The sequence below is a fragment of the Drosophila albomicans genome, chromosome X (assembly GCF_009650485.2).
Source record: "Drosophila albomicans strain 15112-1751.03 chromosome X, ASM965048v2, whole genome shotgun sequence".
NCBI lineage: Eukaryota > Metazoa > Arthropoda > Insecta > Diptera > Drosophilidae > Drosophila > Drosophila albomicans.
This window is the reverse complement of record NC_047627.2, coordinates 426,541-492,168: the sequence shown is the minus strand read 5'-3', so window position 1 is coordinate 492,168 and position 65,628 is coordinate 426,541. Positions and strand designations below refer to the sequence as shown.

Sequence of the window (65,628 nt, the reverse complement as noted above, 5' to 3'; positions counted from 1 at the left end):
CCGACTGAGGCAAAGTCCATGATGGATAAGGGATGTCCCAATTGTGTTTTATTAGTAGACAATATACAAGTTTTCTTCCAGTCACGTCATGTGTAGACACATGACGAGAAAAGAATTTATCCCTTCAGTTTGCCGTATATGCGGAACTGATTTTCTACAAGAAACGTCGAGTATAAATTCTGCCAAAGGGAAATTTAAATTTCTCTCGGCTGCGCTGGCAGAATTTGTACTTGACGTTTCTTGTATAAAATATGTGGTCCAGGTCTTGCAGAAAATCTGTGCTTAGATTCTAGTGCGTAGTTCGGAATATGCAAAATAAAAATACGCTCAAAAATATATGCAGTAAATAAAATGTTAATTGCACTTCAAATTAAATTTATTTAAACTAAAACAATGAGCACTTAAAATTATATATTATCTAAACAGTTTTACTTATAACTAAATAATCTAATAGCTAAAAGAAAAAATTAATTTATTTCGCCGTTTTTTATATTCTTCGCCCTGGACAATGCATTGTAGTTTCTATTTTTATTTTTCGTGGTCCTCAAAACTGTAAATATAAATACAAATATATTTCTTAATTTAAATCAGATTAGAATAGCAGCTTAAAAATATTAACAACTTGCCTCTGATTGTTTTATAAAAGACGCGCAGGAAAAATCAACTTTCTCGTACAGCACTCACAAAACAAATGACGCATAATACATAAAATTGCACTTCTATACGTAAATTTGCAGAGTTTTTTGAGAAAAGTAGGCGTTAGGGAAATTACGCGTTGCGCTAAGAGGGTGCGTACACCAGACTCATTGCAAAGAAGCTTTCTACAAGAAGATTCATCTAGCGATCTACAGGAAATTCTTGCAGTCACGGTCTTGGCATGACACGAAACACAATTGGGGTGTCTGTGGAGGGGGAAAGGGAGGGGCTGTGTCAGCGACAATGTTGCCGTCAAAACTGGCTTTTTTTCAAATACCATTTACTTGAAAAAATTGCAAACAGCGGGCAGCGGGAATTCTCGCTTTTTTTTTACTTAAATGCTTTTTTTTAGATTTTTTTTCTATTTGCCCAAAATTGTGGGACAATATTTGCTGTAGCCGTTCTGTCGATGCTTGCCAACATTTTTAGTGACAAATCGATTGTATAGTGTTGTTAGGCAATCTCAAAGAACACTAAAGGCGAAAGTGAATTGATCTTAAGTTCAGTGTGTTTTGATTGTTTAAAAAAAAAGTCAAAAGACTTTAAACGAAAATATCGGACGACACGGAAGACAGTTACTGCAAATGTACTATTACCGCAAAACTCTCTGATTTGCGCCCCCATGCTTTGACCAAAAAGCATAAAAGTGCTAGGTTTGCTGTATGCAAACAAACCAAATAGATTTTGTAGCTTTGACGGTCAAGACGATGGAGCAAGAAACAGTGCTATGTCTTTTTGTGGCCGAGTGTACATTGTTGGCTCATTTGGATCATTTAGGAAACCTAGCAGTTGAATACTTTGAAGTCGACAGCGCTATTCGTTTTTCTACTCGTTGTTTTCTACTTAAAATTAAAATTTATTTTATTCTAAATCATGCATTTATAGTTATGGCTTGCGCAGACTTGACAAATGCTGATATAGATATTCCTTGCTAATAAATTCCTAAAAATGATAGGAGCTGGATGAACATATGACAATAAAAATGAGGAGAATGAGGATAGTTTTAATGAAATTCTCCAAATATTGTGAATATAAGAGCAGCTACTGTACAAATTATATACATATGTTTCAATATAACCGATTTCGTGCGTTCACCCTGTGACTATCAGAAAAATATAGAGAATCCAATAAATTGAAAAATCAGTTTTTTTTTATAGCTTTTTTTCTAATTTTTCAGCTTTTTTGCATCGTTTTTCCCGTCAAAACAGCTTTTTTTCTGAACAAACTTTAGCAACACTGGTCAGGGAGCGGATGACATTGCGTGCAAATGGCTTTTCACATGCTAAGTTGCTGCAGCAACAACAAACAGTTTCTCGGCAGAACTGGCAACAGCAACAGCAACAGCAATCAACGTGCAACAAGCCGAAGTTGAGGACAAAGTCGTCGTCGCACCTGAAGTGGCTGTCATGTGTTGTTGCTGTTGTTGCTTCAGTTGTTTAGCATCGCGTAATTCATTTCGAGGGCACACAACGAGTCCGCCTCTCCTCCCCTCCTCACCCCCCTCATGAAAATAAATAGTAAATATGTGTGTATAGTCACACTTAAATACATACATATGTATGTTATATACATACATACATACATATGTACATACATACATATCATTTAACCATTTAAAGCGAAAGCAACAAAAACTAATCGAATTAAACATATGGTACAAACATATAAACAAACGTGTGCTCAAACATAAAGGAAAAACACATCCAAGCATAACCCAGCAAACCTCCAGAAGGTACACAATGACTACTAGATAAAGATAAACGAATTCAAAAATGTTGACACTTCCCTGCAGAACTGGAGGTGTCGATTGGCCATGGGTAAGTGCTTACCTCGCCGATCACTACATGGGTACTTACTAAAGTGACCCTATAGTAAACGAACGTCGAACCACCGAGTCGACTCGAGTTTGCGATTGGCCCTGGGTAAGTGCTTACCTCGTCGATCACTACATGGGTACTTACTAGATTAACCCTATAGTAATCGAACGTCAAACCACCTAGTTAATAAATGTATGCGTTTTAAAGCATAAGTACAAAATAAGGGCAAGCATCGCTTTTGTTATTTTGTGGAAAGGGCATACACAAGATTAAAGACAAAACTTCTATTACGCTTTACATCGCTGTTTGTTTACGCGTCTTTGTTTTATTTTGTGCTACTCTTTTGCTCAAACGCAGCTGTGTTTGCTGGCTGACGAAATTCTGCAAGCATTTGAGTTGAGAAGTGCAAAGCGGATCAATCGATCTATTATTAGGTGAGTTACTTAAAAAATAATAAATGTATGTATTATATGTTTAATGCGTAAAATATTAAATAAACAGATAATAAAAGAATATCAAGCAGTTAGTATAATGCATAGTTCTACAGTGGAAAGCGACAATGTGCCTAAAGAAGAGGAAGTGGAAATTATGACAGAAAATCTACGTTATGGAAATAATGACAAGGGAATGCGGCCCAAAAAAAGAAGACAATTTCTTTGGTGTTATGATCGGTGAGTATTTTAAAAGATAATTATTTAAAAATCATTATCCACTTTAATCCATTAAGACTTTTTAATCCTTTATTTCCAGATTCAATAACTGAGGACCAGTTGAGAAAGGCCTTGCAGCTCAAAAAAAAAAAAAACGATATTTTAAAACTCAAGTTGCCTTAAAGTAATAAAAGTATCCGGCTTATTAAAATAAAGAAAAATTAAAATTAAATAAAAACTGTAATTGTAATTGTAATTTTTTTTTAATTTATAATGGCCGACCCCTCCATGGGGTCCGATGTAAGCACTTATTTTACCGACCCTTCAATGGGGCCGATGTAAGCACTTATTTTACCGGCCGTTCCTTTTAGTCCCATGTAAGCACTTATTTTACCGGCCGTTCCATGGGGTCTAATGTAAGTAGTTTCTTTAAAGACCTTAATATGTTGCACTATTTCACTAGTTCGTGGGTAATCGAGGCGGTGGCGATTGACCCTATTTGCGAACATTTCATACAAAAACGGAAATTAAAAAACGCATGGCTAGACGCCACTTTGTAAGTAGTGGCTGGCTCCTGGTAAGTGCTTATTTCACCAGCAACAAACTAGCGCTCAGAACTGCAGGGTTATTTCTAGCCGCGACCTATGACAAAATGTTGGTTAAAACTATTAAATTTGTTTCGTATTTTATAGAGTCACAATTATACACAAAATCAGACTTCGAATATATATAGGATTTTTCTATAGTGTACGGATGTGCATTTGAATGCAATATTATTTTTTTTTTCAGAAGATGAAGTGATGCTTAAGCTGACTCTGGGCAAATGTACCTAATCACAAACAAATTTAGCATTCGCAGGCAAAAATAACAGAAGTAATATTTATTTTTGAATACACTGTTCAGTGTTATGAATGCCATTTTGTATTTCCTGGGGTTGCCTTTCAATCAAATTCCATTCAAAAAAATATTATAAAAAGTAATGGATCTACCAATACTACATGTAGAAGTATAATTAGAACACTTTTGTTTGTTGTATATAATATATTTTATACATATATGAATATATATTTAAATTTTATAACCACAAATAATATATAATAGTGAATTAAATTAAATTAAACATTTTGAAAAGATAAAAAAACATTAAAAATTATTGAATACTCTTAATCATGCAATATCATGCATTCTCTCAATTTGTTAGATACAATTAAATTTTCTAAACCGTTTTTGATTTTAATTTTAATAAGATGCTGCATTGATCAGCATCATCTGTTCGTGCTGAAAACTATCGCTATCGCTTACTATGTCGAATACGAATTTTTTGTTGACTGGGTAGAAGTGCATGACGCCTTCTATATGTAGATGTGAGTGTGTGTGTGAGTGAGTGTGAGTGCCCCAAAAGTTGGCATTCGAAGAGGACTTTTGATAATCGATTAACGATTCATGTGGCGGTGTCGATGGCGGGTGGCGCATTATTTGTGCACAGCTGTTATTTGGGCAGACGCCAAATCTGATATTCTAGGAATTCGCTGCTACTTTCACCTAAGCTTCAAAAGCAAATATGTATGTATGTGTGTCTATTAAAGTTGATGCGAACTGTTGGCAAATGAAATCTTAATGCAGATTTAACATAACAACCGCAGTAGTAGCAATCGCACAACAGACAAGAACTCACAACTGCGTCGTCATCAAAGCAAAAAGGAAAAAGTCAAATAAATTTTTCGGCTTCGCAAACACGCGAACGAGTCGAAAGAGTCAAAATAAAAAGAAAATGAAGAAAAAATACTCGGGGCCAAAGTCAAAGGCGGCTTCAAGTCGTGCAAGCACATATGAATTTGCCCCCCTTCCCCCATAAATACATACATATGTATGTATATATATATATATGTATGTGTGTATTCAGATTATATGTGCCAACGGGTTTCATTCGTTGCCTTCAACCGCTGCGCGACTGAAAGCACATTTTAAATACAAATTTATATAAATGTTTGTAGGGAGTTGGCGGCGATTGGGAGGTGTTTGCTAGATGTGTCTTTGCTCGCGTGCTAAATTTTATTTGACTTTGCATGACTTTCGTGTGTCTTTGAACTGCAAGATGAGCCACCACCCATCCGTTACCTCCTTCGCCTTTCTCTTCCTTTTTCACCTTGAAAATCAATCGATCTTCCATAATTCAACAAAGGCAATTGAATTGTTATGTTAAGTAAACACTCAACATTAAATACATACATGTATGTAATCGATTAATCCAGACGAATTCCATTTAAAGTCGATATTTAAAGCGCAGTTGTGCAGGTTAAATCCCCACCTCCTCGTCTCCCATCATCCAAGAACAACTAACGCTTAAGGCTGGATACACAAATCACCCAAACAACAGCTGACAGTTTTAACTGCGCCGCAATTGGAAATTCTTGGAGGCCATAAAAACTGAGGAGCATTTCTTGCCATGCCAATGACCATTAGAATGCGGCCGACTTCGCCTGACCGAACAGCGACTAGACTCCTCCCCTACCCCCACGCCTCTTAATCAAACTCCACACACCCACATCGAGCACACATACATACGTTCACATACATACAAACAAACAATTGTGCAGAGAAAATGGCCACGCTGAAGTATGCAAAACAAACGACGAGTTGACGCAATGCGTTCTCTTGAATGCCATTTAATTAGCAATATGTATTATTAATTAGTTTAATATCTAGACACTGTCGCATATTTGATTTATGCTGCCCGCACAATCATAAACAGCGATATTTCATAGAAATCTCCACATGTACACACATACATACATATATTCCGAGGCGTTTGCATATTCATTCATATATTATGCTACATTCAATGAAGCCTTGCTTTAACTAGCGCTTTAACATTGATTGTTCCTTGCAATCGATTAATGCTCTTATTATACCCGCTACCCATAGGGTAGAAGGGTATTATAACTTTGTGCCGGCAGGAAATGTGTGTAACAGGTTGAAGGAGGCATCTCCGACCCTATAAAGTATATATATTCTTGATCAGCGTCAACAGCCGAGACGATATAGCCATGTCCGTCTGTCCGTCTGTGTGTCTGTGTGTCTGTCCGTCCGTCCGTATGAAACACTGGATCTCAGAGACTATAAGAGATAGAGCTATAATTTTTTTTCGACAGCATTTGTTATGTTTGCACGCAGATCAAGTTTGTTTCAAATTTTTGCCACGCCCACTTCCCGCCCCGCAAATCAAAAAAATCGAATAACAAGCGTAATTTTAAAGCTAGAGTTACGAATTTTGGTATATACAATAATTACTATAGTAGTTATGATTCCTGAAAATTTGGTTGCGATCAGATAAAAATTGTCGAAGTTATTAAAGAAATTCTTTTGTATGGGCAAAAACGCCTACTTACTGGAGGTCTTAGTTACTTTGTCTGACAATCTGGTATATTGTGCCGTCTATGGTATATTTTGAATGCGGTACTATATCGATATACCACATATACCATTTGGTATATTTTTTTAGTATTTTTGTAGTATATTTGGTATATTTTGAGAAATATACCGCAAAATATATTACTTTTATTCAAAATGGGTAGCGGGTATCTCACAGTCGAGTACACTCGACTGTAGCTTTCTTACTTGTTCTAATTGTCATCGATAGTTGCAATTTGATGATTAAATAATGTGAGTTGAAGCATTTTATGTATATGTATGTATGTAGACGAAAGTCTCAACTTTTTGAACAGCGTCAATTCATCACTGTCTTGCACAAATACAGTGCAAACTCGAATATGCATAATTTATGTAATTTAAGTTATCACAAATTAGCAAATGCATTTGTAAAAAACAAAAATATTATCTAGAAAAAATGCTGCTTGTTCGACGCTCTCGAGATGAACTGATTAAGGTGTTTATTATAATTGCAACACTTAATGCGAATGAAAGCATTGCAGGTGTAAAATGAAAGAGACAACAAAAATGAAGGTGACCGGCTTTAAAAAATGATCCGACTTATCAACACCAGACTGTAGACAGAATCATAACATTTTCATTAAGTTAAAAGCAACCAGGGAAAACTAACCAGCAGCGGGAACTGAAAAGAGTACGAAAGTAGCTACGAAGGAAAAGCTTCGTAAATAAAAATTGTCAAATTAAGGAATAGCCAAATGGACAAAAGTTGTAAAAAAAAGTTTATTAATTATTTAGCAATGCCTGCGGAAAATTTACCTAAGTTTATAAAACGTCCTTTCACTTGCTCGTTGTCGACCTTTCTTCGTTTCTCATGGCTTTGTGCGTGTGCCCTAGTATATATGTATGTATGTACATATGTATATATAGGTTACATTGTACATAAATACGTATGTTGGCTTTATGAAAGTGTTTATACAGTGTACCCTGAAGAGTGAGCACTCTATTTTTGAAAGTTACAAAATAAAATTATATTCAAACATTAACTAAGTACTATATTTAATATTCAATTCTTCCCACTAATTTTTTACATAAGGTTTCCTTTTGTCAAAATGTAAAAATTCTAATCTCTGATTTCGATACTTATGTAACTCTAACTTCAAGCAAACTTAAGTTTTATGATGTGAGCATTAATCAATTAAATAAATAAATATATGTTTATTGTAAATAAATTCAGTGTTGTGAACATCACTAATTTGTATTAGTTCACTGTAACGGGTGTATACTATATAAATCGCGAAGCTTGGCCCTTGTTTACGTTACGTTGCCAAGGATAAGGATAAGCAGAGGTAGGAGGAGGTGGATCAGAAAATGGAATCGCAAACCTTTCTGCGCTTCACATCTTTCATAATCTTTTATTCTCTGGTTGTGTTGGCCGTTTGTCATCACGCATTCAGTCAGACACCACACACACACACACACACACACACGCACACACACACACATACACATACATACACACACATACATATATTCACACTCAATTCTAGTACATAAAGGGCAAAGGTCTTGACTTTTAGCTGCGGCTTTTGGCAAAAACATTTCCTTGAATGCCACAATTTGGACATTTTGCTTTTTCCGCTTCTGTTCGGTTGAATTGGATGAAAGCGACCTTGTACATGGGTCAACTTTGAGTGATGGCCGCGACGAAATTCCCGCATTATGGAATCCATGATACAATAATACAAGGTAGTCTCGTTGTGCGCCTTTTCGTTTGATTTCAGTCCGTCAACGTTCAGTGCGCTCGCGCTTGTTGAAGGGAAAGGTTGTATGCGGACGATTTTTTCCCTAAATATTAACCCTTGTGCAAGACAAAAATGTCAGATTGTAATTATGTTATATATATATATATATGAACTTTGTGATAGAATTAAGAACCTGAACAAAAAAATTAGTAATCAAAAACAAAAACAACGATTACTGTCAACTTCTCAACTATAAAAAATTAAATTATAAAAAACATTTCAACTCTTTTCAATATAGTGGAACAATTAAACCCTATGCATCATTTAAGGGTTAATCACAAAGCTCTACTGTCGATTCTTTCGCCCTCACTAGGCGCAGTCGTTTCACTCGCACTTATGTATGGTATAGATAACGGACAGCTTTTGCCGACGGGACTACCTTGTATAATTGTATCATGATGGAATCCATAGAAGAATGCAAATTTATTAACTGCTTGCCAGCTGTGTAGCTGTCTGACCACCATGCACTTTGGCGTGCATATTGCAGCAATCAATCGATATCGACACGAATATCGATATCGATATCGATACGCGAATATGCAATATTGCATATGCGCTCCATCGAAGCGGAAACTCATTTGAAATTCATGTATTCGCGACACTCTTAGCGGGGAATTGTGGTATGCGCAACAGAAGCGAGGCAATTCCATTCTATGTATCTCTCCCTCTTGCTCTCTGTGTTATTGTGTGCGTGCCTTATTATGATGCATATAGTAATAAAATATTCATTCATTTGCCATCTAGACGACATGTCCGGGGCAGGCAAAGACAGGAGATTAACTGCGTGATCCAACATCTTTCCCCTTAGATTAGCAGCCTTAATTAATTTGCATTTCTGTGCATAAAATACACAAAATGTAATCATTTTTATTTTTAATTATTTCAATGCTTTGCATTTATTTTATTCTGATGTTATTCATAAGTGTTCTAATTCAATTATTATTAATGCAGTGCTTAGATGTTTTTTTTTGTGCCATGTGATTCAGAATATAGTTATTTCATTATTTCATTCAGTATACAAAAATATTATTTCTAAGTGATTTATTTGTAAAGATGAACTTGGATGCAAATTATTGTTTTCATTACACTTTTGAGCGTTGTAAAGAGAGTTTCCTATAATTAATTCGAACTCATTCTGAACATTCTCGTATGATAATTGATTGGATTAAATTATGTAGTTAAGTGAAAATGTTGAACAGAGCTTTTTCACTCGAGACTTCTGTGTCCAAGTAATGTACTAGACTTGGATACAGGTTCCATCGAAGTCTTTCGATCGCGACATCAATTGTTATCAGTTTTTAAATGTGATATAACACAACTTTTTCGTCGTATGTGTGACTAAAGCAAAGGACTTGAGTTAATTGTAACAATAACGTTTATTCGTACTTGTGCGTAGCTCAAAGCATGATACAATTATACTATAATTATCTATAATTGTGTCATGGCTCAAAGTAATACCTTCTCTAAAAGATAAACTTACGCTTGGTGTTCAAAGCTCCAAGAAAAGCCTAGCTGCCATGTACATAAGGAGCTAATTCTAGTAAGGGGATTGTATGGATATACATATATGTATGTAACAAGGGTGGAGGCTAGTCGATATACCCTATCGGTGTCGGTTGACATCAGTATCGCCAGTTTAGCTTATTTTAAGCTAGTTGCAGCATATTTGAAAATGGAAAAGCTTGTAAAATATGCATCCGGCTTAAAGCTTGAAATATAGTTTTTTTTATACCATTCGGTATATTTTTAACATTTTTGGAGTATATTTGGTATATTTTGAGAATAATACCGCGACATATATTGCTTTTATTCAAAATGGGTAGCGGGTATCTCACAGTCGAGCACACTCGACTGTAGCTTTCTTACTTGTTTCTTTTGGAAACTGTCGCTATGGAAATTTAAAGACCTACAGGCATGCTGCGGTATTCACTTTTCGTTTTCGTTTTGGGACCAAATCCGAAATTTTCGATTTTAGGTTCTCCGGTTTTCATAAGTTTTTGGTCATCGTTTTGCTATCGGAATCATCATTTTTTACTGCTGAAACAGCTGACTTGTGTTTTGGTAAGAAGTAAACAACGCGAAAAAATGCCTTTCATATGTCCAATTTCGTGCGTGGATTGAACTCACATAAGGATATTTTTATCCTGCATTGTTTATTTATGCTTTCCCTGAAAAAAATATATTTGCCTTTTGTCTTTTGTCAAACAAAGATTTAAAACTTTCTTTAAAAAAATCAATTGAACGGCAATCATATGTTTCTCATAAAAAAGGGAATGCCACCTTTTTAATGGATTTCATTCCGGTTATTCCAACAATTTTTTTTTTTCATAAAATTTTAGCACTTAAGTAATTAAATTAAATACATTAATTAATGCCATCCGTTTCATTATACAAGTATTTTTAACTTGCTTTTTCATTCCACCAAAAGTATGGCAGCTTAGGCGATAACTCATGGTGTCGGATTTACCGGTCGCTCACCAACACGAAAATTGTTGTTGCCGACGGCAAAATTTTATTTCCAAATTTGAGGAGGGGTCAGAAATTAGTCGTTTTAAACATAATTACAAGCCTAATCTTCTGGCGCTCTTATAAGAACGACATTAAACCACTGAGTCAGCTACTTTTTTCATTTTGCAAATAAGATCCGATTTAATATAGAAAAAGGCATTTACTTTTTTTCATCAGTCCTCAAAAAATAGAACAGTTGGAACAGCAGCAGCAGTTGTAACGAAGTCAGTGGTCAGTAGGAAGTAGAATTATTTAAGTTTAATCAAACTGTACTATTACATATACATATTATCAAATATCCCACATATCAAAGATAATCTCTATAACCAACATTAAATATGTACATACATGACCATCTTATTAACGAACTCGATAAAACCTTGCACGCTCTTTGCGAATAATTTTCTTAATACTTTTCTCGTATTGTAGAATACTTATATAATCGCAGCTTGTGTGCAGCTAGCACAGCTGATTTCTTAACTACCCTGCAGTTCTGAGCGATAGTTGGTTGCTGGTGAAATAAGCACTTACCAGCAGACCACCACTACTTACAAAGTGGCACCTATCAATGCGTTTTTTAATTTCCGTTTTTGTATGAAATGTCCGCAAATTGGGTCAATCGCCACCACCTCGATTATCCACGAACTAGTGAAATAGTGCAACATATTAGGGTCTTTAAAGAATGAACTTATATTAGACCCCATGGAACGGCCAGTAATGTAAGTACTTACATGGGACCCCATGGAAGGGTCGGTGAAGTAAGTACTAACATCGGACCACATGGAAGGGTCGGCATTTATAAATTAAAAAAATTTACAATTACAATTACAGTTTTTATTTAATTTTAATTTTTCTTTATTTTAATAAGTCGGATACTTTTATTACTTTAAGGCAACTTGAGTTTTTAAAATATCATTTTTTTGGCCTTTCTCAGTTCTCAGTTATTGAAACTGGAAATAAAAAGGATTCAAAAAGTTTAATAGATTGAAGTGGATAATGATTATTAAATAAATATCTTTTAAAACACTCACCGATCATAATACCAAATAAATTATCTTCTTCGCAATCCCCTGTCATTATTTCCATAACGTCGATTTTCTGTCATAATTTCCACTTCCTCTTTGTTAGGCACATTGTCGTTTTCCACTGTAGAACTATACATTATGCTAACTGCTTGTCGTCGTACTTTTATTATCTGTTTATTTTATATTTTACACATTAAACATATAATACATACATATATGTATTATTTTTCGTCAGCCAGCAAACACAGCTGCGTTTGAGCAAAAGAGTAGCACAAAATAAAACAAAGACGCGTAAACAAACAGCGATGTAAAGCGTAATAGAAGTTTTGTCTTTAATCTTGTGTATGCCCTTTCCACAAAATAACAAAAACGAAAGCGATGTGCTTGCCGTTATTTTGTACTTATGCTTTAATACGCATATATTTATTAACTAGGTGGTTCGACGTTCGTTTACTATAGGGTCACTTTAGTAAGTACCCATGTAGTAATCGGCGAGGTAAGCACTTATCCATGGCCAATCGGCACCTCCAGTTCTTCAGGGTAATTACAGAATATGAAAGTTTATGCTTTGCCTCAGATTATATATTATATGTATGTTCGTGTTAATTTCATTTGCTGGTCATTAGGCGTGAGTAGAGAAGAAGGTGGGTAGAGCTAATCAGCCAGATCGGGTTTGCAGAAGAAAAAATATTAAAATTCGCTCGATGGAATTTTTAGCAAGTGTATGGTAGAAGGGTATCATCTAAGTTGGATTTTTATAAGAGATACTTTTGCATTATTCGCACTATTTTACTTTTATTCAAAATGAGTAGCGGGTATCTCATAGTCGAGCACACTCGACTGCAACTTTCTTACTTGTTTTAATTTGTTACCTTATCGATTACATAAAAATGGGAGTCAGGAAGGAAGAACTTGAGGCTAAGAATTATTTGCCGTGGGCTTCTTTTGTCATTTACAAGTTGAGCACAAAAAGTGACAGACAATAAATATAAAATACATTGTAAAGACTGAGAAAAATTTCGGATTTAAAAGTGACTTGAAATGCTTTTCAATGTATGTAGTTGAAATTTGGTACAATATTCTTTACATTTAAATAAATAAATTATTATGGCTTAATAAACTTATAAAATAAACATGAAAACTCAACAAATCATCTTATGCTATATTTAAAATTGAAATTTTCGATGTTTTAAAAATATTTCAATTAAGATGTTGGGTCTAAGAGTTTCTCTTCATGTAGCTGAGCGTAACATTAGAAACATTTGAAGGTACAGTAAACACAAAATATTATACTAATTAGAGTGAAAACGCGACAGTTGTTGAGCTGCTTTTTGTTGGTAAATTCACTGGATATATTTTTGTTTTGTATTCGTATTTGCAGCTTTAGTTAGTTTATTTGTTTATCAAATTTGTGCTATTTTGTCTGCAAAGCGAATAATCCGTTGGCTAATTGGTAACAGAGGAAACTTTAATTGCAATGCAAATTTTCGTAATGCAATTTATTACTTCTTGTTGCCGTAGCTTGGGAATTCGCTTTGAGCTTTTGAGTAAATTTAGTTGTGCCTCGTTGTGAAGCTGGAGCTGGAGCTGGAGCCAGGACACCTTCGCCTCGCCTCGTCTCGTCTCGTCTCGTTGCGACTGGCCTCGCCTCCATTGGGTATAGAAGCCGAATTATTTTTCATGCTCAAAGGCGCTCAAAGCATCTTGCAGCGGCAGGGCGGGACACAGCACATTTGGGGCGTGGCAGCTGCAAAACATATCCGACAGCTGTTCATAAGCTGCCTGTTACCGATGAATAGACGAGACAGAGACGGAGGCGGAGAGGCAGCAGGTAGACGAAATGTTTTCACTGTACTTTATGTATTTCCGCAATTTGTTTACCATCATAAAATCGCAAACGCATATTGAGGCAACCAAGTATTAAATCCCTCTTGACAGACAAGCCAATTGAGGCAACCGAGAGCGAAAGCGAGGCAGCGATGGTGTGGGACGTGTAGATAAACCAACGTGGCGTATGCGTAATAAAAATAATAAATCGCTTGTCTTTGTTTCCTCGCTCGCATAACAAAATCAGGAGCATTGCATTAAGTTTAAGATTACAAACGATTGAAGGAGTCTCTGCCTGAACAGCTGGCTGAACGGCTGGCAAAGTTCATGTCGACGCTTCTGCTAATTTCCAATTAAATATTTAATAAGCGCAGTTAAAGCTTTACTTTTTGTTTTTGCCTTTGCTTCAACTGTTTTCGCAGGTGCTGCCACGTGCCTGCAATAAACTATTCATTAGCTCTATCAAGCGGTAATTAGACATTTCAGTAGTCACTAGAGTTAATTTAGCTAAGGTCTTAGAATGAGAAACTTTAATTAGAAACAATATCTAATGAATTATGTTAGATTTAATCGCTCTATTGTAAACGAAATTGTTTGCAACTTAAGTCCCAATCATCTGAACACTCAAAGTATCCACACTCAATGAGAGTATCACAACTAAAAATAAAACAAGTAAGAATGCTACAGTCGAGTGCTCGACTGTCAAATGCCCGCTACCCATTTTGAATAAACGCAAAATATTACGGTAATAATCTCAAAACATTAAAAATATATAAGAATGCATTCTCGATCGGGATTTGAACTCGAGCACCACCGACCGGGTGGTTAAAAACAAAAAAAAAAGTTTGTACCTCGAGCGGGCTCGAACCCGGGCACCACAATATGCGCGGCTTGCACTCTACCACCTGAGCTATCGCATTGCTTATGAACGTTCTATGCATACAGATACTAATATAGACGAGCATGTATATACATATGTATACGCATACATACAATACATACATAGCAGGCGGTTTTGCCCATACAAAAGTATTTCTTTAATAACTTAAGCAATTGTTATCTGATCGCAACCAAATTTTCACACAAATCACAAACAATATTGTTATTATTGTATATACTAAAATTCGCACGTCTAGCTTTAATATTACTCTTGTTATTATTGATTTGCAAGAGCGGGAGTGGGCGTGGCAAAAATTTGAAAAAAAACTTGATCTGCGTGCAAACATAACAAATGCTGTCGAAAATAGCTCTATCTCGTGCAGGTGTGCGTGCGTGTAACTCTGCATGTATGTGTATGCGTGTGTGTGTGTAAGTGTCAGTGTGTGTACTTTTATACTGAGATTACTGACAGTCAGGCCTCAGGCGGCACTTATGTAATTACCGCATTTTGGGAGCATTTATCAGGCACTCGAGATAAATTCGATTTGTTGACTGCTGAATGCACTGCTATTTCTATGTTTGTTATTGAAAAAGTCTTCACCTAATTATTGGACATTGAATGACGTTTCCCAAGCGAATAAATATCAAGTTATATGTTTTGTGTGATTTATAAAATATGTACATATATGGGAAGGAATAACAACAATAATAATTATTATAATAATAATAATAATAATAATAATAATAATAATAATAATAATAATAATAATAATAATAATAATAATAATAATAATAATAGTAATAATAATAATAATAATAATAATAATAATAATAATAATAATAATAATAATAATAATAATAATAATAATAATAATAATAATAATAATAATAATAATAATAATAATAATAATAATAATAATAATAATAATAATAATAATAATTATAACAATAATAATAATAACAATAATAATAATAATTTGTAGCACAGAGTAACCTACTCGCTTTCGACAACCGAATGAAAGTATATAATCCAGGATGCGAGTGTCTACGTGCCCAGGTGCTTCTATGTGTGTGTGTGTGTGTTACTATACACCTCGGGCAACGGGAGTCGTCGTCGTCAGCTCCTTTATTTCAATTACGTGTCAGCAGCGCGCTGCCTGAATTGACTTTTGGCGGCGCAAAGAACTCATTTGAGTCACTGCCGGCAGTCAACACTCGACACTCGAGTGTGCCTGCTTCCCCCTCTCCTTAGTGTGTATTCTCTTTCCCTCGCACGGCGCATTTAATTAGCAAACCAAAGTTATGCAGTCTACATCAGCAAGAATGTCCAACAGCAAATCAAATGGTAACAGCAACAGCAACAGCAACAGCAATAATAACAAAACTGGCGCCTGCCACAATCCGCATTGCGTGTAATACCTCCACGCATGCTGGAGTTCGCACATGCACACATCAAACAATTGCAGTGAACAGAAACAAAAACAATAAAGGTTCATGCATATATAGTATAGTATGTAAATCGTATGTTCTGTGAGTTGTTGAAGTTGCCTTACTACTTGGATGTTGGCAGTACTATAAAGTTGCACTTTATATATGTACGTATTCACTGTATATATGTATACTCGTATAAACCGTCTATAAATACAATATAACGTTTTATACCCGTAGGGTATTATATTATAACTTTGTGCCGGCAGGCAATGTATGTAACAGGTAGAAGGAGGCATTTCCGACCCTATAAAGTATATATATTCTTGATCAGCGTCAACAGCCGAGACGATCTAGCCATGTCCGTCTGTCCGTCTGGGCGTCTGTCCGTATGAAACACTGGATCTCAGAGACTATAAGAGATAGAGCTATAATTTTTTTTCGACAGCATTTGTTATGTTTGCACGCAGACCAAGTTTGTTTCAAATTTTAGCCACGCCCACTTCCGCCCCCGCAAATCAAAAATTCGAATAACAAGCGTAAATTTAGAGCTAGAGCGAATTTTGGTATGTACAATAATTACTATAGTAATTATGATTTCTGAAAATTTGGTTGCGATCAGTTAAAAATTGTGGAATTGTTATTAAAGAAATACTTTTGCGTGAGCAAAAACGCCTACTTACTAGGTGTCTTAGTTGCTTTGGCCGACAATCTGGTATTTTATACCGTCTATGGTATATTTTGAATCTGGTACTGTATCGATATAACAAACATATCATTTGGTATATTTTTTTAGAATTTTTGTATTTTTGGTATATTTTGAAAAATACTGCAATATTTTGCTTTTATTCAAAATGGTTAGCGGGTATCTCACAGTCGAGCACACTCGACTGTAACTTTCTTACTTGTTTTCTAAGGAATAGATTTTTACAAGCTATCTTGCAATAATATTTAAATAAAATGTTAGATTATTTACGAAAAGGTCAAGATCATGTCCTTTTAGACAATGACGATGCTGACTGTTATCAAGTATATTTACCAGTATTTGATTTTGTAAAGCCAAAGCAGCTAAGACTCGATTGCAGTAGGGGTAATTTGATTTACAAAAGTATTTCTTTAATAACTTTTACAAATTTTATCGCTTGTTATTGTGTTTATTTGATTTGCTGGAACATAACATATAATCTTGTATGTTGACGTCGATCAAGAATATATATATACCTTATGGGGTCGAAGATGACTTCTTCTGCCTGTTACATACATTTACTACCCTATGGGTAGCGAGTAGAAAAATTAGCTTCTATGTATATGTTATAAGATTGAAGCTGTAAGTGAAGCTGTTGTTGACAGATTCAAGGCCTTACTACTTCTGCAAATAATATCAACGCATTTTAAAATTCCAAAAAATTAAGTTAGATCTAGGTTTTTTCCATTGCAGTTGTTATAAACTTGTCTGCATTATTAATTTGTTAGGCATCAAAGATAGATTGCAAATTCGAAATGTTAGTACCGAGATTATTATTATTCAATATCCTTAAGATACATGTCATCCAGGGGATCTGCCATCTACAATTCCCATATATGTATAAATCCTGGAAATGCATAATTTGGATCTTTTTCAGAATATCTTTTTTAAAAAAGTTAGTTTATACTCTAACATTTCCACTAGCAGATCTTATAGTCTTTAATATGTGCTGGTGACCATGGCCATGTTTTTTAATTATTCTGTTAAAGCTACTCAAAGTAAGATGCCTTTTTCATGATCACTGGAATACACACACTTAGGCTTCTCAATTTGTTATTAGAAAAGTATTTCTTTTCTAACATAAATTTGTAATTGGTGTTTATATTGCATTTAGCATTTGTTAGTAATGACTCCATATTTAATCTTATAATTATATAATTGGTTTAAATTCTATTTACAGCATAATACATAGTCTTTTTCCGGATTGCGTAAGTTCATAAGATATTAAATATCTAATGTACGCAGCCCAGTGTTGAGCAAATGACTTTAAATGACACAGGTGGCACTTTTGCCCAATGAGCTTTAAACTCTCTTTAAACTCTGCGCATACATACGAACACTTGCGTATGTTTGTGTGTGTGTGAATTTCATTAGAATCTTATCTGGCTGAAGAAGCCGAAGCCGCAACGTTTACACGGCCCAACGCCGTCTTTTTTATACGCGGTTCGTTTTGTTACCCCGCACTAATTTTTTTCTTTTTTGCTTTTTTTTTTTTACTGCACAGAATATCTGTACTGTGGTCGTTGTTGTTGCTGTTAATGTTGTTGGTGTTGTTATGCATATTTTAATGTGGCACATATAAAAAATATCGCGTGAGTTAATAAAAAACACAACAAACATTTTGTTGAGTTGAGAGCAGGTTCATGTTGCTGCTGTCGCTGTCGCAGTCGTTGGCTTTGCCATCGTCGTCGTCCTTGCTGTTGCCGTTGCCGTTGCTTGATGATGTTGTTTGCTGATGGCTATTGGGCATATTCTAATTTGACTATACACAATATTCCAGCCGTTTTTACATCATCGCAAAAGCCCAGACACGTTTCACATGTACACACATCAGTGTATGTACCACACAAATGATTTAATCCTTTCGTGTCCTTGGGGATTCTAAAGGATTATTGGTCGTAATTCTTAAAGTGCGCCTCTACTCGATGAAACGTGATCATTTAAGGTATCTTACTTACAATTTAACAGCAAACCAATCCAATAGTAATTGTAAACGAAAGCAAAGTAATTTTTGTGTTTTTCCAACAAAAGCAAAACACAAAATAAAACAAGTAAGAAAGCTACATTCGAGTGTGCTCGACTGTGAAAACGGGTATCCCATTTTAAATAAAAACAATATATTTTGCGGTATTATTCTCAACATATTCCAAGAATACTACAAAAATACTAAAAATATACCAAACGGTATATTTGTTATATCGATACGACGAGTACTACGTTAAAAATATACCATAGACGGCACAATATACCAGATTGTCGGCCAAAGCAACTCAGACCCCGAGTAAGTAGGCGTTTTTGGCCATACAAAAGTATTTCTTTAATAACTTCGACAATTTTTACCTGATCGCAATCAAATCAGAACTCATAAATACTATAGTTATTATTGTAAATTCCAAAATTCGCAGCTGTAGCTTGAAAATTATTTATTATTTTTTTTGATTTTCGAGGGCGGAAGTGGGCGTGTCAAAATTTTGATACAAACTTGATCTGCGTGCAAACATAACAAATGCTGTCGAAAATAGCTCTATCTCTTATAGTCTCTGAGATCTAGGTGTTCATACGGACAGACAGACAGACGGACATGGCTAGATCGTCTCGTCTGTTGACGCTGATCAAGAATATATATACTTTATAGGGTGGGAGATGCCTCTTTCTACCTGTTACATACATTTCCTGCCGGCACAAAGTTATAATACCCTTCTACCCTATGGGTAGCGGGTATAATTACTTAAAAAATCGCTTACACTGCATATCAAATATATATATATATATATATTTATATATACATATATATTTAGTTTTGAGGAATATATGTATATTAAAATGAATATACAATTTATTTATATTAATATTAATTTTAAAGCTGTTTTAAAATTACACAAATTGTTAAAGGTGAACAATTTTGATTTTTTGTTTATTTTTCTTTCTACTTTCCAATTTACATAACTCATAAAACACATTCACTAAGAGAGCATTACTTTTAAAATAAAATTGATCTTTAATGAAAGCAGCGCACTTAAAGCTACCCCGCAGTTCTGAGCGATAGTTGGTTGCTGGTGAAATAAGCACTTACCAGCAGACCACCACTACTTACAAAGTGGCACCTATCAATGCGTTTTTTAATTTCCGTTTTTGTATGAAATGTTCGCAAATAGGGTCAATCGACACCACCTCGATTATCCACGAACTAGTGAAATAGTGCAACATATTAGGGTATTTAAAGAATGAACTTATCTTAGACCCCATGGAACGGCCGGTAAAATCAGTACTTACATGGGACCCCATGGAAGGGTCGGTGAAGTAAGTACTAACATCGGACCACATGGAAGGGTCGGCCATTATAAATTAAAAAAATTTACAATTGCAATTACAGTTTTTATTTAATTTTAATTTTTCTTTTTTTTAATAAGTCGGATACTTTATAACTTTAAGGCAACTTGAGTTTTTAAAATATCGTTTTTTTGGCCTTTCTCGACTGGTCCTCAGTTATTGAACCTGGACATAAAAAGGATTCAAAAAGTTTTAATAGATTGAAGTGGATAATGATTATTAAATAAATATCTTTTAAAACACTCACCGATCATAACACCAAATAAATTATCTTCTTTTTTAGGGCCGCAATCCCCTGTCATTATTTCCATAACGTCGATTTTCTGTCATAATTTCCACTTCCTCTTTGTTAGGCACATTGTCGTTTTCCACTGTAGAACTATACATTATGCTAACTGCTTGTCGTCGTACTTTTATTATCTGTTTATTTTATATTTTACACATATAATACATACATATATTATTTTTCGTCAGCCAGCAAACACAGCTGCGTTTGAACAAAAGAGTAGCACAAAATAAAACAAAGACGTGTAAACAAACAGCTATGTAAAGCGTAATAGAAGTTTTGTCTTTAATCTTGTGTATGCCCTTTCCACAAAATAACAAAAACGAAAGCGATGCTTGCCGTTATTTTGTACTTATGCTTTAATACGCATATATGTATTTATTAACTAGGTGGTTCGACGTTCGTTTACAATAGGGTCACTTTAGTAAGTACCCATGTAGTAATCGGCGAGGTAAGCACTTACCCATGGCCAATCGGCACCCCCAGTTCTGTAGGGTATTTTCATATCCGTCTACTCATATGGTAGAAGCGTATTATAATTTTGTGCCTGTAGGAAATCTATGTAACAGGTAAAAAGAGTCATCTCCGACCCCATGAAATATACGCAGATTAAGTTTCTTCCATTTATTTGCCATGCCCACTTCCGCAACCGCAAATCGGAAAAAATCGAATAACAAGCGTTATTTTGAAGCTAGATTTTCGGTACATATAATAATAACTACAGTACTTATGATTCCTTAAAATTTTGATGAGATCGGATGAAAATTGAAGAAGTTATTTATGAAATATTTGTGTGTGGCACAAAATGCTTACTTTTATGGGGTCTTAGCTGCTTTTGCTGACAATCTAGCATGTTTAGTACTCTATAGTATGTTTTGAATATACAAAATATAGCCTTTGGTATATTCTACTATTTTTCTGGTATAGTAATTAGCTATATTTTAAGAAAATTACTGCACACTCGACTGTAGTTTTTTTCTTGTTATGTCTCATAAATTGTAAAATCGACACATTTATATAAACAGATAAACACTCACACATATGTACATACATACATATGTATATACGTTTCTATGCGGAAATGGAATCAATGGAATTAATAAAAAATCTGCAATCGATACCAAATTATCGGTAACTATTTTCAACTAAAGTTTGCTTTGTCTTTGGAATTACCTTTGTGAAATGATTAGATTTGCATTCGATGCGGTGACATCAATCAGACTGCCAACTAAAGAGCTTGCAAGTGACGATTAGTTGTCAGTCATTGTAACAAGCATACATGGCTTGCACATACATACATACATGCATGCAGACATTCTCACACACTCACATAAATGCACATACTTATGTATGTACGAATGCAATTTTGGTTAGAGTTGTTTTCTCCTTCAGGAGAGTTGTTCGTTACTTTAAGTTATTGGTTAGTCTTGGCTTAGGTTAGCAGAGATAACAAAAATACATGTACATATGTATATAGAATGATGTCTAGAACGTATTTTTAAGATTTTCTCAACAAATCAGTCCAAGACTCAACTTCCAGCTCCTTTCTATGCACTTGATTCCATGCTATTTTTCGGTTATAATTGCATTTTAAGTGGCAGTTGCTTTTGGGATTTCGAGGCGTGTATTTGATGCGTGTCGTTGCCGCAAAGCAATCTTGCCAACCGCAGTGCTGCATTGTGCTTTCCTTAAGCTTTGGCGCCTAGTTTGCATGCAAACTTATTCCAAGTGAGAGAGAAAATGCTCCTCATGCTCTGCTCTGCTATGCAATGCTGCTTCTGCTGTTGTTTGCTGTGCAATTTTCCAGTGCCGAACAGCAGATTCCAGCAACAAAAATGCTATTGCGGTCCCAATTGTGTTTGACCAGTGGGCAACGTTGCATGTGCTGCCTTGCACCCTCTCGTTTCTCTTCTTTAATGTACGAATGGGACATTTCTCTGACATTCCGTTGCCGTCCATTGTAAGGTTTCATTTTTCGACTGGGTATTGTTATCAATGTACGCACCAATATGGTTTTCAATTGGAAACGTTTGTGGATTACGAAGTAATTTATTTGCTTTGCTTTTAAATAACACTTTATTTTTTATTTTCTCCTTAAAACCTTAAAACTCTCAGTCTGAAGATTTGACAAGCTTGAATGATTAGAATTGGCATTTAATAAGATATAAAACCATACGAGTAGGAAATCTTGTACATTTTCCATGCTTGTCAATCCATTTACATAGTTCCTAATGTAAAATTAAACTTAATAAAAATCGTTCAGAAATGCAACACAAAAGCTGCGGCTTCGCATCTTCGATTCAACGTGCGTCAAACTTTCCACTCCAGTGCAACATGTTTGATCCAGTTAAGTATCCTTTACATTGTTCAGCATCGAACTTGCATAAAACGTGTTTGATCAGCTTGTCGATAGTGCAGCACATAAGCAGTGTTGCCAGAATCTCTGGAGCAAAAATTGCTGGATTTCAGAAAAAAAAATTGCTAAAATTATACAAAAAATAGCCAACAAAATTGCTAAATATTTTAAATGACATTCTTTATCAAGTTTGTACATTTTTAATTAATTTAAGAATAAAATCTTGAAATTAAAAATAAAAAAACAGGATTTCGTATTTTTATGATTTTGTTAACACTTAGGGGGCAAATATAACACTTGAAATGCAGGTAACTTTTCAAGTCAGTGAACTCAAGTAGCTCATATAATCGAACCACTTGGTTAAATACAAGCCCCGATTTCGTTGCAAACTGTTAATCGCAATTTTTGCAGTGTATGACAAAAGGAATACATAATAATAAGGATTTAAGTAAAATAGCTAAAATTGCCAAAAGTGAAATAAAAAGTTGCTAAATTTGTAGCTAATAGCATTTTTAAGTTAAAAAGTTGCAAATTAACTAAAGCAACTAAATTGCTAAACTGGCAGCACTGCTTCACAGTTTCACAATTTGTATTTAGCTAATGAGTGAACGAACTAAGTTCGCACATGAATTATAAACAAAATCGAAGTAACATATAATGCAAATTTTATGATTAAACCTCAAAATACATCGTATCGGTAAAAGAGCTATCGGAACTTTTTAAAAAGTGCCAAAAGTAGCCGAAGCTTTGAAAAAAATGGTAGATTTCTAGCTAATAGCATTTCACAAAATCTTATAGCTTTTGCAGTTTCAAAATAGCTAGATCTAGCAATAAATTAGCTAAAATGGCAACACTGCACATAAGTTCAACGCTCGGCAGCAACATGTTCGATTCCACCACACGCTGATCGAGCAGTTGAGCGCTTTCTGTCTGGCAGTTGTACTTAGAGTTGCCAATGTGATTTGTTCACAACTTTAAGGAAACAATTTTATCAGGCATGCTCCGGTTTTCACTTTCGGTTTTCGTTTTCGTTTTGAACCCGCTACCCATTTTGAATGAAAGCAATATATTTTGCGGTATATTTCTCAAAATATACCAAATATACTACAAAAATACTTAAAAAATATACCAAAAGGTATATGTGGTATATCGATATAGTACCGCATTCAAAATATACCATAGACGGCACAATATACCAGATTGTCAGACAAAGTAACTAAGACCCCCAGTAAGTAGGCGTTTTTGCCCATACAAAAGTATTTCTTTAATAACTTCAACAATTTTTACCTGATTGCAACCAAATTTGTAGGAAACATAACTACTATAGTAATTATTGTATATAATTGGTAACTTTAGCTTTAAAATTAAGCTTGTTATTCGATTTTTTTTGATTTGCGGGGGCGGAAGGGGGCATGGCAAAAAATTGAAACAAACTTGATCTGCGTGCAAACATAACAAATGTTGTCGAAACAAAATTATAGCTCTATCTCTTATAGTCTCTGAGATCTAGGTGTTCATACGGACGGACGGACAGACGGACAGACACATAGACGGACAGGCGGACATGGCTAGATTGTCTCGGCTGTTTACGCTGATCAAGAATATATATACTTTATAAGGTCGGCGATGCCTTCTTCTACCTGTTACATACATTTCCTGCCGGCACAAAGTTATAATACCCTTCTACCCTTTGGGTAGCGGGTATAAAAATTGGTGCTCCCGTTTTCACTTTCACAAGATTTTTTCGAATTCCAAAACGAGAAAATTTGTCTTGTAGAAATGAAAAGTAAATGCCTTTTTCTATATTAAATCGGATCTTATTTGCAAAAGGAAAAAAGTAGTTGACTCATTGGTTTATTGTCGTTCTTTTAAGACCGCCAGAAGATCAATTAGGCTTGTAATTATTTTTAAAACGACTAATTTCTGACCCCACCTCAAATTTGGATATCAAATTTTGCCGTCGGCAACAACAATTTTCGTTTTGGTGAGCGACCGATAAGTCCGACACCATGAGTTATCGCCTAAGCTGCCATACTTTTGATAGAATTAAAAGTTAAAAGTTAAAAATACTTGTATAATCAAACGGATGGCGATAAATTTGTTGAAGTTGGGTAAAATATGTTTTTTAAAAATTAATTTATTTAATTTAATTACTTATGTGTTAAAATTTTATAAAAAAAATTGTTGGAATAGCCGGAATGAAATACATTAAAAAGGTGGCATTCCCTTTTTTATGAGAAACAACTGATTGCCGTTCAATTGATTTTTTTAAAGAAAGTTTTAAATCTTTATTTGACAAAAGACAAAAGGCAAATATATTTTATTCAGGGGAAGCATAAATAAACAATGCAGGATGAAAATATCCTTATGTGAGTTCAATCCACGCACGAAATTTGACATACAAAAGATTAATTAATTTTGTGCCTGCAAGTTATGTATAAATTATTTAAATCAATTAAATTGTTTTACTTTAACCAAGAGTTTGATTAAATTGATAACACCTAAAATCCAAGAACTTGAAAATGAAAGGCGGAGTATTTCTTATTACTGTTTATTACAGGGCCGATGTGCCTCTGTTCGAATAAAGAAATGAACTAATACATAAAATCAAACAAGACAATCCCGCAACTTATGGTTACGAGATCGTTTCATAGCGGCCACGCAAATATGTCGTGGTTGCCGGCTATGCAACGACATCCGGTCAAATGCTTATTCAGATATTTGGCCAGTGTCGTTTCGGTCAGCGCACTCAGACCGTTTGTTTGTCTTAACTTATATGTATGTAACAGACAAAATGTGGCATATCCGACCCAAAGACAATATAGCAACTTAGCATGTCTGTCTCTACCAGAGAACGGCACGGGTATACACACTCAATCGGTGCACCGGTTACTCATGTGCCTTTTCGGTATACTTGCACTCATAAGTGTGAGTAGCCAAAAATACACATACTCATGAGGCTTATACTTATGAGCAATAAGTGTATCGGCTTATACTCATGAGTGTGAGTATCAAGAAAGGCCCGACACTTATTGTGCAAGTGCCGAGGCATACTCGGCAATTTGCGATCGGTGATTCTATGCACTCGGGTAAAGCCGGTGCCGGTGGTTATGGGCATGATACAATTATACAAGGTAGTGCCGTCGTACGCCTTTTCGTTCGGTTACAGAGTGTTATCGCTCAGTGCGCTCGTGCTTGTTGAAGGGAAAGGTTGTATGCGGACGATTTTATCCCTAAATATAAACCCTTGTGCAAGACAAAAATGTCAGATTGCAATTATATTATGTTATATGAACTTTATGATAAAATTAAGAACCTGAACAAAAAAAAAACAGTAATCAAAAACAAAAACAACTATTACTGTCAACTCCTAAACTATAAAATATTAAATTATAAAAAACATTTCAACTCTTTTTAATATAGTGGAACAATTAAACCCTTTGCACCATTTAAGGGTTAATCACAAAGCTCTACTGTCGATTCTTTCGCACTCACTGGGCGCAGTCGTTTCACTCGCACTTATGTACGGTATAGATTACGGACAGCTTTTTGACGACGGGACTACCTTGTATAATTGTATCATGGTTATGGGTAAGTGTATCCGATACACTTGGTAAAAAAATATGAGTGGACCGGCTCGATTGTATGTATGTACATACATATGTATGTTTGTATGTATGTACATATATTGAGATGCAAGAAATGCAGTGGCTTTGTGTAGTGTATTTATTTGATGTCATATATAATTAATAAAAATTTAATTTAATTTAAAGATTAAATAATAATTTAATTAAGAATTTTTATATATTGATAAGGAAATATATTTTGGAAAATCCGGGTTTTATATAGTGAAATTTTACCTGTTTTATGAGTTCTTGGGTTTTTTAACCCGGAACCGGAAAATCAGAAATTTTATTACCAGTTTATAACACTATTGTAAATGCCTATATAAACAAAAGGGTATTTTGCAAATTTGTGCAATTTCCATAAATTTGAGGAAAAACCACCTGATATTTTATTTGACCATTTGTCAAAGTAAAAAAACACCCAAAAATCATTCAAAGAAGTCAAAAGTCATATAACTTTTCATATGAAATCTACCCGCGAGCCGCGACACACAAGCATCAATAGGGGTGGGGGAAAAACACCCGAGTATTTGCTCAGACACCCGAGTGTCTGATCAAACACTTAAGTGTATGAGCAAAACACTTGGGTGTCTGAGCAAGACACTTGGGTGTTTTTCAGAATTTGAACAGATACTCATAAGACTCAAGCCATTTTGTCTAAAATGATCGGTTGCACGAAGAACAACCACCGGCAAGACACAAGTGTGTACAAGCCGAGTGTCTAAAATGATCGGGTGCCGAATAGGCAAGTGCAAGAAAGGCCTGAGTATGACAATGACTCATACTCGCAGCACTCGCATAATTTTGAGTAAGTGTGTATCTCTCACTCGGTTTGCGAGTGCACGAGTAGCACTCGCACTCTTAAAAGTACGGGTGTGAGTCGAGTGTCGAAATTTGCCACCCGTGACGATGTCTGACCGGCACTCAAAAATTTATGGGTGTGAGTTGAGTGTCGAAATTTGCCACCCTTGACGATGTCTGTCACACACCAACAAGCACGTTCTTCTCTCTCCGAACACGTGTGGCAACTGGAAGAATATGTAACAAAATGTCGGAAACTTCAGAAGACGAGCAAGCGCAATTGCAAACAAGCGATGTAGAACTCAGTGCTGACGAAGAGCCAAAAAAGCACAGATTCCGGGGAAGAGGATGAGGAAGACGACGGCGACGATAAAGAAACTGAAAATGAGTCTGATGACGATGCGTCCGCGGCCGATGAGGATAAAATTGAAAATGGCGACAAAGCGCTAACGTGGAAAGATCTTGTAAGTTACTTAAGTTAATACCAAGCAAACTGCAAATGCTAACCACAAAGTTTTTAATGCGCTTAGGGTCTCAATGAAACACTGTGCAAGGCTTGTGATGAGCTAATGTGGAAGGCGCCTTCAAAAATTCAAAAGGAAGCGATACCAATTGCCATACAGGGCAAGGATGTAATTGGTTTGGTAGAAACAGGATCGGGTAAAACCGGCGCCTTTGCGCTGCCTATTTTGCATGCATTACTAGAGAATCCGCAACGTTATTTCGCACTGGTCTTAACGCCAACACGTGAACTCGCATTCCAAATTGGTGAACAATTTGAGGCGTTGGGTGAGTTTCAATTATATTATATTTAGTACTAGGAATAATCCAACACAATGATGTTAAAACCTTTTTGATTTTATGTTTGTAAAACGTAAATATGAAATGTATTATTTCTTTATTCGTCACTACCTCTGAGTTCCCTACCTTCTTTCGAATGTAAGGCGTAAATATTTGTGACATGTTGTTAAAGTGCACGTTTTTGTTCTTTGACTTTAAGGCAGCAGCATTGGCATTAAGTCTCCAACAAATATCAAACTGTCGATCAGCTACAGCAATATTATCTATTTATACCTGTAAAATACAAACCGTCTATCTGGTGCACATCCTCAACGAGCTGGCTGGCAACAGTTTCATGATCTTCTGCAGCACTTGCAACAACACTGTGAAGACTGCCTTGATGTTGCGAGCTCTGGGCTTAGCTGCGATTCCGTTGCATGGACAGATGTCGCAGAACAAACGCTTGGCAGCGCTCAACAAATTTAAGGCGAAAAATCGTTCGATTTTGATATCCACCGATGTTGCCTCACGTGGTCTTGACATTCCCCATGTGGATGTGGTGGTTAACTTTGATATATCCACGCACAGTAAGGATTACATACATCGTGTGGAACGCACAGCGCGTGCCGGACGTTCCGGGCAAGCCATCACTATGGTCAGTCAGTATGACATTGAATTGTATCAGCGTATCGAACATTTGCTGGGCAAACAGTTGCCTCTGTACAAATGCGAGGAGGATGAGGTGATGGCTCTGCAGGAGCGTGTGGCGGAAGCACAACGTACAGCGAAACTGGAGCTCAATGATCTGGAGGATAGCAAGGGCTACAAGGGTGGCAAAGGCGGTGGCACTAAGCGTTCGGCTGCTGGAGGGGACCACGATGATTCGGAACAGTTTACGGGTGCGCGCAAGCGCATGAAACCCATGGGCAAGGGTGGGAATAACAACTATAAGAACAAGGGGGGCGCTGGAGTTACCTTCTCTACCCTATTCGTAGAGATGTAGAGTCTACGACAAACCAAAAGAGGCACGATCTGACTGGACACAATCGGAACGACCGTTATATAAAAAACGACAAAGAAGAGAAGACAAATTTGCGAAGTGACGTTTGGTTCGACTAGTCAGTCGAGTGTTAACACAGGAACAGAACATATGTCGAAATAAAAAAAGAATGAAAGGAATAAAAAACAACTGAGCGTTTTGATTTACACCACCAAAAGAAAGCATCTACACCAATAGTGTTATCAATCTATTGGTAACTCTGGCGGTGCCAAAAAGAATTGGAATCGTGGCAAAAAGCGCAATTAATTAGTAATCATATAAGTAATTTAAATAAATGTACAACAAAAATGTTCTGGAAAGAAATATATCGTTTTATTTGTGTGTGATTAAATTGATGAAAACAGGTAGCTTTAAAACGAAAGATCGTAACTGCTGGGTTAGGGTTTGTCCACCCAGCTCTTGGTGCGTGGCCGAAGCTCTTGGTGACGCTTAAAGTGTTGCTGCTGCTGATCACGAGAATGTTGCGGTCGCTGTTGCCGATCTCGAAAATATTGATGTTGCTGTTGATTATCACGAAAACGTTGATGCTCAATGGAATACGGCGAATAATGTTGCTGTTGTTGTTGTTGGGGATATTGATGCTGTTGCGAATGAATTTGTTGCTGCTATTGATGATGAGATGACTGAAACCGCAGGATTGCAAGCAGCAGCAATTGCAGTTGCGCATTTGGCTGATCTGCGCAATCGTTGTATAAGATTTGAGCAACCGTTGTCACAGTTGAGTACGAGCCCTCTATAGGAGTAAAAAGAACCAGCTGACATACATTATTCTTGAGCATTTCATTTTTCTGGGTCACAGCAAGCTCGGCAATTCGACTGCCGAACTCCAGAGGAATAGGAAATGCACGGGTATTAAAGAGTTCCTCCAATTGCGGCATATAATTGTGCCAATATTCAATTGCCAATATTTTGAGCAACTCGTTGATTAACAGCGGATATTGCAGCAATTCATTTGGTTTCCACAGATATTTCATTAGGTGAGCGACAGTCACCTGTGATGACATATGAAAGCGTAACAGCGTTTCGTAGATATCGACTATAAATGGTGCACACAACTCCATATACAAACAACAATCGTTAATCATCCTGAGCATATAGTTGCGCATCTGACGACTGCCAAAGATTGTGGCAAACAAAGCGAAATACTTTTGAAATAGAAGCCTATGGCGCAATATGAAGTTATAGCAGTCAATAAGTTGTTTATTGGTCATGGAGTTCAGACGACGCCTGACATCACCAATCTCGCTGAGTTGATGATTGCAGTTGGGATTGGCGCAGGAACCATCCAAATATTTCCAGCATTTGATGTCAAACGCGGCGCTGTTGCGTCCCATGCCCCTGTAGATGGTAAAAGTGCTGGACACGCTGCTTGACGCTGCTGGCTGCTCAGACCTTTGATAAGGTGGTACAAAGATGGGAACTGCATCCGGAACTGATGCTCGTATCGGCCTGCATATCTGTGTTTCTGGCTTCAGAGGCTTTTGCCGCTGCAAATTAGCTATCGTGGGCTGGTGTGGATTGCCATTGAAGAACGGTTCTTTCTGAGCATTGCATCTGGGCAGCTGGCGATTGTCATTTACTAAAGACTCTTTTTGTTGCTGTCTGCCATTAACGACTCGATGTTGCTGCTTGTGCTCGATGTTGTTAGCAGGCTGTTGCCTCGCTTCCTCGGACTCTCGTTGTTGCTGCTCTCCATTCACCAACGCCTGATTATGTGGTTCCTGCAGCGTCTCAAGCTGCAACTTTGGATTATTCGTTTTCTTGGGAATACGAAAGCTGCGCAAGTCATTAAGTGATATGTTGGTTTCTACAGCATTAGTTGCAGGATGAGCTGTAGCTTCTGGACTGACAGCAGCCGTAGTAAGTGCTGTCAATGGACTCATAGAGTCAACAATTGAAGCAGCAATATCTGATTCATTCCTATCCATTTCATTCACAATTGAATTTCGCTCATCATTGTCGTCCATGCCGCCATCCCAGGAAGAGCTCAATAAAAGGACATCGTCCGAGTCGATTTCGAAATTAAGCTCATCTTGCAATAACGCGTCCTGCTCTAAGGGAGTTTTGTCATTATTCTTATTCTGTTGTATTGTCGTTTTAAGATTGTCTTGCTCGACCAAAGCAATATTATCTGCTAAGTTTGTCAAGTTGGGATCATGTTCTATTGATGCATTTTCTGATCCTGTCTCCGAGGACAAATATAGATCATTTTGTAGCATCGTTCGACTTATTTCCATTGAGTGGATATTATTCTGCAATATTTCTATGGATTCCTGTGTTAAGTTAAGCTCATCGTCTAACATTGTATTCTGTTCTAATAAATTAAAGTTCGTTGCTAAGCTGTTTGTAGCTGCCTCCAATTGATTGAAATCAACATTTTCTTGGTCAGCATTTTTGTCAACATTAACAGGTTCTTTTTTTTCGCTGTCTTTCTCTGTCACTATCATTAGACTACTGAGATCTTCCGCTTCAACAACTTCTAGAGTTACAGCTTCTTCTGTGCTTGAAGTATTGTTGGCTGAGGGTGGCATGTGAGCAGTCGGTGCCATTATCTGTGGTAACAAAAAAAACTGATTTGCTATGCACTCAACTGATTTCGCTCGCCTAATTCGAGGCGGCTTAGACTTTAATTTGTCTAAATTAGATTTGCCAGGCACTTGTTGTTTCTCATTTTTATCAATCTTATGGTCCCCTTTTTCAATTGTGAGCTTAGTTTGTGTGCGCATTCGTTTTGCAGTTGCTTCGTTTTGTTCTGTCAAGTTTACAGAGTTTATTCGCTTCTTTTTAGTTGCGTTATTGTTTGTTGATTTTTTTGTTTGAGCCTTTTCCTGTTTGGGGCTCGTGCCTAACATTAAAAGATCGCCCTGAAACGGGGAAAATCATTAGTTAAGAACAAACAAATGACAACAAAATTGAAGAGCTTTGAAGCTTCTTTGAACTTCTATAGCACATAAGTTTTAGTAAAGGCTTTAGAATCATAAGCACAGTCGATTTGAATATCTCTGCGATTTTCAATTCATTATGTTTTAGCGATAATCTAAGAAACTCGTAGGTCTTCTATATATTCTTTACTTAATAATTCAATAATTTACGTACATTATCCTTGTGCTTTGCCATCTCTGTTTTCAAATGCATCTGCCGCTGCTTCGATTTAAATTTAATATCCGCCAACTGCTGATTAAAATTATTATTGTCAACCACACATCGTCGCGTGGATCTTCTTAACGGAATTATTGGTTCCACTTTGATTTTATCTTTCAGACGATTTTTTAATGCCGACAGCGGTTCATCATCTATATCGGAGCTTGTATTCAAACTTTTTGAAATTTCCATATTCTCCTCAAGCTCATCCACTAACTTTTCCACCTGCAGAAATATTTCAATTTTTATCGTTTATTTACACAATTACAATTTAGAGACTCACACTTTGAACACTTATATAGGGTTCATTGTTATCGCACATGGAATTCAGGAATTCTTCGTAAATTTCCTGCCACGAAAATGAGAAAAGGAAGATGACAATTAGAGATGGTCGAAAGTTAATTTTATGTCATCAACTAGAGATGAACAATATTTTTTATTCATATCAGATAACTGAATACTCAATTTCAGTGCTGTAAAGTACAAGGGTAGAGACTCTCTACGTCCGACCAAACGAACAATTGAATATCTGAGACTATGAGATAGAGCTACAATTGTTGACAGCTCATGTTATTATTGCAGACAATAAAAGCGTATTTTGTTCAAACTAATCGTAAGCCACATTCAATCACATTCATTTCTTTGTATTGTGTATGTAAAAAGTCGTTAAAACTAGATTCTATACTTTCGCTTTGGCAGCTATCGGTTTTTCGATAAAATAAAATAAAGTGTTGATCGACGGTGAATAAATTTGATATGTACATTTAACTAACAGGATGTTGCCAGATCACCACATTTTGTTCAATGTTCAAACGTAAAATTAGCGTTTGAATTAAAAGCATCCATATAATTTTTGGTATATTTTGACGTTGACGCACAAGCATTAGCATCTAGTATAGTTTCAAGTGACCCAGCAGGCAAACAAAAAAAATGTTTAGCCATGCCTTAAATGGAAAATGTAATCTTCAAATATTTGTTGCACAACTAGTAATATAAAATAATACGATAATTATAAGAAATAAATATAATAATATCTATCTATGTATGTACATATTAGATATATAAGGACAGTTGAAAGATTAAAGCTTTAATTTGTAATTTATTTTGTAACTACTTCATAGATTAATCAGACGTCAGAGACTTGCATATGTAGCCATCGCTACTCTACTCTAAATTTAGGTCTGTAATATATATATATAATATATAAATAAATGAAATACAAAAAATAATCACTATAAATACTAAATCGAACAAATATAATTTTTATTTTAGCATAAAAAAGTAAAAAGGGGTAAAAAAAAACATATTTAATATTATTTTTATTTTATTTTTATAATATTAATATAATTATTATAATATAAAATTGAAATAAATATATAATAAAAACACAAATGTTAAAATGAAATTTAATTAATTTCTCCGTTGTCTGGGACTATTTCATTTTTATTCTTTTAAAGCTTGGTATCTATTATATATATTTAATAATTATAAATTATAAAAATAAATGCTGTCGATAGGCCACTATCGATGTTTTTTGGCACTTCAATGAGAGAAAAATTAAACAAAGTATTAAAGTGAGGCATCGCAAACTTAAAAAATAAAATATATTAAGTTGCCGGAGTTAAAATACTAAAAGCCGCTAGCCGCTATTTTACAATTTCTTCTTCATTTGACAATTTAAAAAACGCTAGATATATTATGAAAATAGATACACTAATGATATGTTTTAATAACCCATTTGAATTAATCGACAAAAAGTTAACACAGGCTCATCGATAAGCTGTCACCGCCAAAAGTTTAGCATCTTCGACGATGTGGCAACGTTGTGCGTACTTAGTTTAAGTTTCTAACGTCGCATTGCCAATGAATTTGTGTGTCGCAAGTCGGCTTGGGATTCATTTGTAGTTTGAAATTCGTATTGTATTTTTTCGCTTTCATTCAACATAACAAAAAATACTGTATAATTTTGTGTAAGTTTGGCATCGCGTGCATTTACCGAGCTGCTGTCAAATTAATTGTAGTCCCAAAATTTAAAGCCATTTAGCGATCATCGGAAAAGGAGCAACACAAAGCGAACAAGCATAAAGATGCCACGAAACGTACGACAAAAGAAGCGCGCCGAGCGTCGCATGCAACAAGCTAAGAATGCCACCATTGCCCCAGTTGGCGTGCCAGTTGCTGTCTCTGTGGGCAAGGAGAGGTCGTTGCCAGCTTCGGAGTGCAATGGCAAGAAGAAGCCTGGCCACAGCCAGATGGATAAGCAAGCCATGGGTGATGGTGGAATGAAGTGTAGCGACAACGACAACGACAACAAGAACGAGAACGAGAAAGACGAAAACAACATTAAAAGCAGCAGCAACGAGAAGAACAACAATATCAGCGATGATGACGGCGACAACTATATCGAGGGAAGCGACAAGAACGCGTGCTCGAGCAACAGCAACAGCAGCCTCAACGTCAATGCGAACATGAGGAAGCCGCGCGCATCTCGCGCTGATCCGATATTGGCAGCACTGAGCCGCAACTCGCTGCGCATGAGCGATGTGCAGCTGCTGCATGGTCCGCACTGGATCAACGAGGCGATTGTGAACTTCTATTTCGCCTACATGGAGGAGATCAAGTACAAGGCCAACGATGACTTTCTCTTCCTCACGCCCGAGATGTCGCAGTGCATGCTGTACATGGACGACAAGGAGCTGCACTCGCTGCTCGTTGCCCAGTACAAGGCGACGCGCAAGTCCTTCATATTCATGGCCTTGAATGGGGTGCGCACTCGGGATCGTAATACGGCGCACTTTACGCTCTTGGTTGCCTCGCGACCCGACAAGGCCTTCTATCACTTTGACTCGTATGGAGGCAACAATTCAAGTGAGTCGCTGGAGCTGTCCAACAACATCAAGGATGTGCTGGAGATGCAGCACGCGCGCTTCCGCTGCCAGCGCTGCTTGCAGCAGACCAACGACTACGATTGCGGCATTCATGTCATTTGCATGGTCGATCAGCTGACCGACTATGTGAATCGCTATGACAGCCTCGATGGGGTCCAGCCGCTGCCCCAGGATGTCGTCAAGGCCAAGCGCAATCAGCTAATCAAGCTCGTCGCATCGCTGGGTAAGCTCATCGCTTAGAATGAGCCCATCTACGTCGTTCTCTCCGTCTCTCAAAAACACAGCGACAACAACAACGACAACTACTGCAAAATGCGGTAGAAACTAAAACAAAAAATGCGTTTGTATTTTGTGAACACACACAACACTAACACACTGTAAGAAGCAACTTCTCAGCATATTGACAGAGACATTAAATGACATTGAATAATATTTTCATGCGGTATTTCTTTTTGATCGAGGGAGATTTGTAAGGAAGAAGTTTGCTCCTTTCTTTTCCTGCTCATACCGATTGTTAAAGCTAGAGCATCCGAATTGCGTGACAATTCGCAACGATCAAGCAACAATTTATCGAAAAACCTTGCAAATACATTTATTTGATACTTGGGAATGGAGTGGTGCAGCTGCATAGCAAAGATTCATGTGCCGGCCATGAAGATCCTAACCTCACTTCGTTTAACATTTCAACCTTGCTCTTTGCCTCTTTGGGACACTAAGTAAATAAGAACACAGTAAATACTTTTTGATGCACGTGCTGCCGCAAATGTTTTGTTTGCTGTTTGCTATTTGGTGGCGGCTGCTCCCTTCGTGCTCCTTGCTTCAATCGCTTGTGCTTCTGGCTCCTGCTCCTGCTTCTGCTCCGTAAAGTGTAAACTCAATTTACGTGATCGAATTTTTTCCATGGCACTTTACGTGTAATCAGATTCACAGCATGCTCTTCTAGCACACACACACAAACGCACACAGAGAGGGGAAAAACACACTCACACTTTGCGTTAGTCTCAAGTTTTTAGTTTGGTTTCAGCTTCAACGGACACTTCGTGTGTACCATGGAAATCAACGAGTTATGTATGTCGCATCCAAGTTCTTTCCTAACTTTATTAAAGACATTTTAAAAACTTCATTTGCTTAAAGTGTGCATTGATAAGCAAATAAGAAAGTACTACTAAAAAAAGTAATTATCCAAGAGTTTAAATTTAGTGTAAAGAAATACTTAAATTGCCAAATTGCATTAAAAGCATAGCTCTGCAATTTGAAGTGAAGGCGAAATTGCATTGTGTTGAAAAGGGAAATAATTGGAAGACAATTGGAAGATTGAGCAACGCTTTCGAGGAAAAGAGAATCGATGGCACCAAAGTGAGACAACAAAAAAGCATTCAGCTTTTTAACGAAAAAAAAAGAGTATTTACGAGTGCGGCTTGGCACAAGAATGATGCCAAGTTTCAATTTGGAACGCGACGTCTTTCGGGAGATTTTGTTGTTATTTATTGCGTGCATTATTTGCACCGTCGACTATTACCGAATTGTATGTGGGCAATGGGGAAGGGAGGGTGGATGGATGAAGAGCGGTAAAAAGAAAAGCATGAGATGAACATGAACAGGTAACTGTGTGGTTGCTATTGTTTTATTGTTTGACTTGTGTGTGACGTGTGCTCGTTTCTGATTTTTATGATATTTGTTTTGCTCTTCATAGACAACGCAGCTGCCCTGTGTGTCAGTGGCTACTCAACAACTATGTACATTCATATGTATAAAAGGATTGTGTATTTGTGTTTGTATGCGTGTGCGTGAAAAGCACTCTACGGGCACTCGCGGACACACGCACACACGCACAAGCACAGCTGAGAACACACACAGGAACGTAAGAGTGTTTTGCAGCTCGTTATTTGTTACTCAATACTCGATACTTGCGACGGCAATACTAAATACTCAGTGCCATGTACTGCGTAGTGAGGACTGAGTAGACCTGCAGCTCAGCAACGATAGTTAGGTTAGGGACGATTTTCATGCACGTGTGTTTTTCGCAACAGGTTCAAAAGGAACCTAGAAGCCGCAGATGATGGCTTTAAAGCTGGCACTTGTTACTCTGGCCGCAAAAAGAATTGGTGTGTCCAAAATACTCGCGCTTGGTTACTCTTGGCTTGCTGGTTAATGAACCATGAACCAATAAAGGGACACACATGGCACACGCTTGCTTCTGCACAAACTTTGCGCAACAACAGCAGCAGAAAATGGAAATAAGCAGCTAGGTGACGGCGAAGTGTGAGTGTGCGTTTATTCCGTATGGTAATGGCGAATCTTCCCTTCTTTCCCCTTCTTCTTTTTCCTTCTTAATGCACCTCAATGTTGACCGGTATCATGCCAGCTAGTACCAGGGCTACCTCATTCACCATTGTCGTTATTCCTGATCTGGCGCAACGGCAAAGATTTTAGAGGCGACAACCCTGGCTAGGAGGACTTGCTTTCCTCACACCAATGTAACTGCGATGATCGATGCTAAGCTGAAGGCACGATTCTAAATGAAAAATTGTTGAGATTCAACCGACGTCATTTGGCAAGTGTATAGTACGGAACCAGTCGCCTTCTATAGTACAATGTAGACAGTAGTTGTATACATCCGAAGAGTTTAATGTAGAAAATCATCATTATCATGATAACTACGCATTAGAATCTAAACGCAGTATTTTCCGGATGACCTGGACACCAGACTGTCTGGTAAACACGTCAAGTACAAATTCCCCCAGCACAGGCGAGGGAAATTTAAATGTCCCTGTGACTGACATGATACTTGAATCTGGTAGAATCTCAGTACCGCATATTAGGCAAAACGGTGGACAACCGCTGTGTTGTCTGCTACTAAAACACATAGTTAGCAGTACTGAAGGGACAGTAGTGTAGCCGAGGGAAAAGTTAAGAGTAGCAATGGCTGGTTCGCTATTCCTATGAGCGGGAAATACGAGGCCAATGCCACTCCAGCACTTATAGCTCAATTCAATCTAATCTTTGTTTTGTAAGCAACGTTTAGATCTGATAGCAAAGTGTTGAAAAAAATAGATTTATATTTTGAAACATTTGAAAAATTTAGTTGATTAAATTTAAATCAAGTAAACCTGATTAGTGTTCATTTTGGTGTTTTTTTCTAAATGGAGGATCTTTCTTGCCTTCGATGTTATTTGAAAACATTAATAGATTGACAGAAAGTTATCCAGCTGTTTATATTTAAACTTTAAACTTGTTATAGCAATTTGATAATTCATAATATAATTTAGCAATGAGCAACGAGTACTACAGCGTTTTGGGACTGCGAATTTCAAACTGCGGAACAGAGCAACAGATGCGCACAGAAGTGATATATTGCCACAGAGGGCGAAAACCGTTGCAATAACAACAGCAACAACAACAACAACATCGAGAACAATTGCTAGAAAGGATGTTCACACGTGGCACGAGTAATTCTACTCTTATATGACGATAATTTTTTACCGTTTTGCCATAAAAAAAGCTGGAATTTTATTCACACAGGCATGGCAATATTTTGCTCAAACAACACTGACACTAATTTCAATTGCTTGAAATAATTATGAAAATAATTATGAAAATAATTAGAATGTGAACTCAAAGGGGAAATGAAAATGTTCGACTTGGAAATACTGATCTTAAAAATCAATGAAAATATGCTTACCTCATAATAAATATATTTATAATAATATGATTTGCTCAACATTATATCTTAAAAGTGAAGCTAAAAAGCAATATTTTATTATTCAAAATAAATTTAAAAGCTAACCATTTTCATACATTTCATGCAGTTACTAAATTTGTTTAGAATACTTTAAAAAGTTTTAAAACTTCAACTTTAAAATGTAAATTGATATGTAAACAGTCATGCAATTATAGTATATTGCTCTCTTAGTCTGTCTTAAAACGTTGTGACTATAAAAATAGTTGATTACATAACTTTAGAGTTTATTATTATGCTGAAAGTTGTGGCCAAGGTATTAAAATAAAGGTTTGCAGTGTGTCCAGTCAGCAGATAAGAACATAAAATATACACATATGTATTTTTTAGTTATTTAAAGGAGCTCATCAGAATTAAAGTTCGAGAGTTTATCTAGTGCCTCGTCTCGGAGTTGAAAGAATACTCTTCGATTTTTGAGAGTTGAAGTTAGTTTTGGCAAAGAGGCAGTGGCAACTGCAAGAACACAACAGCAACAGCAACAACAACAACGTGCTGCTGTCTGTTGACCTTAACAGAAATTTATGTTGTTTACTTGGGAATAAGCATACAAGTCGCCGAACAAATGAATGGCTGGCAAAAAAACTACAACATCACGTTGCCACCAACCCAGCGGGCCAACACATTCAGTAGCTGCAACACCCGCAAAGCAGATGGAGTGATGGAGGAAAGGAGGAAGGAAAGCAAAATACCACTAATGCCATTGCATTTGCGAGTGCAAATCGAAAGATATATAGGCATTATTCTCACATTCTACACTCGCTATATCCCCAATGCCATTCCCAGCCGGAGACTCAGTCTCAGTCTTGAGTCACCAACATCAGCGACAACTCGATGGGGACGATTAAGCTACCTTGGTATTTAGGCGCCGCCTTCAGCAATATCCAGAGGAACGCAGAGACAGAGAGAGAGAGAGAAAAAAAGAGAGAGAGAGATAGCGCGCTTATTGAGTGATTTACGTGGCGTTGCACACCTTCAATTAGCGGGCGATTTGCTTCGGCTTTTATTCACCTTAAAGCAGGCAACACAATTCGAATGCAAACACAGATACACACAAAGCGATGAGCATTGAAAATAAGTATGAATCTTACACAGAGAGCAAACATTAAATTGATTCGATTTTTTCATAAGAAGTTAACCATTTTGCATTTCAATTTGTGATTTTCTTTATTAAGCTTTAGTTTAATTTCAAACTTTTCTATGCAAAGTTCTCTGCTTGGAATTTAAAGTGCTAATAATTGTTATAGTGCATGTTTACTTTTCGCACATTCTTTCTCTCTGTGTATGTGTGTGTGTGTTGCTATAATCAGATATGCCACATTGAATGAAATATGAATTGAACGTATACGACGCGTGTTCCGCAAATCAATTTCCAGCGCTGAGCAGCCACATGAAACACGAAGCAAGTAAATTCGAATTCGAGCACGCCGCTCAAAATATGAAAAGCAAAAAGCATTGATGTGTCTCAACTTGATTCTGCTTTTCATTTTTTACTTTCTTTCAATTTCTCGATGCCCAAACAAAGCAAGCGAACGGAAAATGTAATATCGGGTGGGTGTAGAAAGTGCGGGGACGACAACAAGGGTATTGTGGCTTAGAGGAGACGGAGGGAGGAGTGGAGACGACTGACCAGCAACAAATTGCACAGCGGGCACAATAACGTCAAGCATAATAAAGCAATTTAATGCTCGAACAGCAACAGTAGCAACAATAACCAGCAACATTCTGGCAGAATGGCAAAGGGAACAACGCATCGGGGAGAGGATAAAATTGGAGAGAGAGTCGAAAGGAGCAGAGGAAAGGGAGGGAATGGGAACATTGGAGCTTAGGGACAATTGATATTGGTTGCTCATGCATGAATTTCGACACGAATCGTCAACGGAAGGGAAAAGGCAAAGGCAAAGAAAACAGAAGACAGGCAAAGTCGCGACGCGATGCGACGTCACTCGACGCATAATACCCTGTAGAACAAGTAAATCAAAAGCCGGGTGGGTTATCACAATCTTATTAAAGAAAGCAAAACAACAAACACCAACTTTATTGCCTATAGGATAACTTCTAAGGAACGTTCTCTCGCCCTTTGCCGAACAACAGCTCCTATTTTTGTTACCTAGCTTAAGTTCAAAATAAAAAAGATGAAGAAATACACTGAAACAAACGGTAGGAAATGTATGTAACAGGTAGAAGGAGGCATCTCCGACCCTATAAAATATATATATTCTTGATCAGCGTCAACAGCCGAGACGATCTAGCAATGTCCGTCTGTCTGTCTGTCCGTATGAACACCTAGATCTCAGAGACTATAAGAGATAGAGCTATATTTTTTTTCGACAGCATTTGTTATGTTTGCACGCAGATCAAGTATGTTTCAAATTTTTTCCACGCCAACTTCCAACGCTTGTTATTCGATTTTTTGATTTGCGGGGGCGGAAGTGGGCGTGGCAAAAATTTGAAACAAACTTGATCTGCGTGCAAACATAACAAATGCTGTCGAAAATTATAGCTCTATCTCTTATAGTCTCTGAGATATAGGTGTTCATACGGACAGACGGACAGACACACAGACAGACAGACGGACATTGCTAGATCGTCTCGGCGGTTGACGCTGATCGAGAATATATATACTTTATAGGGTCGAAGATGCCTCCTTCTACCTGTTACATACATTTCCTGTCGGCACAAAGTTATAATACCCTTCTACCCTATGGGTAGCGGGTATAATTATGGAAAATACTTTTGTATGGGTGAAAACGTCTACTTACTAGGGGTCTAAGTTGCCTTGGACGACAATTTGGTACATTGTGCGGTCTATGGTATATTTTGAATGTGGTACTTTTTCGATATACCAAATATACAATTTGGTATATTTTAGTATTCTTTGCATTGTTGGTATATTTAAAAAAAATACCGCAATATTTTGCTTTTATTCAAATGGGTAGCGGGTATCTCACAGTCGAGCACACTCGGCTGCTACATTCTTACTTGTTTTTGTGTTGTTAACACTTAAGTACAAAATATGAAAATGTGGCAGCTTTACGATAGTCACTTACAAACAAACCAAAAAATGTGGTGGTGTATTCCGTCACCATATGGTGCGCGGTGAAGAAAAGCATCACAGAAATTTTGGAATTCCTGGAATGTAAGAATATTTCTGAAATTGAACGCCAATACAACAACATCAATTTGATCATGTGGGACAACATCAACGACACAAACAAATTTTGGTTTGAGGTGCTACACTTTAATAATTCTGGTGGAAACCGCAGATTTTTTGAGTTGGCAACTGTGGCCATCCAAATATTGTGTTTGCCCTGGTCAAGCGCGTAAATAGAAAGGGTTTTTGGCCAGGTTAACCTAATTAAATCGAAATTAAGAAATTCGATAGGCCTCAGCATGACTAACAGCATTCTCAGCATAAGGAGAAGTGTTAATTTCAAACAAAAGATATACTGTTTTCAATATACAGATACAGATTGCGAAGGATCGGAAAATGTTGCGTCGACTATGAAGTGTTAGTAAAATATCTGCACATGATAGGCACTAATAAGCGTATGACATATTAGTGAGGAAGAACAAGAAGATATCGATAAAATGATGGAAATCTTTTAAACAAAAATAACCGTAATAAATTTTTTTTTTTTTTTTTTTTAATTTTTTCGCTTTTTGGATACATTTGTCTTTAGCTTTATATTGGATTTATTTAATTATTTTTTAGTCTTTAGTCTTTTTTCTCCATTCTTCCCGTAAAAAACAGCTTTTTTACTGGTCAACAGTTGGCAGCAGTGACTGCTCTCTGGGCTGTGCAATTATTTATTTATGCGCCCAAAAGCAGGCAATACTTTTTGTTCGCGCGCCGCCACCGAAAACAGCAAGCATTGAAGCACATAATGAAAGAGGGCCACCGAGGGAAGCAACTGAAAGCGAGAATGAGAGGAGGAAAGGGGAGGGGAGAGGACGGGGATAAACAGCGAAAGGGAAATGTCTTCAGGTTGTTATGACTGACCTTCTTGGCTGCAGCCAACAATAGTTGCATCGACAACAGCAACGGCAACGGCAACGGCGTAATCGCCGCCCTGTCTTCATTTGCTTCACATTATTTCCACATTCCATTTGCAATTTCAAAATCCATTTTCAATTTGTAGCCCACAAGACTGCCCTTCTCCTCCCCCACTTTGTCCCTACTCCTGGCTAACCGTTGTTAGCCAAGCTGTTTCAACGTCAATTCAATCGACCAGCCTGATGACAATTACAAGCACCCAGAAAAGCACGCGAAGCGCAGTCTCGAATTGATGACACCCTGTAATGGACGAACAGTGAAGCGTTGATAGATTCAACTTAAATACCCAACTCATTTGGAATAGTTGAATTCCGTTAGTCTGCGACTGTTGTTCCCAACGCAATTAAGGTTTATAATTCGGTGTTTCTATTATCCTTTTGTTGCTCGCACATTGCGGCAAAACCTTAAAGTGTTCGTTAAGCAATTCTCGTTCGCTGTGCCTCAGTTGCTACCCCTTTACCTCGCCTCTTCGTGTGTGTGCAGCCAAATGGAAACCATGAAGAGACATTTACACACGCTACAAATACAGCTATTCCCCCACTCCCGCACTTCCCTCCTTATCTACCCGTTGGAGCTGGAACTGGAGCAGGAGCAGGAGCAGGAGCCGGAAACACGGAAGCTATCAACGCCACTCAGTCCCGCTCTGGCAGCTTCAGTCAGTCATCAACCGGGAGCGTTGTTGGCGTTGACGTGCAGCAGACATTTAACTATAATAAACGATATTTCCTTCACATGCTGACAGCCTGAGCACTCTCTACTATTTTCCACTTCCCGCCGGCTCCGCTCCTCCTCTATGCTATTGGTAATCCAATCCAGAGCCAGCTTTTGTGCCAAAACACTTTACATAATTCTCTATAGTCTTTACTTGGCCCTGCGCCTGCCGACGACGATGACGACAACGACAAGGATGATGATGACGACAAAAGCAGTAAACTCACGGATTCATAGTGGACGCGATAGAAATGCACCAGAAGAAGACTGACTGATCGAAGAGATTCGTAATAGAATCAATTACCAAATACATAAGATTACCTATGTGGCTATATTGACTTAATTATAATAATTAAACATATGCTTATTTCACTTGTAATTCATTTAAATAACTAATTAAAGGAAGTTAAAAAAAGTAAATTTAATGTAATGTGTGTTTTTTTTAAATACAATTTAGATTTCCAAAAATTTTGCACAATAAACTGAAAATATTTAAAATTAATACAAATTTCGCTTAGTTTCTTTTTCAAAGAACGTTTTGGATTTTTACAATAAATAAATAAATAATGCAAAATACATTTTTAAAAAATGCAAAAGGAAAATCTTTTTTTTAGTTTCGTTTTTTTATAATGAGTAAATATTATGAAATATTTAAGCGCAATTATAAAATGTGATCTGAGTAATGGTTTTTCTCTCCGTGTGCGATATATAGAGTGCTTCTCGTACTTCATACAAGCATATGTACATGGACAGAGTAGCACTGAATCGCTGGGTTGATGATTGTTCAAATGAGGAGAGCAACGGGAGACTCAGGAGAGCGAAAGGCGAAGCCGAAGTCGAAAACGAAGGCAAAAGTGAAGGAAGATGCGGATGCGAATGCGAACGAGAGACTGCAACTAGAGACAAGCAGAGCTCAGGCCAAAGGCTCTCTCGAGCGAGACCAACTGACTGCGACTCACTTACTGCCTGACTGAGTGAATGACTAACTGACAGACTGCTCTATTATCTAACTTACTGACTGACGCTTTGAATCTCTTGCTTGCCAGACTCAAGCTGCCTCAATATGCCTCCCAATTCCTGCCGACTTCTTTTCTGGCTGGCTGCCTGCCCATTTACCATTCACCATTCGCATTCGCATTCGCATTGCTTATTGGCGCTGGCCTTTTCCTTTTATTATTTTATATGAGCTTTCGTAATCTTGCTACAGTCGAGAACAAGTGATCGGTCAGCTGTAATAAAATATAAAGCGTTCTAACTTGGCAGCCAAACACGATGAGATTCGCCGCAAGCATCGCTAAATTAGAGAGGAGTAAGACTGAGGAGGTCCCCAAATTGTTGCCCAAAATTTGTTAGCTCAAATTTTTATGGTCGCTAAGATTTCCCTAGGTTTTCGACTAAGTGGGGAAACATGGTAAGCTATACACTGGATAAAACGACCAGTTTTTATACCCGCTACCCATAAGGTAGAAGGGTATTATAACGTTGTGCCGTCAGGAAATGTATGTAACAGGTAGAAGGAGGCATCTCCTATAATTTTTTTTCGACACCATTTATTATGTTTGCACGCAAATCAAGTTTGTTTCATATTTTTGCCACGCCCACTTCCACCCCCACAAATTAAAAAAATCAAATAACAAGTAACAAATTTGCGTATGTTGTGAAACATATATTTAAATATACAAATACATTTTTTTTTTGGAAGGCTTCCGCGGCACGCAGCACATGTGGTGTAAATTTGAACCTCATGAGCGGAAAAAAGCTTCTTAATCTAAAACGATATATCTAGAGAATGTCATACAGATTTTTGAAAATATTGATTTTTGTGATTTTGGTGAATGTTTAAACGAAAAAAAAAACAAAATTTCACTAAAAATGTAGTTTTTTTCGTCAACTAAAAACCGCCTTATAGATTTAAAACAAGTAAGAAAGTTACATTCGAGTGTGCTCGACTGTGAGATACCCGCTACCCATTTTTAATAAGGGCAAAATATTGCGGTATTATTTTCAAAATATACCGAAAATACTAAAAATACTGAAAATATACCAAATGGTATGTTTGGTATATCGATACAGCTCACCATTCAAAATATAACGTAGACGGCACAATGTATCAGATTGTCGGCCAAAGCAACTAAGAGCCCTAGTAATTAGGCGTTTTTGCCCATACAAAAGAATTTCTTTAATAATTTCCACAATTTTTATCTGATCGCAACCAAATTTTCAAGAATCATAACTACTATAGTAATTATAGTATATACTAAAATTACGCTTGTTATTCGATTTTTTTGATTTGCGGGGGCGGAAGTGGGCATGGCAAAAATTTGAAACAAACTTGATCTGCGTGCAAACATAACAAATGCTGTCAAAAAAAAATTATATCTCTATCTCTTATAGTCTCTGAGATCTAGGTGTTCATACGGACAGACGGGCATGGCTATATCGTCTCGGCTGTTGACGCTGATCAAGAATATATATACTTTATAGGGTGGGAGATGCCTCGTTCTACCTGTTACATACATTTCTTGCCGGCACAAAGTTATAATACCCTTCTACCCTATGGGTAGCGGGTATAAAAACTTGATCAAATATTAAATGTTCTTAAAATTAAGATGTGTTTTTTTTGTCAACTTTAAAATGTTCTGTTCCTAACGCATTTATTAGACTAAAATTCTTTGTACTAAGACCAATATCTTGATTTTAGAACTTTTTCAGTACATGGTAATAAAAAGATACGTAAATTGTGAGTGCAATAGCACAGCAAGAAATAAAGATAGAAACCAACCGAGAAGTGTAGAAAGGGAGGGGTAAAGTAAAGCAAAGTTCAAGAGCAACAAATCGGGAAAATAAGCTACGTAATCTATAATCTATAATCTGTTATCAATTGTTGTAATTTGAAGTGAATAAATGTAAAATAAATAACACGCAGATTGTGATTTGTTTGAATGATGGCAGCAAAATCTGGCATCGACAGACATAACACTACGTATATATATTTGAATATATATTTATATATATGTATACACATTTGTAATCTACATATGTGTGTGTGTGTTAATTTGACTATTGTACTTTCATAACGAGTGTGATTTACGACTAAAGTTGGAGAGGTTGAAGGCAAAAAATACATTCTCAAATTGCGCCGGATATAAAAGCGAAAACGAAACCAAAAAACGAAACTGAAACGAAATGAAGATGGAGGTGGAAATGGAGCTGAGCTGGAGCAGAAACTGAACTGCCAAACTAAGTGCCAAAATAACAAAATCAAACAAGTAAGAAAGCAACAGTCGAGTGTACTCGACTGTGAGATACCCGCTACCCATTTTGAATAAAAGCAATATATTTTGCGGTATTATTCTCAAAATATACCAAATATACTGCAAAAATACTAAAAAATATACCAAATGGTATATGTGGTATATCGATATAGTACCGCATTCAAAATATACCATAGAAGGCACAATATACCAGATTGTCGGCCAAAGCAACTAAGACCCCTAGTAATTAGGCGTTTTTGCCCATACAAAAGTATTTCTTTAATAACTTCCACAATTTTTTTCTGATCGCAACCAAATCAGGGATCATAACTACTATAGTTATTTCTGTATATACCAAAATTCGTAACTCTAGCTTTAAAATTACGCTTGTTATTCAATTTTTTTGATTTGTAGGGGCGGAAGTGGGCGTGGCAAAAATTTGAAACAAACTTGATTTGCGTGCAAACATAACAAATGCTGTCGAAAAAAAATTATAGCTCTATCTCTTATAGTCTCTGAGATATAGGTGTTCATACGGACAGACACACAGACAGACAGACGGACATTGCTAGATCGTCTCGGCTGTTGACCCTGATCAAGAATATATATACTTTATAGGGTCGGAGATGCCTCCTTCTACCTGTTACATACATTTCCTGCCGACACAAAGTTATAATACCCTTCTACCCTATGGGTAGCGGGTATAATGAATGTTTTTGGCCAAATGTTGAGAAGCAGAGGGAGAGAAATTAGACAGAAAAAGAAGGAGGTGGAGCCGAGTGGAGGACGAACCCAGCAGACGGCGCAGTAGATAAAATGTCAAGCGAAAGCAAATCAAATACATTACATTAAAAGAAAACAAGTGAGAAAGCTACAGTCGAGTGTGCTCGACTGTGAGATACCCGCTACCCATTTTGAATAAATGCAAAATATTGCGGTAATAATCTCAAAATATTTAAAAGGAAAAATATGCATATATTCACGGACGGGATTTGAACTCGAGTACCACCGACCGGGATTCGAACTCGCACACCATAATTACTATAGTAATTATTGTATATACCATTATACATATATACTCTACCACAAGAGCTATCGCAGTGCCTCTATGCATACAGATACAAATATAGAGGCGAACATGTATATGCGTATACGCATACATACAACGCATACATACATAGAAGGCGTTTTTGCCCATACAAAACTATCTCTTTAATAACATCCACAATTTTTATCTGATCGCAACCAAATTTTCAGGAATCGTAACTACTATTGTTATTATTTGATTTGCGGGGGCGGAAGGGGGTGTGAGATCCAGTGTTTCATACGGACAGACTAACAGACAGACAGACGGACATGGCTAGATCGTCTCGGCTATTGATGCTGATCAAGAATATATATACTTTATAGGGTCGGAGATGGCTCCTTCTACCTGTTACATACATTTCCTGACGGCACAAAGTTATAATACCCTTATACCCTATGGGTAGCGGGTATAAATATGTAATAAAATAAAATGCCGGCGTCGCGCGCACACACACACACATACACACACATACACAGACATTACTATAATATACTATACTACTTAAGGCGGAATGAGAACTGAGAACAAAGCGCACAAATGGACAAATGGCCCAGTCAAAAGGCAACCAAAAAGCCCCTGAAACATACAAAGAGAGAAATAAATTAGACTTGACACAAAATTTGGTAAAAAATTGTTGATAGGGTTTGTCTTCAAAAGTAGTTTCAGCATTTGTATTCAATGTTTACACTTTTCTGCTTGTTTTAATATTTTGTACATCATTTGATTAGAACATTTTCTCTCAGTGTATGCACAGACACACACGCACTTCGTTTACACAAAAAGATACGCGTCGGATGGAAAGTTGCCCAGAGAATAGTTAAATTTTCATTATATGAAATGCACAGCAATCTCAGCAAGTAACCCACAGACGTACATAGTCGTAAACTGATATTATAATACCCGGCAGACACGGGCTGCAAAGGTGGTATGAAGCAGTAGAAATCAGAAGAGATGAAGTTAGAGTTCGTATGATCCAATTGCACTTTTTAAATTACTTACAAATCTAAATCTACACAGATCTAGATTAATAAGATTTCAAATTTTGATGTTGGAAAGTCTTCGATCTAAAAAAGTCTTAGAAAAAGAGTTCTAGGTTAAAAAATTAAAAAAAATATGATTTTCAATTATCGAATTGAGATTTAAAAAAATTAAAAAGTTTGTTCATGCCAAAGTGTAAATGTTAAAAGTTTTCAATAATAAAAAACGTGTAGATGTATAACTATAAATAGCGAATAAATGCGGGAAGTCAAGCGTGCTCGACTGTGAGATACTTTAAATATACCTAATTAATATAATGAACAAATACCTAAATACAGCAAATGCCATATTTGCCCGCTTAATCTTGAGACTTTACTTTTTTAATTCAATTATTAAAGTACTTAAGCAATTCAATATATACCAGTCAAATAATAAAACAACCCTTTTATAGTATATGTAACTTGAAAATTTAATATATATTTTCCATTTAATTTTTTCTTTTTTTTGTGTGTGTAATCAAAAAGGAATGAATGACACAAAACGAAAGAAGGAGAATCCAATATGTTTCCATGTTGCATTATTTCACAATATGTCAACAACATCGCTAGTAATATTCGTATTTTCGCAACATAAATTTTCACAATTTTGGATTTTCGAATTTAGAATAAACACCTAAAAATAAAAAATTACATATTAAGTCAAGAATTTACCTTCTTGGTTCAACTTTGAATTTATATAATCACGATTCAAGAATCTATTCTTGAATTCAGCAGGTCTTATTCCTACATATTCTTTTTTCAAAGATGTCAGAATTATTTGACCGATTAAGTACCGGGTATTTGATGGCCATGTATGATCTATCTACTTCTGACAATACGATCTGCACTACATTAATACATCGAGGAGATATATATATTATCGCACTGAACTGGGCTTATTTAACACACACAAAAAGATTCCATCGCAATGCTCGCCCAATTTACTTGACCATTCAAATGAATGAATTCGAGTACTCGACTCGGCTAATATTCACGGTGTGTTCACACAGTTTAAAGCGAACCACGCCAACTTAGTGTTGAGGTTAGCTGACAGATGACGATAATCTCAGGCATTAGCTTTGCCATGGCAGCGTCTTGCCTTTAAGGACTACGTTGGCAAGTTATTCTGCTGCCGTTGCTTTTACTTCCCTCTCTCTCTATCTCTCTTCGTTTTTTAATGGTCCAACTAATCCAGGCTAAGGAAAGCCAATATAAAAATGCAAAACCATTAAGTAATTTTTCCGCACAACAAAATAAGGAATCATATAAAATGAAAATAAAAATATACAACAAAATAATTGTTCCAAAGAAGCTGGATGCATAAAACAACAAGCGAAACCCAAAACATATTCCATAAAACTTTGCTCAATTCGACAAACGAAAAAAAAATGAAACAAGGAGAGCGGACAAAAAAATCCATACGAAACTTTTGTTTCACATGAGCTGTAATTTGAGGCGGGCCAGAGGCCACGCCCACAATTGTTAGTATTTTGGCAAAACGATGACGCATGGGTGGAGCGCTGTTTGCCACAGCACATCACAGCGCAGCAGAGGAGAGCACAGAGTATTCATTGTTATCCCCTCATTTTGAATGGTGCTCAATTGAACAGCTATTGTGCCAACTGCCCCTTGCCCTTTCCCTCCCTCTCTCGATCTCTCTTTCTCTCTGTCACTCTTTAGCCCTATTCTAGTCTCTGAAATCTCATTCTCAGGTTGATTTTAATGCAGCTACCTTGGCGCAGTAGGCTATGAAAAGTGAAGGCGCCTCTCATTTGCCCTTGACTTGGTTGACTCAGTTGACTCGGTGGCAGCATCAGACATTCAACGGCTAAGTCACATAATCCAGAGATGGCCCCCAAAATGAGTGTGTGCCTATACAAACAGCTGCTACATTTACCTGCATGCCACTTAGCAACGCACTCACACACACACACAGAGAGAGAGAGAGAGAGAGAGAGAGAGAGAGAGAGAGAGCGTGGCACACACATCTCATGTCCCGCAACGGGGCTCAACTGCTGGCATTACCGGCAAGTAGCTTAAATCCTTTACGTTATCCCTCATGTAACTGCTTCTAAGCTCGCCTAAGAAGCAAGTCTATCAGTCGCCATTGTGTGGCATGCAACAGATTTGTGACCGAGGTGTGGGGGCGGCAGTTAGCAAGTGGAAGCATGCCCCAATGTTGTTCTGCCAAATCAGACAAATTTAAGAGTAAATTTCCCAGCAATGAAGAGAGCCCGCTGGAAGCTGACTGGAAAGCTGCCAAGCGCACAACACCGCCAACAAAATGCCCTAATCTCTAATACTAGTTCGTCAAAATTGTTGCTATGAACTTTAAAATCTCTATCATATCTATTCTTCAAATAACTGACTTTTAAAACCGAAACAGACAAGATATATTCTACAAAAAAAATATGCGTGTGTGTGTTACTATATGGACATTTTTAATCTGGCGTAACGATACGTTATTTTGCAGGCCAAGATTTATTTACATAGACCCAAATATGCTTGCTCAAAGTCCATTGAGTTACAGGGGCAAAAAGCGTCTAAAAAGATTGCACCCGCAGGATCCGCCTGCTAGGCTTATATCCAATTCTATCTGTAATGTACATTTGTTTGAATTACTCTTTATGTACTAGTATTGTAATTCTAGTCGTGATCTCCCACTATACTCTATAATGTTATAATAGTCAATATGTGAAATTGTAAATGTACTATATGTAATTAGATTAAGCTACCACACCGTTCGCAGTATGCTAATTTAAGCAATCTAATTTAAATGTCTGTTGCCTAAAATATTTATGTAGATCATTGTAGTTTTTCAGGAGCACTATAATAAAAAAAATAATTTTGTGGAAATCGTTGGAGCCGATTCAAATTTATAGGCAAATAAAGTCGCTACGAGGCGAAAAAACTAAAGTAAGTTTTGAGGTTATCTCTTAAAATCGCAAAACACTGCAAGTTAAGTTTCACTTTTGTATAAAAACTATTTTGACCAATAATTCGAAGGATCGTTACGTGTCTCGTTTTATGTTTCGAATATTCCCAGTAAAAAGTGGTTGAACAAACATAAACCATAAACCACCTTATGAATGAAATAAAATAATTTTTATTTTAAATGGGCCTATAAAAATAAGTAAATTCATTTTAACGGTTTTACCCGAATGACTCTAAAATCTTGTGAAAAGCTTTTTGTGGGCAGTTTCCACCACCAAATTATTATACCCGCTACCCATAGGATATTGGGTATTACAATAAAGTAATATACGTGTATATAGTCTTGATCAGTGTCAACAGCCGTCTGTCTGTCCGTAAGAAACATTTGATCTCGAAAACTATAAAAGACAGTGCTATATTTTTTTCGACAGCATTTGTTATATTTATACGCAGATCAGGATTGTTGCAAATTTTGTTCACGCCCAATTCCGCCCCTGTAAATGAACCAAAATCCAATGAGAAACGCGTTTTTGAAGCTAGAGCGACCAGTTTTGCTACATAAATCAAAATTTGGTTGCGATCAGATAAAAATTTTAGAAGTTATTTAAGAAATACGTTTGTATGGAGAAAATGAGGTCTACTTGCTATTTGCACTCAATGGTGTATTTTGAGTGTTGTACTATATCAATATACCAAATATAGCCATTGATATATTTTGAATATTTTTGCGGTATGTTGATTTTGTATATTTTACATTTAATACTGCGCTGTTTTGATTTTAGTCACAATAGGTAGGTAGCGAGCATACTTAACTGTTATTTAATTACGTGAATTTATGTTAAATATTGTGTACATTACGAAAAACAAATATGTACATATAAAGCACTATATACATATATATAAACAATTCATGCTCAACACAATGAAAGCCATTTCTTAAATTTAAGTGATTGAAAAACAATCATCTATTTCGTTTTTAATTAAACATGTGCAAGTTTCTTAAAATAATTTTTTAGAATACTATCCAAACGCAAATTTTGTAAATGAGGTTTAAGAATTCAAAAACGGATAAATAATAAAAATAATTTTAATAATAACGTTAATTCAGAAATTATTAACCAAGACCAAGACAAAACGCAACTAAAAACTAATACGCCACAAATTGAACTTGCCTCACTTCCAGTGCTGGAAATCGAGAGAGAGATAGAGAGTGAAGAGCGAATGCAAGAAAAGAGAAAATTACCCAGCACTTCAAAATGTTAACCGCAACTTAAGTTGTAAATCAAATCCGATTTCAACGATTGCTAACGGCTTTGGATTTTGTCGGATTGTGGTCTCATTTTTGACATCTATAATGAAATTAATTGTAAATAATGATGCATACTATGTATAATAATGCCTGTCAAACAAATTTGTCAAATGACATCCCGGTGTCCAGTTTCAGAGGCCGAGACTGAAATACAGTCAGGAAACATACTTAAAGGATAGGTTAACTCGACGATACATTTAAGTATTGCATTTGTTACTTTTTACTTTTTTGTATACACAATGTTACAGAACACAATGAATTTCTTAAACCGAAGCGACATAAAAAGTGCATGAGACGCTCTTAAGCCACTCGAGCAGAATACTATAGATATTGATAGCGATCCAGAGTAAAACATACAATGAACTTGAACAATGTAGTATCATGCAGTAGCATGATTTTGATGATACCCCTAAACTACTTAATAATAAAAGTTGGTCGAATGAAGACATCGAATTCTAACTGCACACTCTTCATTAACCATTTTATATGGTGTTCCTGATGTTCGTTATAGTGAAGTTATAGTTACTTGGATTGCTGTGGAAATTCTAGAACTAATACATGCAATTAAAACACGGACCTTCTGGAACGTGTGCTTTTTATACCCGCTACCCATAGGATAGAAGGGTATAACATTGTGCCGGCAGGACATGTAGAAGGAGGCATCACCGACCCCATAAAATATATACATATATTCTTGATCAGCATCAATAGCCATGTCCGCCTGTCTGTCTGACCGTATGAAACTATGAGACTATGAGATAAAACTATAATTTTTGTTCGACAGCATTTGTTATGTTTGATCAGATCAGTTTGTTTCAAATTTTTGCCACGCCCATTTCTGCCCCCGCAAATCAACAAAAATCGAATAGCAAGCGTAATTCTAAAGCTAGGGTCGCATTTTGGTATATATCCGAATAACTATAGTAATTGTGATTCCTGAAAATTTGGTTGCGTTCAGATAAAAACCATCGAAGTTATTAAAGAAATACGTTTGTATGGGCAAAGTATTTTTTTTAGTATGTTTGGTATATTTTGAGAATAATACCGCAATATTTTGCATTTATTCAAAATGGGTATCTCACAGTCGAGCACACTCGACTGTAGCTTTCTCACTTGCTTCATATATCATATATTCAACACTCTTTGTGCGCACTACAAGTGTTCTTTCTACAAGTTTTAATAAAGACGTGATTGTGGAAGTTACAAATCAAAATTAGTAAAGTGAAAGTGTTCTTACTTATCTACTCGAAGCCCCCTACAAACTCTATCCTTTATGTATGTAAGCGTATTACCGGTGGAGTTCTTATATGTAATTAGGTACTTGTACTTTTTTATATGTTCCTCCTATTTAAACACCTGCATTAGTGCTCTTCATTATTCATTGTGGGCCGGTACAATTACTTTGAATAAATTAGAGTGCTTAAAGCAGGCTTTAAATGCTTTCATTGGTTTTCACACCAAAAGGTAATGATTAATAGAAACAGTTTGGGGACATTAATTCTACGACACGAGAGATGAAATTCTTGGACCTTCGTAAGACTAACTTAAGCGAAAGCATTTGCCAAAGATATTTTCATTAATCAAGAAAGAAAGTTAGAGGTTCGAAGGCGATACCGCCATAGTTGCCAGTTAGCAATTGGGTGTAGCTACTTTTATGGCTCTCTCAGTCGCTTCACGGGAAACCAAAACTTTTGGGCTCCGGGGGAAGTATGGTTGCAAAGCTGATACTTAAAGGAATTGACGGAGGAGCACCACCAGGAGTGGAGCCTGCGGCTTAATTTGACTCAATTCGGGAAAACTTACCAGGTCTGAACATAAGTGTGTAAGACAGATTGATAGCTCTTTCTCGAATCTATGGAGTGTGGTGCATGGCTGTTCTTAGTTCGTGGAGTGTTTTGTCTGGTTAGTTCCGATAACGAACGAGACACAAATATATTAAAGATATATCTTCAGGATTATGGTGTTGAAGCTTATATAGCCTTCATTCATGGTTTTAATGCATCTACCCGTTAATCAATTAAATTTGTTTTTCTCTTTTAGGGAATTGCAATATTTAATAAATTAAGTAACTAATAAATATAAATATTTTATTTAATCATATGAGATACAATTATGCAACATATATTAATTTAAATTAGCTAAAACCGTTTGTAATATATTATATACTGTATTAAGAGTGTTTTATGTGTTTTGCATGAAATAAACAAGTAAGAAAGCTACAGTCAAGTGTGCTCGACTGTGAGATACCCGCTACCCATTTTGAATGAAAGCAAAATATTGCGCTATTATTTTCAAAATATAACAAAATACTACAAAATACTAAAAATATACTAAGTGGTATATTTGGTATATCGATATAGTACCGCAAAAAAAAATATACCGTAGACGGAACAATATACCAGATTGTCAGCCAAAGCAAGTAAGAGCCCTAGTAAGTAGGCGTTTTTGCCCATACAAAAGTATTTCTTTAATAACTTCAACAATTTTTATCTGATCGCAACCAAATTATAATTTTTTTTCGACAGCATTTGTTATGTTTGCACGCAGATCAAGTTTGTTTCAAATTTTTGCCACGCCCACTTCCGCCCCCGCAAATCAAAAAAATCGCATAACAAGCGTAATTTTAAAGCTAGAGTTGCTAATTTTGGTATATAATAATAACTATAGTAGTTATGATTCCTGAAAATTTGGTTGCGATCAGAAAAAAACAAGTAAGAAAGTTACAGTCGAGTGTGCTCGACTGTGAGATACCCGCTACCCATTTTTAATAAGGGCAAAATATTGTGGTATTATTTTCAAAATATACCGAAAATACTAAAAATATACTAAATGGTATGTTTGGTATACCGATACAGCACACCATTCAAAATATACCATAGACGACACAATGTACCAGATTGTCGGCCAAAGCAACTAAGAGCCCTAGTAAGTGGGCGTTTTTGCCCATACAAAAGTATTTCTTTAATAACTTCCACAATTTTTATCTGATCGCAACCAAATTTTCAGGAATCATAACTACTATAGTAATTATAGTATATACCAAAATTCGCAACTCTAGCTTCAAAATTACGCTTGCTATACGATTTTTTTGATTTGCGGGGGCGGAAGTGGGCGTGGCAAAAATTTGAAACAAACTTGATCTGCGTGCAAACATAACAAATGCTGTCGAAAAAAAATTATAGCTCTACCTCTTATAGTCTCTGAGATCTAGGTGTTCATACGGACAGACGGACAGACACACAGACGGACAGACGGGCATGGCTATATCGTCTCGGCTGTTGACGCTGATCAAGAATATATATACTTTATAGGGTCGGAGATGCCTCCTTCTACCTGTTACATACATTTCCTGCCGGCACAAAGTTATAATACCCTTCTACCCTATGGGTAGCGGGTATAAAAATTTGTCGAAGTTATTAAAGAAATACTTTTGTATGGGCAAAAACGCCTACTTACAAGGGGTCTTAGTTACTTTGGCTGACAATCTGGTATATTGAGCCGTCTATGGTATATTTTGAATGCGGTACTTTATCGATATACCACATATAACATTCGGTATATTTTTAGTATTTTTGCAGTATATTTGGTATATTTTGAGAATAATACCGCAAAACATATTGCTTTTATTCAAAATGGGTAGCGGGTATCTCACAGTCGAGTACACTCGACTGTAGCTTTCTTACTTGTTAATTTCTTTCAATAAAAATATTATTGACGTAATGAAATAAAAAAAAATTGTATCACTCTAAGCGGTGGATCACTCGGCTCGCAGCAACTGTGCGTCATCGTGTGAACTGCAGGACACATGAACATCGACATTTTGAACGCATATCGCAGTCCATGCTGTTATGTACTTTAATTAATTTTTTAGTGCTGCTTGGACTACATATGGTTGAGGGTTGTAAGTCTATGCTAAATAAGTTGTTTAAAATTTTTTCGGAATTTTAAGCACATTGTATATTATTGGATAATATAAGTGTGAATCTAAAAAGTTCTTGCTTAGATATTCATAATATGAATTAATAAATGAAAATACTAAAACTCTGTTGCATGAGAAATTTGAAGAATTATATGTTCTTTATTCATTTCAAATAATATTGAGGAATGTCTATCATAAAATATATTATTTTATAAACTAGAATTGCCTCTAATTAACGAATATAGTATAAAGAATAAGTTTGTGAATATTATGGTCCTTCAAAAAATAGTATATTTAAAAATAGGCAGAGAATTGTCTATAAGTGTCTATAAGAACAACCTCAACTCATATGGGTCTTCCCCTTGAATTTAAGCATATAAATTAGGGGAGGAAAAGAAACTAACAAGAATTTTCTAAGTAGCGGCGAGCGAATATAAATCAGTTGAGCACTTAGTCACTTTGTCTATATGGCAAATGTGAGATGCAGTGTATGAAACGTCAACGTATGCGAAATTAACGATTTAAGTCCTTCTTAAATGAGGTCATTTACCCATAGAGGGTGCAAGGTCCGTATAACGTTAATGATTATTAGATGATGTTTCCAAAGAGTCGTGTTGCTTGATAGTGCAGCACTAAGTGGGTGGTAAACTTCATCTTAAACTAAATATAACCATGAGACCGGTAGTAAACAAGTATCCTAAGGGAAAGTTGTAAAGAACTCTGAATAGAGAGTTAAATAGAGGTTAAGCCCGATGAACCTGAATATCCGTTATGGAAAATTCATCATTGGAATTGTAATATTTAATCAATATTATAACGATACTATGCATTTTTTTCATATAAGGACATTGTAATCTATTAGCATGTATGCAATTTATCAAACAAGTTAGATAAGAGTTTATTTAAATTAGAGTGATTGCATTTTAACATAAAATAAATTTCAAAAATTTGATAAAGTGCTGATAGATTATATGAGTACAGTGCGTTAATTTTTCGGAATTATATAATGGCATGATTATCATTGATTTTTGTGTTTATTGTACTTATATGATTAAGAATGCGAAAAATTCAGGATGCCTTCGGGACTCGTCTTGAAACACGGACCAAGGAGTCTAACATATGTGCAAGTTATTGGGATACAAACCTAGTAGCGTAATTAACTTGATTATTAATGGGATTCGTTTTTTAACTATGTATAGTCAATCCCGGGACGTTGTATATAGTTATGTATAATAATATTTATATTATTTATGTCTATAACTGGAACGTACCTTGAGCTTCTATGCTGTAAGTCACAGCCTGTGACCCGAAAGATGGTGAACTATACTTGATCAGGTTGAAGTCAGGGGAATCCCTGATGGAAGACCGAAACAGTTCTGACGTGCAAATCGATTGTAAGAATTGTGTATAGGGGTGAAAGACCAACCGAACCATCTAGTAGCTGGTTCCTTCCGAAGTTTTCCTCACGTTAGCTGGTGCATTTAACTGTTGTATAAAATAATCTTATCTGGAAAATCGAATGATTAGAGGCCTTAGGGTCGGAACGATCTTAACCTATTCTCAAACTTTAAATGGGTAAGAACCTTAACTTTCACGATATGAGGCTTAAGGTTATGATATAATCTGCCCAGTGGGCCACTTTTAGTAAGCAGAACTGGCTTTGCGGGTTGAACTGCACGTAATGTTACGGTGGCCAAATTAATAACTCATTCAGAAACCATGAAAGGCGTTGGTTGCTTTAAACAGCAGGACGGTGATCATGGAAGTCGAAATTCGCTAAGAGTGTGTAACAACTCACCGGCCGAAGCAACTAGCCCTTAAAATGGATGGCGTTTAAGTTGTATACCTATACATTACCGCTAAAGTAGATGGTTTATATTACTTCTGATATAAATTTTGAAACTTTAGTGAGTAGGAATGTACAATGGTGTGCTTAGAAGTGTTTGGCATAAGCCTTCATGGAGCCGTCATTGGTAGAGATCTTGGTGATAGTAGCAAATAATCCAATCTAGAGATATCGGAAGAGTTTTCTTTTCTGTTTTATAGCCGTACTACCATGTAAGTCTTTCGCAGAGAGATATGGTAGATAGGCTAGAAGAGCATGACACATACTGTTGTGTCGATATTTTCTCTTCGGACCATGAAAATGTATAGTGGGGACTTGCAAACTTCTCATCAGACCGTACCAATATCCACTGCTGGTCTCCAAGGTGAATAGTCTCTAGTCCATAGAATAATGTAGGTAAAGGAAGTCAGCAAATAAAATCCGTAACATCGGGATAAGGATTGGCTCTGAAGATTGAGATAGTCGGGCTCGATTGGGAAACAATAACATGGTTTATGGGCTCGCTCTGGGTAAATAGAGTTTCCATCATTTATGGTAGTTTCTTGTTCCCTGGATAGTTTAGTTACGTAGCCAATTGTGGAACTTTCTTGCTAAAATTTTTAAGAATACTAGTTGGGCAACCAGTTAGTTCTTTTAAAGTATAACGATTATCAATTAACATAAATTCAGAACTGGCACGGACTTGGGGAATCCGACTGTCTAATTAAAACAAAGCATTGTGATGGCCCTAGCGGGTGTTGACGCAATGTGATTTCTGCCCAGGGGTCTGAATGTCAAAGTGAAGAAATTCAAGTAAGTGCGGGTCAACGGCGGGAGTAACTATGACTCTCTTAAGGAGGATCAATGGGTCTGCAGAAGGGGAATAATGGTTCATTTCTCAGCAATGGCAAGTGGGCTACCGTCCTTCGTTAGCCAGATCAAGTTGTCCCATAGGCACATATGCCCCTCTGAAATGTGGCCTCCTCGTGGTGTCCTCCGGGTGCTCGACCGATGTGGTTTCGGGAGCAGCGAATATGAGCGGCGAAAGGGGCCATTGGGTTACCGCCACGATGGTCCTGAACAACTGATGGTGCAAATTCGAATAACATGCCTTGGAAAGCTGAAAGTTAATCAGTGCATTCTCCTACGGCATCCGTAAGAGCCCATCAGGGAAGGAACGTAGATGCTAATCCAGTTGTTGGACATCTATGTGTGGAATGCGACCAATCGATTGAATCTTTTGGAACAAAGACCGGTTTAGGCGTCCACATGTTACGACAGCACAAAGACAGGCTTGATGAGCTTCGTACGCGTGTTGACGTGAAAGCCATGTGGTGTGAGGAAGAATTGCCCATGATGGCGAGGAAGGAATTTGAGCTCATAGCAAATTGCGAACGGTTCATTAATAAAAAGCTGGCGTTGCATTTTCCAAATTGCAGTATTGCTAGTATAAGTGGGCTTGAGTCTTCTTCTTCAATGGCAGGATCGGTTCCAATCACACCATCGATACATTCGAACGACGTCCTCATGCGGATACTGGAGAGTCGAGGTTCGGCAATCTATCATTGATAGAGCGCAGACTTCGGGCAAAGAAGCAATTCTCCAGTGTTTGTCTAACTATCTGTTGAAAATTTTTCTAAATCGAAACGAAGGTCCGGTTTCGGCGAGAGTCTTTCCTGAGCCTCGCAATAGGAGACACAATAGAAGACAGCAGTTCGCTAGGGTTCAGCGCACTGGGACAAACATAAAGGTCGATGCATCGGATCCCTGCTAGCAGGACCCGACGACTTGGTAATGACAATCCAAGAGATAATGGAACCATACTGGAGAGAAGTCATGACACAGCAGAGCCTTTCCTCTTGTAATAGCGCCGTGCCCCATACAGTCACCTATTACGTCTAGGGACCTGCAATTGCATCAAGTGCCATTGACTTCTTCTCCCGGACCGGACGGAATATCTCCAAAAACTGCCAGGAGTATTCCCAGTGGTGTTATGCTTCGCATAATGAACCTGATTCTCTGGTGCGGCAAACTACACATACTCTTCCGAATGGCTGGAACCGTTTTCATCCCGAAAACGGTAAGAGCATCCCGACCAGAAGACTTCCGTCCGATATCGGTGCCTTCTGTCATAGTTAGACAACTCAATGCCGTCTAGGCATCCCGATTGGCGTCATCAGTCGATTGGGATCCGAGTCAGTAAAGCGTTTGACTCTGTGTCTCACGCAGCGGTAATTGACACCCTATCCGCGTATGGTGCACCAACGGGTTTCGTTGACTACGTACGTAGCTTGTACTTGGGAGGTGGCACTAGTCTCAATGGTAAAGGCTGGCGATCAGAGGAATTCATCTCTGCTAGTGGTGTAAAGCAGGGTAACCCTCTTTCTCCAATCCGGCCAGTTCGTTCCTTAGTGCGGAAATTCGGAGGGCCCGAGATAGGTGCAAGGCAATGGGAGACGTGGCTCTGGATACACGCCTTTTGATCGATTCGTACTGGGCGGATAGGTTGCACTCCTCTGTTTATGGTAGCGGTTTCTGTGAAGCAGGGCGTTATGCTCCGCAACACGGGTGGGTTGTCGCACCCACGCGTTTGTTGACTGGAAAGGCTTATTTGAATGGCATCAAACTGCGGATAAATGCCCTACCCACGCGGTCTCGTACCACGAGGGGAAGGCACGAATTGGAGATGCAGTGTCGTGCAGGATGTGATGCTCCCGAATCACTTTACCACATTTTGGAGAAGAATCATCGTACGCATGGAAGGCGGGTGGCTAAGCATAACAGTGTAGCTAATTATCTCAAGCGGGGACTTGAGACGAGAGGCTACTCTGTCATTGCTGAACCAAGTCTGCAGGGAGAGAACAGGATGTATAAGCCGGACCTGGTGGGTTTCCGACCAGATCACACTATTGTGATCGACGCGCAGGTAGTGACAGACGAACTAGATCTTGACCAAGCTCATCAGAGTAAGGTTGAGATCTACGACAGACAGGACGTACAAACGGCTCTGATTCGGGATTATCAGGCACATGAGGACATCAAAATCGTTTCTGCTACGCTAAACTGGAGGGGCATCTGGAGGTATCGGTCGGTAAAACGACTGAGAGCACTGGGAGTCCCTAACGCTGGTGATAGCAATATCATCAGTACCACGGTGGTAGATGGCGGAGTCTGCGGCTTTAAGACGTTCATGTTCCATACTGAATATCGCCAAGGAGTGGGTAGCACCTGAGTTTACTTTCCTCATTTAAAATCAACTATACTGGCCAACATCTATTGTGTACAAAGCAAAGGGAAAACAATCATATGACGTGCCATCCATATATGGCATTGTTTTGTGGGCAAATTCATTTCCTACAAAATAGCCAAATGCCTCGTCATCTAATTAGTACGTTGACCCTCTGCCAGCAATTGAAAATGGGAGTGATATCGACGAAGCTGTGGAAAGCCTTACCAGAAAAGTACATATGGCGGCAAGCCTTGCAACGCCTGAGCAAGCATCTGAGACACGATCGAGCAGGGACAACTACCTCTGGAGGTAGGAGGATCAATGGGTCTGCAGAAGGGGAATAATGGTTCATTTCACAGCAATGGCACGTGGGCTACCGTCCTTCGTTAGTCAGATCAAGTCGACTCGTAGGCACATGTGCCCCACTAAAATGTGGCCTCCTCGTGGTATCCTCCGGGTGTTCGACCGATGTGGTTTCGGGAGCAGCGAATATGAGCGGCGAAAGGGGCCATTGTGTTACCGCCCGAGCAACTGATGGTGCAAACTCTAATAACATGCCTCGGATAGCTGAAAGTTATTCAGTAGGAGAATTCTCCTACGGCATCCGTAGGAGCCCATCAGGGAAGGAACGTAGATGCTAATCCAGTTGTTGGACATCTATGTGTGGAATGCGGCCAATCTTTTTGGAACAAAGACCGGTTCACGCGTCCACATGTCACGTCAGCACAAAGACAGGCTTGATGAGCTTCGTACGCGTGTTGACGTGAAAACCAGGTGGTGTGAGGAAGAATTGGCCATGATGGCGAGGAAATGGCGAACGGTTCATTAATAAAAAGCTGGCGTTGCATTTTCCGGAACGCAGCATCCATGCTATTAAAAAGTTTCGACAGAGGGATAATTATAAGGCAAAATCGAGCAGCTAAGAGGGCAAACAGCTCTTATCCCCGAAATAAACACGCACAGTATAGTAACTTTGTCACTATCGATATCAATCGATCGCGACCACACTGTCAGCTGTTTTGAGTGGTCACACCTGCCATCATCTGGCATCGACAGCGACCAAATATAAGATTTGGAAATTCACTCATATTTTCCGGACGACCTTTTTCCATATTTTTCAATTGCTGTCGTAAATATCGTACTCCAAGATATTTACTATTATTGATTTTACTCATTATTATTATATTTTTCCCGCCAATCGCGTACGTATGTATGCATGTGTGTTTTTCGTGAGTGCAAGTGCATAATAGTGAAAAGTGAGAACTATGAAAGAGAGCTACTAAAGTGCAAATATATATGCACTTTATACATATAAATATACATATGCTCAAATAATTAAATTTCAAGCTGTGTGTACCAGCATTTCCTATTTCATTTATTTTTGTCCGTTCTTACATACATACATATGTACAATTGTATGTCGCAATAATCGCCGACATACATACATACATACACACACACTTTTTGCATTCTCTCTTGTTCGCAAGCGCACCGGCTTGCAGCAGCGCTTGCTCTCTCTCTCTCTCCATACATATGTACGTGCACTTCGCCTGCTCAAACGTTTGGCAGCGTAGTGCAGACATACATACATACATAGTACATACATACATACGTACATACAAGTACTTCTGCGAGTGAAGTGATAGATTGGCAGGGCAGCGGTAATCGCACTCGACATACCCTACCCTTTTCACTTTTTCCAAGTGGTATATTCTGTGTGTGTACTATAAAAGCAACTCTCAGCTCAATTGCCTGTGTATGGGCTTTACTCTAGCCAATGTTCAAACATACACAGACATACACACACACATACACACACATACAATATCATATCCATACACACATAATATAATTTATTTTTATTTTTTGTTTTTCGGATCCTACAGCAAATGAAACAGTTGTCGTTTCAAAATGTGGGGTGTAAAATGCCACAGCGCTGCCTTTGGTATTTTTTGTAGTATTTTTTTGGTATTTTTATTTATTGTTTGCTACACTCTTTCCGTATACTTTTTAACTATATGGGTCGATTGCAGGCAAAAAAAAAACCAATTCCATTTGGTACTATTTGGTATATTTTCTTGATTTTCCGTTTCAAGAGAAATATATAGTATACAGTCCGTATCCTTGTGGGACTGTAAGAGCGCCCAGTTACTTTCTCATCCTCTTTGCGTAGCATGTCATCGGGCAAACCCGATAAAGGCCATGCCCTTTTATAGCGCCGCTATAGCTCTATCTCGTATAGTCTCTGAGATCTAGGTGTTCATACGGACAGACACACAGACGGACATGGCTAGATCGTCTTGGATGTTGATGCTGATCAAGAATATATATACTTTATAGGGTCGGAGATGCCTCGATATATATCGATATATCGATTTTTTTTGATATATCTTAATATCATCGAGTGATATTTTTTACACGGCAAATATCAATAATACGATATTTTTTTTTTAAATCCAAACAACTACAAGAAAGTCCCGCTACCCATTTTGAATAAAAGCAATATATTTTGCGGTATTATTCTCAAAACATACCAATTATACTACAAAAATACTACAAATATATTTTGGGGTATTATTATAAAAAATATACCAAATATACTAAAAATATACCAAATGGTATATTTGGTATATCGATATAGTACCGCATTCAAAATATACCATAGACGGCACAATATACCATATTGTCGGTCAAAGCAAATTAGACCCCCAGTAAGTAGGCGTTTTTGCCCATACAAAAGTATTTCATTAATAACGACATTTTTTATCTGATCGCAACCAAATTTTCAGGAATCATAAATACTATAGTTATTATTGTATATACCAAAATTCGCGATTCTAGCTTTACAATTACGCTTGTTATTTGATTTTTGATTTACGGGGGCGGAAGTGGGCGTGGCAAAAATTTGAAACAAACTTGATCTGCGTGCAAGCATAACAAATACTGTCGAAAAATTATAGCTCTATCTCTTATAGTCTCTGAGATCTAGGTGTTCATACGGACGGACGGACAGACGGACATGGCTAGATCGTCTCGGCTGTTGACGCTGATCAAGAATGCTCAGCCCTCTGCCGGCTGACGAATCAGTTCCTTATGATCCAAATCTAGAACCAATTGAGAATTGCAACAGGCAAATATGTAAAATGTACTGTATACGTTTTCAATTTATGTAAACAAACCTGCAATTATGCCATACAAATTTGTAGTTGGAGAACGAAATATTGCATACTCAACAATAAACAAGTAAGAAAGCTGCAGCCGAGTGTACTCGACTGTGAGATACCCGCTACCCATTTTGAATAAAATAAATATATTTTGGGGTATATTTTCAAAAAATACCGAATATATTGCATACCAGATTGCAAGCCAAAGCAACTAAGACCCCTAGTAAGTAGGCGTTTTTGCCCATACAATAGTATTTCCTTAATAACTTCGGCAATTTCTATCCGATCGCAACCAAATTTTCAGGAATCATAACTACTATAGTAATTATTGTATATACCAAAATTCCAACTC

The 65,628-nt window shown here is 37.1% G+C and overlaps 2 protein-coding genes and 1 pseudogene across 3 annotated transcripts; 2 read left to right on the top strand and 1 right to left on the bottom strand.

Annotated features, from left to right (window-relative positions):
* Positions 1-20,040: 20,040 nt before the first annotated feature.
* On the top strand, positions 20,041-28,949 carry LOC117577727 (probable ATP-dependent RNA helicase DDX47; annotated as a pseudogene).
* Positions 28,950-29,302: 353 nt separating this feature from the next.
* Positions 29,303-32,524, bottom strand: LOC117577708 (protein deadlock-like). Its single transcript, XM_034262612.2, has 3 exons — positions 32,431-32,524; positions 32,103-32,372; positions 29,303-31,870 (listed from the first exon to the last, which is right to left on the bottom strand). The coding sequence occupies exons 1-3, from the start codon at positions 32,467-32,469 to the stop codon at positions 29,612-29,614; spliced, it is 2,568 nt and encodes an 855-aa protein (XP_034118503.1). The 5' UTR covers positions 32,470-32,524; the 3' UTR covers positions 29,303-29,611.
* A 1,473-nt stretch (positions 32,525-33,997) lies between these two features.
* LOC117577885 (sentrin-specific protease 8-like) lies at positions 33,998-35,467 on the top strand. Of its 2 annotated transcripts, none has more exons than XM_034262862.2 (2): positions 33,998-34,117; positions 34,184-35,467. In XM_034262862.2, exon 2 carries the CDS (start codon positions 34,235-34,237, stop codon positions 35,273-35,275), a length of 1,041 nt encoding a protein of 346 aa, XP_034118753.2. In that variant the 5' UTR covers positions 33,998-34,117; positions 34,184-34,234; the 3' UTR covers positions 35,276-35,467. The 2 variants fall into 2 exon arrangements, with proteins under 2 accessions (XP_034118753.2, XP_051861256.1); XM_052005296.1 differs by having other exon boundaries at positions 34,029-34,117; positions 34,169-35,467.
* Positions 35,468-65,628: the final 30,161 nt, after the last annotated feature.

What these genes read in the sequence shown, in the direction of transcription:
- LOC117577708 (XM_034262612.2), bottom strand. Translation starts at nt 32,469, where the DNA reads ATGTGCGATAACAATGAACCCTATATAAGTGTTCAAAGT. An exon ending in CCTATATAAGTGTTCAAAGT is followed by an intron (nt 32,373 to 32,430) that starts GTGAGTCTCTAA and finishes ATATTTCTGCAG; the next exon opens with GTGGAAAAGTTAGTGGATGA. An exon ending in TGGCAAAGCACAAGGATAAT is followed by an intron (nt 31,871 to 32,102) that starts GTACGTAAATTA and finishes TCCCCGTTTCAG; the next exon opens with GGCGATCTTTTAATGTTAGG.
- LOC117577885 (XM_034262862.2), top strand. Translation starts at nt 34,235, where the DNA reads ATGCCACGAAACGTACGACAAAAGAAGCGCGCCGAGCGTCGCATGCAA.